The 72,089-nt window shown below is 44.4% G+C and overlaps 1 protein-coding gene across 1 annotated transcript; it reads right to left on the reverse strand.

The window, feature by feature from the left end:
- Positions 1-25,555: 25,555 nt before the first annotated feature.
- On the reverse strand, positions 25,556-28,590 carry egr1 (early growth response 1). Its single transcript, XM_015943998.3, has 2 exons — positions 28,174-28,590; positions 25,556-27,510 (listed from the first exon to the last, which is right to left on the reverse strand). Exons 1-2 carry the CDS (start codon positions 28,382-28,384, stop codon positions 26,186-26,188), a joined length of 1,536 nt encoding a protein of 511 aa, XP_015799484.1. The 5' UTR covers positions 28,385-28,590; the 3' UTR covers positions 25,556-26,185.
- Between the last annotated feature and the right edge of the window lie 43,499 nt (positions 28,591-72,089).

Consider the following 72,089-nt stretch of genomic DNA (forward strand, 5'->3'; position numbering starts at 1 on the left):
AGGGAGGTCCGCGCTGGGCTCCAGAGACCCGTGGCAGGGTTTAAAAAATTAAATGCAGATTTCTGGAACTCAGATCACCATCAGAACCAGGTCAGAACCGATCACCAGAAGAGACGCAAGGCTCAGGTGGCCAGCTGGTTTCCGGGTCGGAACCGGATCAGAACCACCACCTGAACCACCAGGTGAGGATACACGGCTTTCAAAAATACCAACTCAACTGGCTCGCTGGTGTCTGGGTCAGATCCAGCTCACAGAAGCCCGCATGAGCTCCAGAACCGAACAACAGGCATCTCTCTCCCTCTCCCTAAGCGCTAAACTACTTTACGTGAACGAATATTAACGAGTATGAGACAGCTGACAGACGCTCATTAGTGTTAATATTATATTAACTGACGATACAATTTTAATTGTCTGGAACATGATAGTGATCTGTACAATATTGTAATGTCAGCACACGAGTTTAAGCTAGCATTGTTACTAACTCACCTGCTGCTACCCCGCTGCTTCTTCTCACATTGCAGCACAATCTCTCTGCTTTGGCCGATGGTTTCTCCCTCTGGTTTGTCTCTGCTCTCTGGGGCTTCAGGGGCGTGTCCAGGGAGTGGCCTGGGGTAGCACATGCCACCCTTGGAATCTGATTGGCCACCCTGTGTGTCATCACACTGAATTCCCTTTAAAACGGCTTTTCATTGTCCACAAAAGGCTTGGAGTAAAACAAAAAAGCATAAACATTGGTGCCACCCATACACAAAGTAGTGCCTCACCTGGGCCACCCCATTTTAAAAGATCTGGACACGCCACTGTGGGGCGTGCAGCAAACTCTTAACTTTATGGTCTTGGTCCATCAGAAGTAGAATTATAAACATTTAAAGTTTCCTCTGTGTCAGAGCCGTCATTAAAATCCATATTTTTCTCTGGATGAAGCTAACAGGACTCCCTCAGCTGACATCACTTGGTTTGGCCAAAAAAATAAATAAATACTTCCTCGCAAAAATGACTCTAAAAGCCTAAATAATTTATGTACAGTATGTGTAAAAAATATTTTCTAACGAGTTTCTATTATGTTTCTCTAAACGCTGTTTCATGGGAGTCTCTAACCTGCAATTTGCTCTTTAAATAAGCTGTAAACACGTGGTCCAATCTCTTCAGCTGCTTTTTAATCCAAATGTATTTATTTTCAAAATAAATGTATGTCATAAACCCCTTCAGAACTCTATGGTGGACAGCAACAAAACAATTATCTTGTCACAGGCAGTTTAACGGCTCACTCTGAGCTGTGGTCTCAAGATTTGTTTACTCGGTTACAAAAATGACTCCATCAACACAGGAGGCCCTCCTGTGTGATTTTATAAACACACACAGAGAAATACAACTTTATGCTTCACATACAGTACACTGAAGATAGGTTAAATATGCTGGTTGTGTTACAACACACTGGATTATGTTGCAAATTGACAGACCAGCATGAAATATAAACAGGCACGCCCACGTGCAAACACACCTCGGTAAAGGGGGGGGGAGGCTTGAATTGAGGCGGCTTGCTGAAGGGCAGCCTGCCAAAAGGGTGGGAGAGTGAGACAGAAAAACACACAGACAGGGAGAGAGCAGGAAAGTCCTTACATAGCCCACAGGAAGAGCTGTGTCAGGGCAGGAAGCTCCTTGTTTGGGCAGGGAGGTTTCCTGGCTGGATAGAAGGCTGACATTTCCTCTACTGGTTGGCTTCTGGAGACAGGATCACATGAAGGCTTGAGGGAGGCTACAGGGGTGATGGTGGTGGGCCGCCAGCTGGGAAGGGCCAGACTCGCTCTCTGATTTCAGCTCCAGCGCTCCCCTCCTTCTCTTTCCTCTGCACAGCCTGAAGCTATAGCTGCTTATTGCTGTAGCAGACACGTCAGGTCAGCTTTCATTTGACAGAATCTTACTACGCAGTCAGAATGTGTTGCGGTTCAGTTACTGAATAACTCTTTAAAGTGATGAACAGCTGGTTAACCCATGGATAACATCTGCACTGAATTACATATATGACCGTCACAGCCGGTAATTTTACCAGTAAATGAAGACGTGTTAGTTAAGAGAAGCCACTTTGATTCAATGACCAAGTGATGAAGTTGGTTTCCGGTAAATGTAATAAAGATCGTACCAAGCAAAGGCTTTTAATCTGCTCTGAAAAGACAGTCATTTGCTGCATCATAAAGCTGATTTCAGATCAGCTGATGGCCTTCCTTATATGTAGCAGAAAGGAGCACCAGGTGGACTTTATACAGAAAACGGAACAGCAGCTTAGACAGCTCCTGCTGTGTGATGATTGTGTTAACCCCCGCTCCATCATGCTGCTTTACTGCATGACCTTTAACCAAAAGTAGCTTAATGATGTGCGTGCGTGTGTGTGTGTGTGTGTGTGTGTGTGTGTGTGTGTGTGTGTGTGTGTGTGTGTGTGTGTGTGTGTGTGTGTGTGTGTGTGTCTGTACATGTGCGTGCATGCATGACTGTGTACGAGTATGTGTGTATGTATGAGCGTGTGTGTGTGTGTGTGTCTGTACATGTGTGCGTGCATGCATGACTGTGTACGAGTGTGTGTGTGTGTGTGTGCATGTGTGTGTGGGGGGGGCGCTTGCATGTGTGTGTGTATGTGTGAGTGAGTGTGTGTGTGTGTGTGTGTGTGTGTGTGTGTGTGTGTGTGTGTGTGTGTGTGTGTGTGTGTGTGTGTGTGTGTGTGTGTGTGTGTGTGAGTGAGTGTGTGTCTGTACATGTGTGCGTGCATGCATGACTGTGCACGAGTGTGTGTGTGTGTGTGCATGTGTGTGTGTGTCGGGGGGGGGGGGGCGGCGCTTGCATGTGTGTGTGTATGTGTGAGTGAGTTTGTGTGTGTGTGTGTGTGTGTGTGTGTGTGTGTGTGTGTGTGTGTGTGTGTGTGTGTATGTGTGTGTGTGTGTGTGTGTGTGTGTGTGTGTGTGTGTGTGTGTGTGTGTGTGTGTGTGTGTGTGTGTGTGTGTGTGTGTGTCTAACTGCTGGATTGTTTTAATGAAAATCTCAGAAAGGACACCTGAATAACTTTTGGAGTCAACTTGACTGAAGATATCCGCCACAGCTAACTGATACTGGCGATTTGTAAATTCACTGAGCTTATATTTGACACTTGAGCAGAGGGGAGTTATCTGCAGCATTTCCTCTAAGCAATGACTAATAACACAAGTACTTTGAAGCTTTGCTATGGAGTCACCCATCCACCCCTGGAGCCAGCCCTGTCTAAATACCTCATAAACCACTGGATGGATTTTCATTAAACTTTCAGGAAGTAATCATTACACGCACATCTACAACTGATTAACTTTCAGACTCAAAACAATTGAACTAATTTCCTGCTATAAATACAAACATGGCTATAACTCTGTCAGATTTACAGATATTGAGCTAAAGCTTAGTGTGCTGATAGCTGAGTGCCATTCCCAACACACACTCTCTAAGTGCTAACTGTTTGTGTGAAGTTGAGCAGCTTAAACTCCATCATCTCTCTACACAAGATGGTCTCCTTTTATAATTCAGACATGAAAGTCAATGAATTCTAGTAATGTTGGGTTATTAATTGTTAAACTTGTTTTTATTAGTGCACCCTTTGAATTAGAAACACTAACTTCAAAATGTCTGGAGTCATTTTGCAACCATGACTTTTGATAAATGATTAAACATTTCCATTTTGTCCGATCATCCTTTCAATTGACGTCCATGTTCACATTTGGATTATTGCAGTAAAATAACGCCCTCTGCACATGTGTACAACTCAACTCAACACGTTGATCGGGTTGTCCAGTAATTCGAAGGTCACGGGTTCGATCCCGACTCTGGACAGAGAATACTGCTGTTGTCCTTGGGCAAGACACTTAGGCCCTGTCCACACGTAGGCGGGGATCTGCCAAAACGTAGATATTTTTCTACGTTTTGGCCTGTCATCCACACGAAAACGGAGTTTTTTCACACGAAAACGGATCTTTTTAAAAACTCCGGCCAAAGTGAAGATCTGCGTTTTCTCCGTTTTGGGTGTCTGCGTGTGGACAGACAAAACGGGAGTTTTAAGGTCCGCAACGTCACTTTCCGCGACAAAAAATGCTGACATCACGTGTGGGACCTGTGTTTACACTAGCCGGCATCAAGGAAGCCTTCAGAGCTGCTCTGTCACTACCCGATCCATCAATTGTCCAAGCGCTTTTTGCTTGTTTGTTTTTGCAAGTGGAATTACTGCTCCTTGCGGAAGACCACAGACGAAGGACGAGGTTAAGAACGGGGGAAGTACTGCCGCCTACAGGTCTGGCATGTCCTTAACAACGTATTTATCCGGGTACGTGTGGACAGAGTTTGTTTTTAAAACGCGGTGGTGTGGATGCAAGTTTTTGGAGGGGCGGATATTCGTTTTTAAAAAACCCCGGCTACGTGTGGACTAGGACTTAGCCCACCTTGCCTGCTGGTGGTGGCTGGAGGGACGCCTGTGGCGCCTGTACTTGGCAGCCTCGCCTCTGTCAGTGCATCCCAGGTCAGCTGTGGCTACACTGTAGCGTATTACCATCAGTGTGTGAATGTGTGCGTGAATGGGTGAATGATACACTGTAGTGTAAAGTGCTTTGGAGTCCTCCGACTCTGAAAGGTTTGAGTCATTTATCAAATTCATTTACAACTTCAGCATGACGTTTTTCCATCTTTGCAGACGCTCAGGACAAGTCAAACACACTATTAAAAAAAGCTGTGTTACAGCAGTGGTTACCAGTGTTTTCCTGTAGCTTTTACACCTGCACAGTACATACCTTCACTGAAAAACTATGTAAATTAATTTACAGTGATTGAAATGTTGCTGAAGTGGCTGAAATAACGTTAAATATCTTTTAAATCTACAAAAAGTATTTGTTAATTTTGCGTAGCAATGTGGTTCATAAATAAACTCTTTCTTGTATCAAATCTTGTTCAACCTGGTGATATTGCAGCTTGTAGTTTGTACATCATAGTATGATGTAGGAAGTAGTACCAAGAGTCTTACCAAAAGACTTATGCTAACAGTTGGTATTTGTCCCAGCTTGGATTTGTACGTACGTACTGCTGAGCCTGTAGCTTAGTGGAGGCAATCAGTAAAAACAAAAGCGTACAGGTAAAAATGTGAAGAAGATCCATCATAGAGGAAAAAACATAAGTCAACGGACAAAGTTAGAGATAAGAAAATAAAATGTGAAGGAAAGACATACGGACAAGATGACATTTGTTTACAATTTTCTTTCTAGGAAAGACAGCTCTTATTTAATCTGATTGCATTCAATTCAATTCAAAAATACTTTATTAATCCCAGAGGGAAATTGATTTCTGTATTAGCTCAGAATAATAATAATACTCAAGTCATCAAAGAGTTATTGTATATTACAATGGCTGTTGGCATGAAGGATCTCCAGTAGCGGTCAGTGTTGCAGCCAAACTGAAGAAGCCTCTGACTGAAGACACTCTTCCGTTGTTGGACAGTCTTGTGAAGAGAATGCTCAGGGTTGTCCATCATTTTCTTGATTCTCTGGAGAATCTTTCTTTGCATTATCTCCTCCAGTGGTTCCACAGTCGTCCCCAGAACAGAACCAGTCTTTTTTATTAGGCTGTTGAGCCTTTTCAGGTCCCTGCTTCTGATGCTGCTACCCCAACAGACGATGGCTGAAGAGATTACACTCTCAACAACAGACTTGTAGAAGATCTGCAGCATCTTGCTACAGACATTGAAGGACCTAAGCGTCCTCAAGAAGTGCAGTCTGCTGGTCCCTTCTTGTAAACGGCTTCACTGTTCTTTCTCCAGTCCAGTCTGTTGTCCAGGTGAACTCCAAGGTATTTGTATTCCTCAACCACCTCCACTTCTTCTCCCATGATGGAAACAGTGTTTGACTCCACCCTGTTTCTTCTGAAGTCTAAAATAATCTCCTTTGTTTTGTTCACGTTCAAGGTCAGATGATTGTTTCCACACCATGCCACAAAGCGCTCCACCAGCTCTCTGTACTCAGCTTCCTGTCCATCTCTGATACACCCGACAACTGCAGAGTCATCTGAGTATTTCTGTAGATGACAGGTCTCTGATTTGTACTGGAAGTCTGAGGTGTACAGGGTGAAAAGGAATGGTGAGAGTACAGTCCCCTGTGGTGCACCAATGTTACTGATCGCCTGGTTTGATGTGCAGTTCTTCAGCCTCACAAACTGTGGTCTGTTTGTCAGGTAGTCTTTAATCCAGGCGATAGTTGAGGCCCCCACCTGTGTATTCTGGAGTTTCTGGCAAAGTACATCAGGCTGGATTGTGTTAAATGCACTGGAGAAATCAAAGAACATGACCCTCACAGTGCTGCCTGCTTTGTCCAGATGACAGTGGGTTGGTTGAAGCAGCTGGATGATGGCATCTTCAACTCCAACTACATGGCGATAAGCAAACTGCAGCGGGCCCTGATATGTTCTAGTTTGCTTATTCAGGTGGACCAACAGGAGTCTCTCCAGGACCTTCATGATGTGGGATGTCAGGGCAACTGGTCGGTAGTCGTCATTGACTGATGGGCGAGTTTTCTTTGGAACTGGAACAAGGCAGGATGTCTTCCACAGGACTGGAACCTTCTCCTGGGCCAGGCTGAGGTTGAAGAGGTGCTGCAGAATCCCACAGAGCTGCTCTGCACAGGCCTTCAGTACTCTGGGGCTGACACCAGCTGGACCTGCAGCCTTGTTCCTGTTCAGTCTCTCCAACTGCCCCTTCACCTGACTTCTAGAGACAGATAGGTGGGAGGGGGAGGTAAATGGGGCAGCTGCATCTCCTGACTTGGTTGAAGACAGATTTATAGAACCAGAAGAGTCCATGACTGCGTTAGAGGACAAAAGAGCTGGCATGAGACAGGAAAATGTTGGATCAGAGGAGGATGGGATGTCTGATTGGCTGGGGACAGGCGAGGAGGATGCTGGGTTTGTTCCTGAACTGAACCTATTGAAGAACTTGTTCAGTTCATTGGCTGTGTCCAGGCTGCCATCTGTACAATCCTTCCTCTGCTTGAAACCTGTGATCTTCTTCATCCCTGACCAGATATCTCTGATATTGTTCCTCTGTAGGTTGTTCTCCAGCGTCTTCCTGTATGCCTCCTTGCTGTCTCTGATCTTGATCTTCAGTTGCTTCTGTATACTCCTGTGTAATTCCCTTTCTCCCTCCTTGAAGGCTCTTTTTTCTCATTTAGAAGATTCTTCAGTTCATTGGTGATCCAGGGTTTGTTATTAGCAAAGCATCTCACTGTTCTGGTGGGTATGATATTGTCCACACAGAAGTTTATATAGTCACTGACACATCAGGTCATGGCATTGATGTCCTCTTCATATCCTTGGCAGAAAGTCATCCAATCTGTGGTCTCAAAACAACTCTGCAGGGCTTCTTCAGCGCCCTGAGACCATTTTCTAACAGTTCTTCTTGTCACAGGTTGCCTCTGAACAAGTGGTTTGTATTCCGAGCAGAGAAAAACAAGATTGTGATCTGATAGTCCCAGAGGAGGTCTTGTTTTGGACATGTATGCATTCTTTACATTTGCATAACACAAATCCAATGTCTTGTTTTCTCTGGTGGAGCAGCTGACAAACTGTTGAAATGTTGGAAGTGAACCAGAGAGCGAGGCATGATTAAAATCAACAGATATGGCCACAAATGCATTGGGGTGCTGGGTTAGTAGCTTAGCGACAACGGAACTGATGGCATCACATGCATTTTCACCAATGGCTGAAGGTGGAATATAAACGGTTGCCAAGACAACACTGGTGAACTCTCTTGGCAAATAATATGGGCGACAACTTACTGCCAAGAGTTCAACATCTGGGCTGCAGAGACGACATTTCACTGAAACATGACCTGGATGGCACCATCTGTTGTTGACAAGCACTGCCACTCCACCTCCTTTTCTTTTCCCGCTCCTCTTTAGATCTCTGTCTGCTCGTACTGTCAGGAATCCTGGCAGAGAGACGCTGGAATCGGGGATATGGTCCTGCAGCCACGTCTCACTGAAACACATAACACTGCACTGCCGATACTCTGGCTGAGTCCTTGAAAGGGCTTGGAGTTCATCCATCTTGTTGGCCAGTGATCTCACGTTGCCCATTATGATCGATGGAAGATAATATGCTTGGTGTATCCTCATTTTAGTTAGTGTCCATATAAACAGATTTGAGATTTACGATCAACCAAGATTTGAATCGGATTGGGGAAATTTGGCCCATGCAAACATAGCTACTGTAACATGTTATGGTACCACGACCAATGTTGTGCCCAAACGCGTTCATCAAACGATCGTTCATGAATTCATACATTTTTTTCTTGAACGTGAACTGAACTCATTCGTATTTTGCTTGACAAACGGAAAAGTGAGTGCGTTCGTCCTGGCGTGCGTGGATGGGTTTATGAACACATTCTTTCACCATTCTAGCTCCAGAACTCCACGGAGCTTTTCTGGAGCTCAAGCCTAGCTGAAACATCCTGTTAACCATAGAGTTTATAAAAAGTAGAACCCACAAATGCAGCCAGACATAGGCAGTAGCGGTTGGTGCGGCATCTACTCTTCTGCGTCTATGCTGTGTGCAGGAGTCAAAGTTCATTCAGAAAAATTGAAAAGGGACTTAACTGAAAGATTATACATTTTTTAGTGTTTTACACTTTTCATATTGCACTTTGAGTTTGCTACCTCAGCCTGCTTCCTAAGATAATTTAATAATTCCCCATTAAAAAAACTGTTAAAATAATGTTTTCCTCATGTTATTGAGAATATACTGTAGGGTAAAAATGGCAGCTCGGTATGAGGGCGGACTGAACGGGTGCCAACTATTGAAAAATAATTTCATAAGTTTATATATATATATATATATATATATATATATATATATATATATATATATATATATATATATATATATATATGTGTGTGTGTGTGTGTTTGTGTGTGTGTGTGTGTGTGTGTGTGTGTGTGTGTGTGTATGTATATATGATAAAAAAAGAACTATGAACTAGTTTGTTTTTGTAACAGTGAACTTAGTTCAATTTTTATTAATTATGAACTAAGAAACTAGTTTGTTTTAAAATGTATGAACTGAACTTTGAACTAGTTCATTTTTAAATGAACTTTCCCAACACTGACCATGAGATATGACTCTTCAGTTGTCAGAAGTATCAGATGGACAAGAGGCCAAACACAGAGACCTGAGGGACACCACGGGGTGGTAACAACCATTTCATCAACACAGGAGCTGATTATGGATTTCTGGAAACTTAGAACTGCTGAAAACCTGTTCCATCATGAAAGAAGAAGTGAAGGTAGTGAAGGAATACAAAGTTCTTGTTGTTGACGTGGACAGCATACAGGAAGAGGGAGCAGACTGGACTCCATGAGGAAACTGAGGTCTTTCATTTTTAGAGTTTGTTGAGGAGAGTGCAGTCTCATCTCTAATAAGCATCACTAATTTATTTTGTTTTGTCTAATTAAAGCTTTATTAACACCTAATTATTGCATGTAAATGCTTTTAAAGAGTGTTGCATGCATTATCAGGCTATTCCCGACGTTTTAAACAATATATTTCCAATATTTTAAGCCTTAATGACAACAAATTGCTGTTCAGCAGCATTAAAACTAAAGAGTATTTTAAGCAGCACTTCCTGACGCATTTCATAGAAAGTGTGCTCTATTTTCTCACAATATGTTATGCCAAGAAAGTAAAGTAAGTCTTTTAATTTTGTTATTTGTAAGTTGTTACAATGTTTAGTACAGTGACTTCAGAAGATATCGATGGGACATGGTTAGGCTTCATCTTCTTTGAGTCTGTGATGGCAGTGACATATTTCTGTGGCCTTTCTGAAGTTTGGAAAAATGAGTGCCAAAACTTCACCTTTGACATTTTACCATGCAAAACAAAAATAAAAAATAAACTTTCTATTACTGCTTCACTAGTCCTCACAATCAACGCTTCACACTTAAAGACTAAAACACAAATGTTTCCTCCTGATAAACGGCGAGAGCTCGAGTCAGACATACATTTAAAAAAGTGACAGGATAAATCCTGCACCTGCTCTCCCTCTCTCTCTCTCTCTCTCTCTCTCTCTCTCACACACACACACACACACACACACACACACATGTGCGCGCACACACACACACAGGAACAGCAGACACACAGAGGAAATAGGATGGACAGTAGACTGCCCTGGTGTAAAATAAAGTCTGAGACCCAAACACTCACAAATATGCTTAGGTACACACACACCAACACACAAAATTCATATACACACTCATATTTCTCCTGCTGCCATGTCTTTCGGGGTGATTATCTCATGATGTGCAGCAGCTCTGCAGCTTCGTAGCAACAGCGGACGATGCGGTGATGCCGCTGGCTGCCAGGGAAGAATGTGTGAGTGTTCAAGCAATTCAAACAAAGCTGGAGAGGAAGAGCTGTGAAATGAGGGGGCGCAAAGACAAAAGTGTTTTAAATGGGAATGTTTTTTTTAAATGAAGCAATGAATGATGTGTGTTAAAATGTGGAATCCAAAAGAAGATGAATGTGTTTGGGAAGAACTCGGAAGGTAAACAAATCCTTCATTTAAGTGTAATTTCTGTGCACTTTGCTGCTTCACAGAGACAGAGGGAGCTTCATTCTCACCCTCACAGCAGCATTTAGCCCGCTGGTCTGGGTAGAACAACAGAAAAGCTCTGGGGTCATTACTCACATTGAAGGACTCTATTAAGCAGCAGAGTACAGAGCTAAACTCACACGTGCACTTATACCCCGAGGTGTGTGTGTGTGTGTGTGTGTGTGTGTGTGTGTGTGTGTGTGTGTGTGTGTGTGTGTGTGTGTGTGTGTGTGTGTGTGTGTGTGTGTGTGTGTGTGTGTGTGTGTGTGTGTGTGTGTGTGTGTGTGTGTGTGTGCACAAGCAGGTCAACTGTGTGGCCTTTTTTGTGAGAATTACACTTAACTGCAGGGATATTTCTCAGCTTTACAAAAACCATACAAGCTATGTGCACTCTTTGTAATCTAGCACCATTACCGCCGGCTTCACGTACATTAGAGGATAAAAATGATGGAGGGGGTTTACTGAAAGGGCATCTGATGTATTTATAGGCGTAACTATTGAAGCATTGAAATCGCGCTGATTTCATGATCTGATCACTAATGCATCCTAAAAGAAACCAAACCATACCGCGGTGTGCTGCCTGAACCAGCTGGCTGGGGCTCTGAGTGTACCATGCAGGAACAACTTTGCTTCTCTATCACCTTGTCAAAGCATTTGAGCGCTGAGCCAAAAATCTCCCAAGCTGAATTTGGGTTATAGCGTTGGTCAAGGCTCATGACTTCACTTTGGCAGTAATAACCTGTCAACTGTTTCACATTAGGAAATGTAAAAGTCTACATCCATACTTGACAAAGCTGACAGATGCTGACAAGCCACTGCATGCAGTCACAGGCCCTAAATGAGGACCTAATGGTGTGGATGTGACAGAGATGTGGCTGTGTTCACACTGCTTACTGTTAACTAGCTGTTGCCGAGGCAGACGGGACACACACACACACACACACACAGGCATAGAGGAAAAATATTCAAATTTGTATTTATAAAAATTGGACAACATGCATTGTCAAACAGAGTTGAGATGTTTATTAAATTGAAAAGTTAATTCTCATAGAGCTGGCTGTGTTGTAGTGTCTTTTTTTCCTGCTTAATTTGTTGTTTTTCTTCTGAGTTGCATCAGGTCGTAAAAAATAAAAAATCTGGAACAGAAAAAAAAACTTGGTGTAGTTTTGATTGCAAAACATTAACTCATTCTTGCTTATTAAAACATCTGATTGACAACATTGTAGAAAACACACATGCAGGTCAGTCTAACACCTGGATTATTTCAACTCAGCCACACTGCTGGGATGGGAGCAAAACGGGGTTCGTCTTGCTGACATAAAAAAGGTCCTAGACTCAAAACTCAGCTGTGCCTTTCTGAGTTAAGTTCTTATTTTCCCTCCATCTTAAGTGGGTTTCCCACTTTCCTCTCACAGTCTAAAACCACACATTAGGATCATTGAGGATAAATTGACTCTAGCGTGAGTGTGTTCTGCAATGGTCTGGTGACCTTTCCAATATGTCCCCCTGTCTCCTGCCCAATGACCCCTGAAGGTTGGCACCAACTGGTTTTCTCCTGATTTGCTCCATCAAACCCAGCCCTTCATTGTCTTAAATCACCCACCTGTTCTTTCTCTCCCAGTACATCTAGTCCTCTGTTCCTCAGTCTAGTTCTTGGATCAACTGTTCTGTCTCCTGTTCCTGATTCTGTAGTTCAGCTCCTGTTGCTTGTAGCATGTTCAGACGTGGGCAAAATTGGTTTAACCCTTCAGTCAATGAAAGAAAAACCCTAAATGATCACAAAAATAAATAATACATAAAGATTCTAAGAAATGTAACCAGTGAAATCAGAGACTGCATTTCAACCATGCTTCAACTGAATTATTAAAATGTAGTCATGGAATATTCCTGGACAAAAATGATGGTACCCCTAGAAAAGTGTCACGATGGTCGACTGGGTACGGGAGTTGAACTCGGTAAGGATGTTTGACGTCTGGATTATTCGGTAGAGAACTCTGATCAGGGGTTTCAATGAAACGATGACTGAGTGAAGAGCCGGTGCGGCGTCTTCCATATATAGGCTTGGGTGTGACTGGGAGAATGCCGGGAGTTCCCGCGAGGAGCTTGCTGGGAAATGTGGTCCAAGATGGAGGCCGGTTAGCTGGGAGAGGCCGGTTTGGGGGCTTGGGTTCTGACAGGACCCCCCGGTCCAGGGATGGCTCCAGAAGTCCCAGGGCGACCTCGGCGGTCCCAGAAGTCAGAGACAAGGGCAGGGTCCAAGATGGAGCGGGCCGGCTCCCAGGAGCGTTCCTCAGGGCCGTAGTCCGCCCAATCGACCAGATACTGCCAGCCCCGTCCCCTGCGGCGAGCGTCCAGGATGCGCCGGACGGTGTAGATGGGCTCACCGTCGAGGAAGCGGGCAGGCGGAGGCGCCGGAGGCGGAAGGAGGGAGGATTCCACGTAGGGCTTGAGCCGGGAGATATGGAAGGTGGGATGGATGCAGAGACTCGCAGGCAGCCGCAGCCGGTACGTGACCGGGTTGATGACCCTTTGCACGGGGTAAGGCCCAAGGAACCGGGGAGCGAGCTTCCTGGACCCGGCACGGACACGGAGGTCTGCCGTGGACACCCAGACCTTATCCCCTGGAGCATATGAGGGACCAGGATGGTGTCGGCGGAGGTGTTGGTGAGAGTAACGGGCGTTAGCTCGGGTTATGGAGGCCCGCGCCTTTATCCAGGCGTTCCTGCAGCGCCTCACCAGGGATTGAGCGGCCGGCACCGCAATTTCGGGTTCCTGGTGGGCAAAGACCGGGGGCTGGTAGCCATAGCAGACTTCGAACGGGGACATCAGAGTGGCTGAGGAGGTGTGGAGATTGTGGGATAACTCAGCCCAGAGGAGGTACTTAGGCCACTGCGAGGGTTGGGCCGAGACAAAGCAGCGGAGGTACCGACCCAGTTGTTGGTTTGCCCGCTCCGTTTGGCCGTTGGTCTGCGGGTGATAGCCCGAAGATAGGCTGACTGATGCTCCCAACAGATGACAAAAAGCCCTCCAGAACCGGGCCGTGAACTGGGGACCACGATCCGAGACCACGTCGACAGGAAATCCATGGAGACGCACCACATTCTCCAGGTACAACTCAGCTGTGCATCGGGCCGAGGGGAGGCCCGGAAGGGCGATGAAGTGAACAGCCTTAGAAAACCGGTCAGTGACCGTCATGATGGTATTAAGGTCGTTGACTGGTGGGAGCCCTGTGACGAAGTCCAACCCCACATGGGACCAGGGGCGGCTGGGTACCGGAAGAGGTCTGAGGGTACCAACCGAGGCCTGGTTGGATGTCTTGGAGCGGGCGCAGACGTCACAGGCACTCGTATAGTCCTTTACATCTCTCTCCATACGTGGCCACCAGAGAGCTCGTTTGAGGAACCTAAGAGTCCGTGAGAAGCCCACGTGGCCAGACAGGTGTGATGAGTGGGCCCAGGACAATGCCTCGCTGCGACAGGCCCTGGGGACGTAGAGCCGACCCGCGGGGGTCTCTGGAGGTGCTGGATCGTCTCGGAAGGCGTTTTGGATAGCCTCCTCCAGTGGCCACCTCAGGTGGGCCAAGAAACGGTGCTCGGGGAGGATAGGTGCCGGCTCGGACGTGGGCGTTGGATGTGTGAACTGGCGGGAAAGGGCGTCCGCCTTCTGGTTCTTTGTCCCTGGGCGGTATGCGAGATGGAATTCATAGGGCTCAAAGAAGAGGGCCCAGCGGGCCCTGCGAGGATTGAGCTGCTTGGCTGATCTGATGTGGGTCAGGTTCTGGTGGTCCGTCCAGATGGTGAACGGCTGAGTGGTGCCCAGTAGCCACTGCCTCCATTCCTCCAATGCCCACTTTATGGCCAGCAGCTCGCGATCCCCTACGCCGTACTTCTGCTGGGTGGTGGAAAACTTCCTGGAGAAGTAGGCGCAGGGATGAAGCCTGTCGTCGGGCCCGGCTTGGGACAAGATGGCACCGGCGCCAACATCCGAGGCGTCGACCTCGACCACAAAGGGGACTGCATGATCCGGATGGCGGAGGATAGGAGCCGACGTGAAACGGGCGACTAGGTGTTGGAAGGCCCGAACGGCGTCAGGAGTCAGCCGGAACGGTTGGCTCGGAGGGCTTGGTCGGGTGAGAGAAGTGAGAGGTGCCACAATGGTGCTAAAGTCCTTAATAAAACGGCGGTAAAAGTTGCAGAAACCCAGAAAACTCTGCAGTTGTTTCAGGCTCGTCGGGAGGGGCCAGTCTCTCACCGCCTGGACTTTCTGAGGGTCCATGGTTAGTCCTTTATCTGAAATCATGTAGCCCAGGAATGATACGGACCGCTGGTGGAAGGAGCACTTCTCGGGCTTACAGAACAGGTTATTGTCCAGGAGCCGGGTTAGAACAGCGCGAACATGGTGGAGGTGTTCGGCCTCGGACTTGGAGTAGATCAGGATGTCATCCAGGTAGGCAAACACCCACCGTCCCAACATGTCGCGGAGGACATCGTTTATGAGGCGTTGAAAAACGGCGGGGCTATTGCACAGCCCGAAGGGCATGACCTGGTACTCCCAGTGACCGGTGGGTGTGATGAAAGCGGTCTTCCACTCATCTCCAGCTTTAATACGGACCAGATTGTAGGCGCTCCGGAGGTCCAGCTTGGTGAAGATCCGCGCCTGGGAGATGGCGTCCAGGGCAGATGTGAGGAGCGGCAGAGGATGACGGTCTTTGACTGTGATTTTGTTCAGACCTCGGTAATCGATACAGGGGCGGAGATCACCCTCCTTTTTCCTGACAAAGAAGAAGCCTGCGGCACCCGGGGAGGAGGAAGGTCGAATGAAACCCTGCTGGAGGGCCTGGTCAATATATTCCTCCATGGCTCTGGACTCGGCGGGAGAGAGAGAAAAAAGGCGCCCCCGGGGTGGACTGGTTCCTGGTTGCAGCTTGATTTCCATGTCGTACGGGCGGTGAGGCGGCAGTGTGGTGGCGCGCCGCTTGTCGAACACCGCAGCCAGGTCCCGGTAGGGCAGTGGCAGATTGGGCGGTGTTTGGCCAGTGTCACCGTCCGGGCGGTCTGGCATGGATGTAGGAGGAGAGAGGTGGGCCTGGCACTGGGTCCCCCATTCCAAAATGCGGCCCTGGGACCAGGAAATCCGGGGGTCGTGGAGACGGTGCCAGGGAAATCCCAGGATTAGAGGAGAGGAGGGAGCACATATGATCAGGAACTGGAGGGTCTCTCGGTGGCCTTGGACAATCATCTGGAGTGGCTGGGTTCGGTTTTGGATCGGATAGGGTTGGAGGGGCCTACCGTCCACCGAGGTCACAGGCACAACTCTCTCCAAGGGGGTCATGGGGATCCGTAGGCGCTTAGCCAGATCCATGTCCATAAAATTGTCAGCGGCCCCCGAGTCCAACAGCGCGTGCATCTGAAGTGAGGTCTCACCATGAAGGAGGGTAACATGAAGAAGGAGTCGATTTGAAGAGGCAGGGGCTGAAGGTGACCCAGGCTGAGCGACCCCGATACTCAGTGGGTTCCTTCGTTTCCCAAACGTAATGGACAGTTCAGGCGTCTGTGGTGGGAGGAGCCACAATAGGCACAGAGACCCTCGCGCCACCGTCGCTGTCTCTCCTCTGGAGGAAGGTGGCCTGATTGCGTGGGCTCATCAGTAGAAGCGGGTCCGGGAGCAGGCGTGGGGGAACGAGGAAGAGGGCCAGGTGCCCTGGATGGGCGAGTGAAGGGCTTGGGCCGAACCAGAACCCGCTGATCCATGCGCAGCGCCAAATCGACCACTTCATCCAGGGTCTGGGGCAGTTCCTTTCCCGCCATCTCATCACGGATGTAGGTCGCCAGTCCCTCCAAGAAGACGGCTCGGAGGACAGAGTCATCCCACCGCAGCTTGGCGGAGATGGTGCGGAACTCCGACGCATAAGCGCACACCGTGCGCTCCCGCTGGCGGAGCTTTATGAGTTGTGTTTCTGCTCCCACTTCGCTGCTGGGTGGAACAAAAGTCTTTCTGAGGGCGGACACAAAAGCAGCATAGTCATTGCAAGCCGGTGATTTGGAATTATAAAGCGCAGCGGCCCACTCAGCCGCGCGTCCGGAGAGCAGGGAGGTGAGATGCGCCACCCGAGAGCGCGCAGTGGGGAAGCGCCCTGGCTGGCACTCAAACTGCATGTCGAGGGTGGCGAGTAGACCGTCTGGGCTCCCCGTCTCTCCGTTCCACCTCTCTGGGAGACTAAAGTGCAGCCCCTCTGTTGGTGGAGCGAGGGCTTGCTGCTGGAGAGCATGGAGGGCTGTGGATAATTGTAGGATGAGATCGGTCTGGGAGTTTTGTTTGGTGTGGAGCCGATCGATCAGGGCGTGGAGCTGAGTGAGTTCATTTTCCATTTGCTCCGTCTTTCTTTTCATGCGCTCGAACTCCGCTGGATCTACGGTCTCAGTCATCCTGTCACGATGGTCGACTGGGTACGGGAGTTGAGCTCGGTAAGGATGTTTGACGTCTGGATTATTTGGTAGAGAACTCTGATCAGGGGTTTCAATGAAACGATGACTGAGTGAAGAGCCGGTGCGGCGTCTTCCATATATAGGCTTGGGTGTGACTGGGAGAATGCCGGGAGTTCCCGCGAGGAGCTTGCTGGGAAATGTGGTCCAAGATGGAGGCCGGTTAGCTGGGAGAGGCCGGTTTGGGGGCTTGGGTTCTGACAAAAAGACAGAAAATAATGTGACTAAAGGGACATGTTTATTCAATGTGTGTCCACTAATTAGCATCACAGATGTCTACAATCTTGTAATCAGTCAGTGGGCCTATTTATATAGGACTCCAGGTAGTCACTGTGTTGTTTGGTGACATGGTGTGTTTCTCAATGCCGAGGATCCTTGCCTTGATGTCTTGGCCCCGCCCCAGTTGCCTAGGAGATACGCAATCAGGAACCACCAAGGCGTGTTCCAATGGTCATGTTCTACCTAGGCATGTGTTGTCCATTTGTTAGCCGTTTAGCTAGCTGAGCAAGGATTCACGGGAGGTGTCTTGTAGCCTAGCCTTGGTCAAAAATTTCCCAGAATACGCTGTGGTATTTTCAAAAGGATGGATGATCAGAAGCCAGCAGCTATTTCAGGGCTAATTTCAAGTTTAAATAAGTCAACTAATTTAAAATGTTTTTAGGTCCAAAGCAGTTATCTGTGGTTGGTTTGTTGCCTATTAGTTGCAGCTTCGGTGGCTAGCGGGTAGTAAGTCACTTACATATATAATTTAACAAATATATACACAGTTTTAAAAGTAAAAGGCTCATACTCATACACATTACAATAAGATTCGTATTAAGGTTAATATTCACCTCACATAAGAGTTGTAAACATTCTCTTTACAAAGTGTTAAAACTCTTTGTATCTGAAGAAAGCGTGGCTTTCTGAGGGATGTTTGGTAAAGCCTCAAAACGTGTCAAATTCTGATTAGCCAAACTTACCAAAACTCATAAACATTGTGGTTTATTAAAACAGGATTTACTTCCCGATTATTTTGGTTTCTAGCTGACTCTCGAACCGGCCAATTCGGGAACAAGCATTTTTGGAACCATCTCCTTTGACCTCCAGTCAAAGCCTCTCTGCAACGCCGTGGCTGATAGACAAACGGCTCTTCTACACCGTCCACGGGTTCCTGATATCAGAGGTTCACTCCACCGGAAGTGTCCATCTGGACCCCCTGGATCGAACGAGAACCTCCACACAAAGGGTGCGTAGACTTGGCACAGATTGCGTTGGATGGTTTTTAAATAAACAACTCTCTAGTTGTAAACAACAACAACCCAGACTTCACCATTTCTCTCAGATACAAAGATGGTTTTGCTAAACATCTAGCTTCCATTACAACATTTCACACATCACATTAAGTCACTTCATAGCCATTACACCACTTCTCATTATTCATATCTTGTCATGTATAATCATTAGTTAAGGAAAAAGAATTAAATTAATTTTAAAACTATATACTGACTGTCTGAATTAATGCGAAGTATGTTCATGTCCCTGAAGAAGCAAAGAGCCCTATAATCTTCTGATTAAACATTGAAAGATCAATCAGGTTGATATTTCATATTTATATGAATCATCACATCTTATTGGTCATAATTAATAGGTAGTGTCAAGTTCAATCACGCTATATATAATTACATTGAAACTTATACGTATAACGTTATGTCCCGTGTCACGTGAGGTTATGTGACATAATGCAAGTCTGTTCCATTTAACCGCTTTCTCTTTGACCAAGGAAGGACAGTGTCCTTGCAAGCAAGGCTCCTGGCCTCGCAAGACATCACCTTGCGAGGCCAGGAGCCTTGACATTGAGAAACACCCTGAGTGTGTACCACACTCAACATGGAGGAAAGAGTTATCTCAGGAGATTAGAAACAAATTTGTTGACAAGCGTGTTAAAGGTAAAGGCTACCATCTCCAAGCAGCTAGATGTTCCTGTGACTACAGTTGCACATATTATCCAGAAATTTCAGATCCATGAGACTGAAGCCAACCTCCCTGGACGTGGCTGCAGGAGCAACGTTGATGACAAACCAAAGACACGGGTAAACTGAACGGTAACAAAATTGTCCAGAAAATCTTCGAGGTCCAAGGTGAACTTCAAGGTTGTTAGGAAGAGACCACAGTAAGAACTGACCAGTGTTAGGAGATTTCTGGGTTCCTTATATGGTCAGATAACTAGAATACAGCCTCCGATTTAGCAGACATTAACAGAGACCTGCTGTTGCCATGGTGTTTGTGTGGGAAGTGGCCTTTTTTTAACAATGTCTTCACTTCAAATTATTTTATTTACTCAAAAACTCTACGCTATGCACATTTGTCTCACTAGTTTCAATTTAAAATAGATCTGTGTTCATTGGTATTCATTAGTATTTACCAACCTTAGTTTTCAGAGGTTTTGCATCTGAAAGAAACAAAATACAGGATTATTTTTCTGTGAATGACTGTTTTGTATAAAAATTTATTGTTCTTATATTCTGCTGTGATTAGTTTTCTGGTGCTTAATGAAACACTGTTATTGTGTGTGGGACTGGAACATCCTAACCGCATCTCCAAAACACAACATGGTGTCTCCTGAAGATGTTCTGGCTAAAGAAGATGGAGATGCTTCGTCAGTCTTTATTCATATCAGTGCTGTGAACCAAAGGAGTTCATGACTCAATTTCAACCCTTTCCTCATGTCCAGCATGAAAACCAGAGCTTGTGTTCATGCTGGTGAGCAGCAGAAGCTCCCAGCAGGGATCCCACTCCTCCTGCTTCTCGCAGCAGACTGATGACATCAGCTGGGGTGGAAAGTAGCCATTAGTTCCACCTCATCACTGAGGGACAAATATAGCATTGCAAGGCTTTCATCAGACAGAGGAGACAGCTGTAGAGAGGGGGCGGAACAGAAAACCTGGACAGATGATGATACACTTTCGACTCCTCATCCTCAGTGTTCACTTCCTTCCATCCATTGAGTTCAAAATGTCACATCAGAGACTGATAACACCCTAAGACTTGTCTGAAAAGGAAACAGGTTCACGCGTGTTCTCAAGTGCTTTCATGCTTATATATGGCTCACATTTAAAGACACTTCTGATTATCTTTTTTTTGTGTGTGATCAAGTTTCGGTAGATGAGGCTTGGCTGCATCCAGATAACAAGTGCTGCACCTTTCATCGCTGGTGCAGCGTTGTGAAAGCACAGCAGTCACAACACACAGCACCGCTGTCAAAACTCCGGTGCAAATCATGTCTGTTTCAACTACCATTAGTCCTGATTCCTGAGAACGTGGCTCTGAAGTAACAGTTTTGTATTTTTAAATGTGTGATTTCAGTTCTGTGGCAGACTGCAGTATTTTTCATGGACTCGTTCAACAGATATTACCTAACAAATGGGTTAGGGATTATTTTCAGATGAAGCAAATACGCAGGATTTTAGAGGGTTGTCGTCTGGTGTGTGTGTGTGTGTGTGTGTGTGTGTGTGTGTGTGTGTGTGTGTGTGTGTGTGTGTGTGTGTGTGTGTGTGTGTGTGTCTCAGTCTCAGAACAGGTGGCTGCGATGTTGGAGGAGACACCTGGCCTCCGCCTTTTGAATGACAGGTGGTGAAGTCACTCAGGGCGAAGGGAGGAAGGGAGGGAGACGTTTGCTGTTGCATCCCTTTATCTCAGCTTTTGATGGATCAAACTGGGACACACTGGATGCTCTGATATGACCACAGAAGAGTGCCGCAACACATGAATAAAAGCCAAACTATGATCTGTAAACTTGATCTGAGTAACATTCATCCAAACCACTAAAAGCACACAGTCAGCTGCACAGCTCTCTCCTTTATTCTGCGTGATTGTGGCAGGGTTGACCTGCTGTTCAGTTAAATATAGTGACCCCGAGTAAAGGAAATAAAGGAATTATTTGGCAGGAAAAAGGCAACAGAAGCCATCATGGATTTCTCTTTGAAACACGTTGTTGGTTTTGTTTGAACTGTTGCTGTAAATTGAAGTTTTATGCAAAAGTCTCAGACTTGCAGTTGTTTTAAACAAATCTCCTGCTCAGCACATCCTCCTAATAAAAGCAAAAAACACGTGAAAAGAGTCGCTATAGTTTTTCATCTGGCTTCACAAACTCAGGGATTGCTTATTAGTATCTTAAGACTCAAAAAGGAAAGAACAAGTGGAGCCTACTTACTAGCCTTGACACATAAAGACTTTTAAGGGTCTGTTTGCATTTCAGAGCCACCCAGGTGCCTTTTGTAAAGCTGTAGTGTACTTGATGCGGAGTTGAAGGGGTGTCATATTTGGAGCTACTTAAGCATGTGCTGTTTTGTTGTCTCTTCAAAGCTGAGTACTTCAAATAAGCTAGGCTTATTAAGTGGAGCTAAAGTTGCCAGGACACCTGTAGATTATCGTGGAAGCAACACGTCAAAAATCTGTTTCGAGAAGAGCAGAAAATAAATAAATAAATAAATAACGCATTCAAAGAAGCGCGTGGAGGCTGCACTTCTCTTACATCCTGTGAGTTTTGTTTATTTATTTCTTTTGACAGGTGTTCTGCAAACACAATCACACACCTGAAACAGAGACGCAGAGGAAATTTGTGACACTGTGTCTTCAGAGGCAAATAAAGCATCTGTTGATGATCACACATGGATGTAGTTTCCAAGGTCAGTTTTTGTCCCCTGCACTTTTTACTGTCCAAAAACAGCAATACACTATATTAAATGGACACTGGTAGCACTAGGACCAAGCGGAAACCAATCGTTTGTGTGGAAGCCTGTTTGCCACTGGAACTTATTGTAAAAGACCCCCCACCCCCCACCCTGGGCCTCATGCCGGTAGTGTCCCCTCACTTCTAAAGTCTAAACTACGTCCATAGATTCACAAGCTGTCACACAGGGGCATCTCCAGAAATGTAACCAGGGGGTAGGGCCCACTGGTGACCTTGGGGTTGAGCGTCAAAACTGCCAGTCATACCTGATGGGGTTTTTGGGGGGTTTTGTTGTCATGACTAAGAAGTTTAAAAAAATACTGAAACACGAGTGTTTGTTTTCTTGTTGTGCAAAAATTCCTCACCAAAGATATAAAAATGAACTGAATGATATTGTTTAATCAGTAGCAGCCGTCTGTTTGTATAATACTGAGATTTAACCCATTTCTATTGGTTTATGCATATAATTTCTTTATGCATACAAAGCATAAAGAAACACAGCAAATCCTTGAATCTTGACCCATTTCAAATTCTCGTCCATAAAATATACAAGTGTCTGACACCGACTATGAGCAACATGTCTGTTAGTATCCAGTGGAGCGGCTGTAAACCAGCTAGTTTAGGTTCGACCTGTATACTGTAAAAAATGAGCAACAGGTAGTGAAGGAAGAAAGCACCTGCCGACCGTTGCAGCAGATCCGTTTGTGAAGATGAGACAGCCATCCCAGCGAGGCAGAGGGAGCCTCTGAACACGAGATCAATGGAGCATATTTAAAAGACATTAGAGAGCAGTCCCACTGTCACATTTGTGTGATAAAGTACAGGAATCTCTAGCCTTCCAGGGCTCAGAGTCACTTTTCTATGAAGGCAATCCTCCTGTGTCGTTTCTCCTTTGCTTAATCTCCATGTCTCAGATGAAAGACGGGTGAAGTTCAGCAGTGTTTAGGGCAGGCTTTAGTTTAGGTCATCCTACCCAACACCAGGTTCTCCCCAGTGGATGTGAGGAGGATGTCAAAGGGTGAGGCTAGTGCAGAATGGATGTGTGCCGGCCTCATAGTCCCTCGTTCACTCTCTAACTTGCTCACATTAAAGCGAGCTCTAATCACTGCAGGGACTTGGCCAATGATGAGCTTATCAAACGGCATATTTCAAAAAGGCATCTTAAAAGGCCCGAGGGCGAAGAGGCAATAAGAGCACATTTGTATGTGGATGAAAGGGAAAAGTGTAGACAGACCTTGCATCAGAATACAGCAGGGGAAGATCATTAGCATCACCAGCAAAATATGCATCACCACGGAGAGGGAGCGAGGTACAATCAGAGAGGGGGGTGGAGGCAGAGAGGTGGCAGTGGGACGGGTGATGGAGGGTTTGCTTCCACGTTCACTCTTTTCTGTCGTTTTACAAAGTTCCCAAAAAGAATATGAGAACAAATAGATTTTTGAACAAAGGCAGGGCCCTTGAAGTCGAAGCCCGCTGGGTGTGTGTGAGGTGGATCCACTGTGGGTTACAGCAGAGTGAAGCCACGACACCCAATCCTCTCACACTCTTCTGACACCTTCCCGAACTGAACACACCCAGCACGTGATCTCTGATAAGCGACGAAAAGCCTGGAATCAAAGGATTCGATAGGCCACGCTGCATTATCCCAGAGATCCTGGCTGGAAACTGCTCTAGCGGACTCTACGTCAGACCATGTCTGCAAGACTAACGCTGTCTCCTAAATATGAAATAGGGCTGAGAGAGCCCAGTCTGTGGCTTTCACATTAAGACTTTCCAGAAGTGTAGCAATACGAGAAAGTTTCTGAAGCAAAAGCTGCTGAGTGGCTCTTTATTTGCTGCCAGACACCAAAATAATATAACAAACAATGACAGGATGTGATGTTTTTATTTTCATTTTTTTACTCTAAGCCACACAAGAAGTCTGAGATTTTTCCCAAAAGAGCCAGATAAGCTTCGGAGTGAGAAACATCATCATTTAAACATCAAGATGATTTATCTCCCCACAATGCTGATTTGTGTTTGTGTGAAGGGTTCTTCTTATGAGTGCATTTCAAATATTTATAAAAAGAACGACAGCGGTGAAGATGTGAACGAGACCTAATGTTTGATTTCATGTCTTTTTATCACTGTGCACACACACACACACACACACACACACACACACACACACACACACACACACACACGCACATGCACACACACCAATGACGGTTTGGAACTCCAGAACGAAGAGACCAATTATCTTCATTTCTTCTCCTCCCTCCATTACTCTTGTGTTACGCTGCTTTCTGTTTGGTGCTTGTGAGCGTTTTGGTTTCTGCTTTTCACAACATTAATTTTCTCCAAATCTCACGCAGACGGTTAGCCAAAACGTTATAGGAGCTATCTGATTTCCAAACCCGGAGCGAGGGTTCCTTGGCTCTTTGGTGAATTTTGACGGCTGAACGAAGAGGCTGTTATCGCTGATTTTCAAGCCAAGAATCCAAACCTTTCAGGGTCCATTTGTTCTGTTGGTCCAATGAACGGGTGAACCAGTTGTCACAGCTGGCTCACTGAGAGGTGACAGCATCTCGCCAAACGTTTGTGGAAACCGGGGCAATTATTCTGAGATGCATTTCACCTGCACTCTGTGAAGATGGCCCACAGCAGGTCTAAGGACAGGACAATGTCCCTGCCCAAGCATCACTTTTCTATCAGCTAACTGAGAAATTCAGATTCACGGAAGAGTCACAAATACGAGTTTATCTTGGAATCTCAAATAAAATTACAAATTTGATAAGCTGAATGTCTTCAAGAGAACGTTTAATCTGATAAGAGCTCGTTCGTCTTCAGAGTTTACAGCCATGCGTTGGTTTCATCGTTAAATGTTGGTTTTGAAGTGAGAAAATAGAGACGGAAGTCGAGTTTTCTATGTTCAAGCTGTGTGTTTCTCTTAAATCAAACCGGTGCCTTCAGCGATGAGGAGTTACGCTAAATTGTGCTTGTAAGATGATGGAAAATGTGATTTTCATGGTGGTGAAGATCTTTTTTTGTGTGTGAAAGAGCTCAATAAAGCCAAACAATCAAGTCTGAGAAAACCAGGCTTCATATATATTTATATTTTTATTTATATTTCATTTCTGGGAGGATTTCTTGTACACCAAATATCCCATTGGCAGTTAAGCGCATTCAATGTGTTTAGAAGCCAGAAACAGTCACTTGTTTTAACAAACACAAATACAAAATAAAGATAACCACAAAATAATGAACTGCATGTAAATAACATACAAAAGAATCCCATGCCTACTCAGTAGGTAACTTCAACATTCCAGCTCTTGAAGATGTGGATATTTACATGTAAGTTTTACAAAAATATACCTTTATACTTTTTATCTTATTTGTTGTTTTTTGCTTACATTCTGACAAAATGAAGCGGTGCCCTCACAGCTCACCCCCTTCCCCCTCCTCTCCTCGTACATTCTGTAACAAAAATATTCCCTCCACCCTTAAGGCGAGATGCAGTGCATCCTCTCTCGCGCTCGGCCGAGTCACAACATCTGCAAGGCTTCACTAAAGGCACCAAATAACAGGAGCGTTTCTCTTGTTTGGATTTTTTTTGTCCAATTTTGGAATTTTTCCATACAACCAAGCGATATGTCACATGTGAGAAAGAGATAGTACCGTGGGATGATATTTACAAACAGAAAGTAACATCACTCTTACTCATGCTCGAATACTTAAGTGCTTTTCTTTTTTTTAACAATGTCAAAACATATCACAGCATCATCACTACATAACAGAAGAAAGTATGTAGAAATTATGGCCCTGCTCACTTCAAATAATACAATGCAAATATGCAAATAATTGTTCACATCAGTGGTACCAAAGAATGATTAGAAAACGAAACATGGCACATGTACAATATACATACATGATAGCTTATGTATATTACTCAATGTCTTTTTGAATGAATGCCTCAAGGACGGACGTGCTTCGGCACGGCAACGCTGGCACTCCGAAGTTCCTGGCAGAGCCGCCAGAGCCGCTTTCTACTCCCCGTGTCTGGAGTCCCTCGTGCATTTGAAGGGCTGTATTTGTTTTACAAAGACAGGAAATAAAATATCCCTTTTCATCTTATATTGTCCTTGCCCAGTCCTTGACATGTCTTTTTTGTTTCTGTCTCTCAGGTAAATCTCAAGATTCACCCGACACTGCACAGAGAGCAGAAAAGTGCCTATTGGAGGAAGAAGACGAAGTCCTTTTGATGTTGATTTCTTTCCCTTCAAATAAAAAAAGACTCTTGCTGAAGTCGAGGTGCGTAGAGAGTATAAAAAGTTTATTTTCTGCTTGCTCTGGTTTTTTTGTGTGTGTGTGTGTGTTTTAGCAGATCTCGATTGTCCTTGGGGAGAGGGTGGTCTGCATGTCTGACAGCGGGGTGGGGACGGGGGAGCTGTAGATGTTAGACGCAACCGAGGACGGGAAGGACGAGGCCACCTGGGATTGAAAGGTAGTGGACATTGACACTGACGGGTAGGTGGTGGCGACTGAAGGAGATGGATAGGAAGTGTGGACAGGTGAGGAGTAGCAGGAAGTGACTGGAGAGGGGTAAGAAGACACTGGAGAGGGGTAGGATGTGATGGGAGAGGGGTAGCTGGAGGCGGGGGAGGCAACTGACACCGGTGCTGATGTTACTGCCACTGCTCCAGCCTTCTCTGCCTTCTTGTCCTTCTGCCGTAGGTGGATCTTTGTGTGCCGTTTCCTCTCGTCGCTGCGGGCAAACTTGCGGCCGCATATTTCGCAGGCGAAGGGCTTCTCGCCGGTGTGAGTGCGGATGTGTGTTGTCAAGTGGTCGCTGCGGCTGAAGTTTCGCATGCAGATGCGGCACTGGAATGGTTTCTGACCAGTGTGGATGCGGATGTGGCGTGTCAGCTCATCGGACCGCGAGAAACGGCGATCACACGTCTCCACGGGGCAAGCGTAGGGCCTTTCGTGTGGTGGCGTCTTGCTCGGCCGGGTGGGGTACTTGCGTAAGCGGCTGGGCTTAATCAGTTGGGACTGGTAGACACCTTTTATGTCCTGTGAACCCGTCTGAGTGGCAAAGGCCTTGATGGTGGACAGAGGCGTGAGAGAAGGCTGGCTCGACTGACTCTGGAAGGGCTTTTGGTCTGGGGGCACCAAGCTGATCTCCCCTTGCTGCTGTGGGAAGAGGTAGTCAGGAATCATGGGTACAGGGAAGCCCGTGCTGCAGGCTTTGCTGTTAGGGTAGGCAGGGGGTGGGTACTGCACTGCTCCAGATGAGCTAGGGAATGCCTGACCCTGGTCTGGAAAGATGTCAGAGTTTGGACTGGAGTAAGTTGGAGCTGCCGAGTAGATTGGGTTGGGCTCGCTGTGGTGAATCGAGGAGCTGAGACTGGAGCTCTGAGACGACGAAGAGGTTGAGGAAGATGTGGTGGAGGATGGAATGGCCGAGGACGAGGACAGGGTGGTTTGTGAGGAAACAGAGGAAGAGCTGGTGGTGGAACCAACATTGCTCATCAGATTGGTGAACAGGCCCAGGATGGGCTCCGCCCAGAGGCTGTTGCTGCATGAGGTGGCGGGTTCTAGAGTGAAGCGGCCGGTGTAAGTGATGGGGGGCAACCTCTGGGTGGGGTAGGTCTGCTCCACAACTGGCTTCTCGCAGCTGAAGGGGATATCAGGTAACGTATCTGCAGAGAGCACAGATAAACCAGAGACATTAATCAAACTGCCAATATCTAGGTGTTAAGGGGGGGACTCCTGCCAGGGAGGTGGACAGGTTGTTCCCCCCACCTCTGTTTTTATAGATCGTTCAGGTGGCCATGCAGATAAGCAACCCAACTCTTTTCCCCAAACTCTTCAACACTTTGCGCTACATCTCAGCATGCTGCTGTGCAAGCTTTCTGCTCACATTTTCATTACTGACACCTTCTCTATTTTCTTCACGTTTTCTGCCTTCCTGTGTTGCACAATCGCACATGTGCACACACACACACACACACACACACACACACGTGCGCGCGCACACACACACACACACACACAGATTCCTAAAGACCATCAGAGCCAGAGGCAATTGATTAGTGAAACTGCAGCTCAGCTGGTTTTAAGCATGCAATTTGAATAGAGCCGGAGCCTCTAAAATGTGTTTGACTGAGCAGCTCAAATTAACACTAAAGTACAAAGTTTCAATGGAAAATGCAAAAAGTGACATTTTTTACAAATAATTAGAGCTATTTGAATGAAAATGTTTTAAATATGACACATATTTGTTTAATCCAGCATCTTTTCTTAGTTTAGTGTCAGATTTGCAAGCGGTGTAGAGGATGAATCAAAATGATCCAATTTCTTACCTCCAGCAAGGTGGTCGTACTGTTCTCCTGGCTCACCGGAGCCAAAGCCAGCACCTTCGGGTGCAGAGGCGGTGAGGAAAGGAGTCCCTGCTGAGCTGAGCATCATCACCTCCTCCAGCTTGGGGTAGTTATCCATGGGGGAGTGAGGAAAGCTGAGAGACTCAGAGATCTGCAGGGTAGGCAGGATCATCTCGGTCTTGGCTGCAGCCATCCTCTGCTGGTGCTGAAGCTGCACGGCTGAGGCTGCGCTGGCGGCTGCTGTAGAGTGGAGGGAGGCTGTGTGCGAGTGTGTGCTGGCAGAGCACAGCCTCGCAGGTGGACTGGATCACTGAGGGAGCGCTGATCACTTCTGCTGATGCTGTGGAAGACAGTGGTTTCTGCCTTCCTCCGTGACTTGCCAGGTGTTCTGTTGTTTTCCTTCTCAAAGTTTAGAAAAAAATCCACTTTGATCACAAAAAAATCAAAATGTCCTTTGTGCTCATCCCCTAAAATTCATCAAAATTAATCAACGGATCAATTTTGATTCTTGTAATAAATGAAGCTGCTCATCCAATCAGGATTGTTTGGATGCTGTTGTGAGTGGACTTTGTACTTGTGGAGCAATGTGTCTCGGGTCTGTTTGTCTCTCTCTGCTCTAACAGTTGCTCTTCTGAGCTCTCTGTACTCTCTTTGAGCTGCGAGGTTTCCCCGCACATTTATACACTCTTGCCGTGACGTAGATGTCCATATATGGAGCAGAGGAAGCCCATATTTAGGCACTGCAGTGGAGGACACATGACGCCGGCCCAGAGGGAAAACAGAAGAGAGTCTTTATATTAAGCGCTTGCAGTAAATTGCGCGGACTCTCCCTCTGTCCCAAATCGATGTGTCTTCATAGCCAAGCGCCTCGCTCCGACAGCCGCATAATTCTTGCCCTGTCCCGCTCGCCCCGTAGATTTGATTTGGATTTCCCGTCTGTGCAGCAGGCAGGCAGCGCTGCTGCCGGAAAGCCTTGCGCCGTCGTGCCTTATAAGGTCGTGACTACATAAGGACCTATTCCGGTGGGTTTCCAGTTCCTTGTCCTTATTTGGGACTTCCTGAGGCAGATTGCTGTTTGGCAGAGAATGAGAGGCGAGAGAGTGCAAATCTCGTCCAGCGTTCACAATGTGAACAACGTGGTTTATGTCTGTCTGAAAGCCCCCACCCAAACAAGACTTTATTATTCGGAGCAAAGGTTGATTTAGCGCGTTTTAACCGCACGTGCCACATTATTTAGATACTTTATTCTTTACTTTTATATACTTTATAAAATGCTGAGTGCGTGAGTCGCGGTTTAAACTGTGATGGGCGGTGGTAAACGTCCTCCAAATTAACTTTCCGCCTCCCTCTGCTGCTTGTGTCATTGATTAATGAGAGCAGATAGCCGGATGCTGACGAGGTGCGGGCCGATCTGTCTAATTGAGGGGTGTCCCCCCTCCCACCCCTCCCTCTGCTCAATAATCCCGGGGTCTCTCTGCCACTCAGCGGCCTGACGGGCCGCAGCACAGGCGCAGAGCGCAGCTGCGTGGACGCCAGCAGGATGCCGATGTTCCCCCGGTGGCTCCAGCCTCGCCAAAGCTCCGCTCTCAGGATGCTGACGAGAAATCAATGTGTTTCCCTCGCTGCTGCTGACCGGATCTATATGAGGACAGCCTCATTGGGAAACATCGAGGTTTGGGAGACCCTGGTGCTCCCCATCCCAAGAGGAGGAAGAGCTGAAGACGCATCTGATTGCAAACCTGTTTGAGAACAGCTACAAGTGTGATTTCAAACTGAAGGAATTTGAAAATGAGATTTCTGAATATATTAACCTGATTAATTCTGAATGATGTAGCAACAAATAAAGAGTTTCGGTCTTCCCTCCCAGGCATTTTTGTTTCAGCCTCCGGCGAATCCCTCTGTTAACCCCCATTAGACTGGGAGTAAGTTCTGTCATATATTACAGATGATCTGCAGCAGCTCCTTCACAAATAACCCCGAAGTGCAGCTGGTGAAGGTGCAATTTGTTTGACTGATAAAGACGCAATAATGTAAGCGTGTGCACACTGTTTTGGAAATCCAGGGTTGTTCATTTTGGGTGAAGATTTAATTTTTCTAAATATTGGGCTATTTAATGTCAACATCAATAAGATAATATTTTTGTTATTGATTTACTACAATGCTTTTCAAAAATACATCTTTACAGAATTGTGAAATTCTGAAGAAGAAGAAGCTTGATGTTCTGCTGAGCTGTGGTGGCGTCATGGAGGGGGCCATTAGCTTGAATACTGCTGCTAACCACTTAATCATTCTCCCTCTCCTGATAACATTTTACTTCCTTTGACATTGAATGTGCTACTAGTTTACCCATTTAATTATAGATTCACTAGGATAAATACAATAAAGTTTATCTCTCACTAAATAGAATATCTACTAAGAAATCACAACTGGAGAGGAGGGTCCGATCGATAGTTGAATCTCAGATTGAGGAGGAGCAATGTGGTTTTCTTCCTGGCCGTGGAACTGTGGATCAGCTCTATACCCTTGCAAGGGTGATGGAGGGGGCATGAGAGTTTGCCCAACCAATCCACGTGTTTTGTGGATTTGGAGAAGGCTTATGACCGTGTCCCCAGGGGCACCCTGTGGGGGACGCTCCAGGAGTATGGGGTGGGTGGCTTTCTGTTAAGGGCCATTCAGTCCCTTCACCAGAGGAGCGTGAGTTTGGTCCGCATTGCAGGTAGTCAGTCGGACCTGTTCCCAGTGAGGGTTGGACTCCGCCAGGGCTGCCCTTTGTCACCGGTTCTGTTCATTACCTTTATGGACAGGATTTCTAGGCGCAGCCGTGGTGTGGCGTGTGTCGAGTTTAGTGGCAGGAGAATCTCGTCTCTGCTTTTCGTGGATGATGTGGTCCTCCTAGCTTCATCCAGCTCTGACCTTCAGCTCTTGCTGGGTAGGTTCGCGGCCAAGTGTGAAGCGGCTGGGATGAGGATCAGCACCTCCAAATCTGAGACCATGGTTCTCGACCGGAAAAGGGTGGCTTGCCACCTCCGGGTCGGGGGAGAGGTCCTACCTCAAGTGGAGGAGTTTAAGTATCTCGGGGTCTTGTTCACGAGTGAGGGTAGGAGGGATCGGGAGATCGACAGGCGGACTGGTTCAGCGTCTGCAGTGATGCGGACGCTGAGCCGATCTGTCGTGGGGAAGAGGGAGCTGAGCCAGAAAGCCAGGCTCTCGATTTACCGGTCGATCTACATCCCAATCCTCACCTATGGTCATGAGCTTTGGGTAATGACCGAAAGAACGAGATTGCGAATACAAGCGGCCGAAATGAGTTTCCTCCGTAGGGTGGCCGGGCTCAGCCTTAGAGATAGGGTGAGGAGCTCGGACATTCGGGAGGGACTCGGAGTAGAACCGCTGCTCCTCCGGATCGAAAAGAGCCAGTTGAGGTGGTTTGGGCATCTGGTCAGGATGCCTCCTGGACGCCTCCCTGGGGAGGTGTTTCGGGCATGTTCTGCCAGCAGAAGGCCCCCGGGTCCACCCAGGACACGTTGGAGAGGTTACATCTCCAATCTGGTCTGGGAACGCCTTGGGGTCCTGCCGGAGGAACTGGTGGAGAAGGCCGGGGAGAGGACGGTCTGAAGCTCCCCAGTTGGGATGCCGCCTCCGCGACCCGGATAAGCGGAGGAAGACGACGACGAAATCACAATGTAACCATAGAAACATTACTTTGTGTGTGTGTGTGTGTGTGTGTGTGTGTGTGTGTGTGTGTGTGTGTGTGTGTGTGTGTGTGTGTGTCTGCTCTGTCGTCTCGATCCCCAGTGAGTCGTGGTGGATGGCTGCTTATACAAAGCCAGGATCCTCTGGAGGCTTCGTCCTGTTAAAAGGGAGTTTTCCTCTCCACTGTCTCTAAATGTTTGCTTAACATGAGGATTGATGCAATTTGCTGGGTTCCTTATACAAAATAACTCTTTGATGACTTGATTATTATTATTATTCTGAGCTACTGCAGCAATCAATTTCCCTCTGGGATTAATAAAGTATTTTTGAATTAAATGGAATATAGGAAACTTTTTTTCTGATTGGCTTAATGAACTAACCTGTATTGGAATGTTTATTATGTGAAGTGGCTTGAGACGACTCTTGTCGTGATTTGGCGCTTTATAAATAAACTTGAATTGAATTGAGCCCTTGAATTGAAATACACCAATGGAGCTTAGTCCCTGAGCAGGTTATGTCAGCAGGATCTTAATGTTTAAAGAGCAATAAATCTATCAGTCTACTCTGTTGTCAGTTCTTCCTCATGTACAGCACATACAGAGGATCAAAATTGCTATGTTTCTCCAACCCTTTGTGCAATAAATTGGCATGAAAAACTGACATGACTTAAAATAACACTGACAAATAAATAAAACATATTTTATACAAATACTTAAATCAAAATCCGGTGTTACACGGAGGGGGGTAAAAGAAGAAAGGCCAGAGGCATGGACGGAAGTGAGTTCAGCTTACCTGATGAATGAAGCTGTCTTTCAGTTTGTTGGTCCATGCCTGAAGACTCTGCAGTCTCCTCACTGATGGCAGCAGACCAAAGAGGCAGTGTGACGGGTGAGCGGGATCGTCTGCAATGGCGAGGGCTTTACAGATGTTCTGAAGGGAGGGAAGAGTGACACGTGTGCGCTTCTCTCATGGCCCTGTTACTACTGCAACCCTCCAACAAGAAACAGAAAACAAACCACTTAAACAAATACAATTAACAAAAATGTGAAGAAAAAAGCTATCCCCAATGTTCTGGTGGTTAAAACTAACGTTCAAACCTTATAAGAGCCGACATCTATGAGTTTTATAGAAGAAAGAAGATGTGAAATGACCGTATTTGTGTGAGACGAGCAAAAACCCTAAACCTTGTTGTGAAGCCCTGTCTGCATCCACTTCTCCTGCCATGCATCAGTTGCCAAGCTCAGTAAATTTGTGGCTAGATGAGAAAGTAGAGAGCACAGAGGAGAGAACTCATCATCTGATAACAATGTAATAAAATCAGATTAGGGAAAACTCAGAAAAGTAATAAAGTAATAAAGATGATAAACACTTCACAGCGACTGTTTGGGCCCCTCGCCTCTCCAACGCTCGGAGGGGAGACGGATGCTGAAAGGGCACGGAGACGGAGAATTAATCTGTGTGTGGATGTAGATGTTCACAACATTTGTGTTCATGTTAGTGAGTGTGTTTCGGTCAACCGGTTTATTCTCATCAGTGTGTTCCCTACTGCTGCCCACACAAACCAGCCGGAGGAGTCCTTGCCTGATGAAACTCTAGCGCGGCAGCAGGCAGATAAAAAGGCTCTCCCATATCAGCCACCACGCCCCAGCTTACACACACACACACACACACACACACACACACACACACACACACACACACACTCACGCGCGCCATACAAGTTAATATTTAATCATGCCCCAATCTGAAGAGAAAAGATCAGGAAGTAGTTCCAAAGACCAAGAAGAGAAGAGGAGCTGAAACAAAAATATGGCTGTGAAGAAATAAAAAAGAGAAACCGAAAGCCAGCCGGGAAAATGGATGGCGATAGTGGGAGGAAAAGGTGAATGTCATGGAGAGTCTGAAAGGGAATCCTCACACCCACATGTTGTACGTGGGAGCAGAAACTGAGCTTTGTGTTGGCATTTGTCATCAGCTGAAATGCCAGGCAGTCCGTCAAGGAGACAGGACTTCTCTGTCACACCCCCACACTTGCCCACACCTCGCGCTGGTGCAATCCCTCTCCATTAGCATACAGGTGAGCTCCCTAGAGTGGGCGGAGCAAGATGAGGGAGATCGGGTGATGACAGCTATACAAAAACCTGACGTTACATAATGTGACAGAGGAGATGGGAGGGAGAGATAATGAAATGATGCAGAGCTAAAAGAGACAGAACCGGCTTATTTCGGAGCAGCCGTCATCGTTTTATTACGTCAGACAGTAGTTTTAGGATTAACCTGCTGGCCTGGCTGCGGTCAGTCCGCTATGTCTGTTACAAAAGTGTCAGTTGATGATCAGATGGGATGGGATCAGATGCTTGATCATAAATACCCAGAGTCACATTAACAGGGAGGGAGGCGCAGGGCATGATGGGAAGTTGTTTTGCAAAATGTCATTTTCTTCTACTTTTTAAAGGGACGCCTGTAGGAGTGTGCAACCTGACCTTTCTCATGCAGATGCATCCTAGAAACCTAAATGAAGATACTTGTTCTCACTCCTAGGCTTTCACACTTGGTCGGGCTGTCATTGCTGCACCAAACACATATTAATTGTCATGTTTCATCTTAATTAATGTTAGTTTTCAACATAGAATTCAAGCAGTTTTTGTGAGAAGGTCAACAAAGTGTTTTGCCTGCAACACAATTTATTCATATTAATTCCTCTCAAACTTGTGTCACATGTCTTGTTTTTTCTAACTCACAAAAACTAAATTGAGACTGGTTTGGGATGCATGTGTGACGCCCACACTGACTCTGATTGTGAGAGGAATGTGTCCCACAACTCCAGAGACACAAGAGCCCTGGAAAATGAGAGCTCTCATGTGTTTGCTGAAATCATAAATTTGGGAAACATCAGTAAAGTACACAAAATAAGCCATGTTATCAAAATATAAATCAAACTTTTTTTAACTAAAAATGATTAATTGTTTGATTTTACATGACACAAAGTTTTAACAATAAATTAAAAATACTTAACTCAGAAAACCAAGATTTCTTGATGAATTTTTAGTGTTTAATTCCACATTGTGAGCTCTAAACAGACAGCTGAATGCAGATAGGATCACTTCCTGTACATTAAAAATTATACTGAATACTTTCTACTTTTTTCCATTTTTGATTTGCATAGTGTGTGTGGTCCATGCACACACACTATGCAAATCCATCCTTTCGTTCCTACGGAAACGAACTTGATCATCTGGGTTTGCAAAATTCCTTTTTTTTTTTATGGAGTAAGACTGGAGCATGGGAAGTAAACTAGAAAGCTGGCGTGCTGTCAAACTGCAGAAGTCCTTTATCTTTCATGCAAAAATGACTTGTTTATATGTTTATGTACAAATTTTAAATCAAGGAAATGAACCAAAATTCCTTTAATAGAGATTTGCTTGCTTTGATGGTTTTAAGCTGAAGGACTAATGGAGGATAAAAACGAGGAATAAAAGAGGTTTAAGTGACTTTGAACATAGCGTGGTTGTTGGTGCAAGATGGGCTGGTATGAATATTGTCGAAAAGCTGACCTGCTGAGCTTTTCACCCAAAACCATCTTTAAGGTTCACGTTGAATGATCCAAAAGGAGAAAAATCCAGTCAGCAGCAGTTGTGTGGATGCCGCTAATTTCCTGCAAGCCCAAACGGACATCAGGAAGCCTTAGGTCGTTTAAAAGTGGTCAGACCGCTGCAGTAATGTGGTGCAATTGTGCCCTTTTTACAAAAGATTATGTGATGGCGGTATGAAGGGGGTATGGGGCAGCTTTTTATCCGATTGAAGCTGCGCTCATCAAGTTTTTTAACAAACTGCTCCTAAAGGTGTCGGTCCCCACTGTCCCTGTGTGGTCTCTGGTGATCTGAGCTCCAGCTCTAATGGAGAGAAGCTCCTGGAGGTCTGCATCGCTCCTGTTTATCATCTCAGCTGGTTCTGTTTACAAAAGCCACACTTACTGCCATGTTTACTTTCATTTACTATATAGTTACCAGCCAGAGCTCGACAGTACCTCTCCATGTGATCTTGACACCTCCCTCTGTTGCGCTAAGATGTATTATGCATTCATAAGTTCGGCATCGCTGCAATATTACTACCAAGCTTGGTGGAACAAATGCCACAAAATTCCTGCAATGCCAAGTCGCCACTGCGCATTCATAAGATACACCATGGTGACAGTAATTCGCTGATTTGCCGGCATGGTGTGTGTTCTAAAAAGTGCTTTGGAGAACCACTCAATTGGGGGGGGGGGGGGGGGGGGGGGGCAAGAAAGCGTGTTTGTCGTGTTCATGTCAAATTAAACTGATCACAAAACACAGATTTACTTTCTTTATTTCATTTTCCTCATCCAACCACCATCCCTGTGTGTCCCCCTGCAGCACTTCCGAAGGACAACAGGCAAAACAAGACAAAAAAGTCTGACGTGTTGTGTAAAAACTGCTACTTTTAGCATACTTTTAGGTCCGACGTGTTGCTACCAGACGTACAGTGTGAGCAGTCAGATCGCATCCGAGAACTGGGTCGTGCAGTGTGAGCACATGACTCGTGAGATCTGCCCTGCGAGGAAGTCGTACAGTTTGAGCTGAAGCTGAGTGCTACGAGTGAAAAAGTCGCACAGTGTCCATCCACCGTTAGATGTGCATGTAAACGCACAGTGACTCATCAAAAGCTGAAAGGTGGAAGGTCAGATATGTTATTCTCAGATAAAGCATATCTCTTTCAGTTTTTTGTCCCAACATCCAGCTTGACACACGTGAGATGAGCCAAATCGCAGTCACAACATGACACGTGTGTTCATACTCACACAGACGGGTAAAATAAAATCAAAAATGATGTTTTTCTGTATGAGCAGATTTCTCAGTGGACTCAGATCTTTACTGGGATCTGCTTCAGCTTCTGAAGAACAAAAACAGTTCATCAGAGCGGATTTGGATGTAGAAGATGGTGAACTCATGGTTTATGTTAGTGCACACATTAGTTCCCCCAACATGGTTCGCTCCCTTTGTGGCAACCTGTAAATGTTAGCCGTTGCTGTGATGGGAATTCAGCGCGGTGTGGGGGAGTCCCGTCTCCATGTGCAGTAAAGCACCAGTGACTCATCAGGAGCTGAAAGGTCAGGGGTCACATCTTTTGTCACAGGCATCAAACAAACAGGCTGGGGACTCAGTGAAATTATATCCTCAAGGATACGAGGGGGCTTCTTCGGAGGGGAGGCTTAGTGTTTAGTGATGGTCTCTGTGTCACCTTCCACCTTTAGGAGGCAATAACAGACACATGAGCAGACAGAGCAGCTATTCGATGCCACTGCTGTTATCTAACACCATGTGTGTGTGTGTGTGTGTGGGGGGGGGGGGGGGGTTATACTACGCGGAGCTGAAAGCAGACTGTATTTCAGACTTCACTGGAGCCTAAAGTGATCGTTTCCCAAGAAAACTAAACTTACAGTTGTACACCGCCACCGACACGTCTGCATTCCACAGCAACACACTTAAGACTATTCCTCGGAAAAAGCAAAAAAGTGTGCATTTGACTGCTTCAGAGCAAAAACAGGTGGTGTGATATAATCTCCTGCATTGTTCTGACATGTGTTTGACTTAACTGACTAGAAGATAATTACAATGCGGCGCACGGAAGCCAAGTTTTAAAACAGTTAACATATCGGCTTCTGGAATCTTAGAAGATCCGTCGGGTTTTTCATGCACTGTGATTCAGACGACAGAGATTTTTTTACGGCAGCAACAACTCAGATGATTTGTCACAGAAAGCCTAGATGGAGCATGATTCATGTTCATAATTCTGTCATGTTGTTTGTGGTTTGTGGGCAGAAAGGTCTCAGTACAGAGAACGTTCCAGAGAGATGAAATATGTAATGAACTATTTTAAACTGAATGACAAATATTGGTTTGCCGAGAGCGAACAACAGGAGAAAAATGACGAAAAATAACTGAAACTCAGAGATTTTACACTCAGCAGTTCCTTTATCAGGGACTACTTACTAATACACAGCCACTAGCTTAAAGCAACACAGCAAACAAATGCTGGTGGGAGTGAAGCAGACAAAGTTAAAACAGGATATTCTCAATGGCCAAAGAAATGGACAACAACCACGCAGCAGCCCAGCATATTCAAAACGTTCTGAACTTTGTGGCGATGATGTCATCAGATCGCTTCCACCATCTTGTCACTTCTGGAAGTTACTAGTATCAGCTGGACTGAGCAGTTTGCATGCAGATGAAGTCATGTTCCTGCTGCGTTATCTGGGTGCTGCAGCACATTTAGAACCGGTTCACCTTCAGCAAGACTAAAGCCTTTCCACGCATTTAAGAAACCCAACCCTTTTGAAGGCGACAGCTTGGTTTTCTGATGCTCATGTAAATGCACTGACTGCTTTCTCACACTCGTTGTTTTGTAGAGTAAAACCCCTCTGGCGTCATCCCAGGTCACACAGTCCAGCCGTGTAGAGAGAGCGATGTCCTGCAGTTGTAGTCAATGTACACAAATGGGAAAGGGCAGCCGAGTGTTCATTAGTGCAAAAACATGGGTGCTTCTCTACAGAGATGTGGCAGAAAGTGATAGAGTCAGATGACTCACCCTTCACTTAGTTCTAAACCAGCAGGGGAACACTGCTCCACCATGAGAACACGACAGAACCAGTGGCTCGCTTGCAGGGGAGGATTAAGGTGTGCAGGGGCCCATAGGCTACACTTGCTCGGGACCAAAAAGGTTCGGTCCAAACGAAATATTCGTATCCATCTTGTTAGGTCTTATCTGCAGATATTTATTTTAATTAGGCTGTCAAACAACTACAAATGTTAATCTAATAAATCATAGGGTATTTGTGAATTAACATGATTCAATCACGATTAATCGAAAATGACTGAAAAAGTACAAGTTCCGTATGACCTCTGAATGCTAAACCTCGCTCTGACAGGTGTCTCGCCACAACAATCACTCTCCGCAGCACCTCTCTCCAGTAAGCACGCTCGCTGTCAAACTGTTGTTTGAGTGCCTGATCGATACACCCAGCATCAGCAGCTCACCGTTTGAGATAAATCACCGTTGCATTCCTGTGGCTTTTTGACCCCTCATGTTCTGACAAACGTACACCAGCATTTTTCCAGTTGCTGTGTCCAGAGACTAATGCGTTTACTTGAACATGACTCCCAGTTCCAAATAACTTGCACGCAAAACAAAAGACGGTTACTTTGGAGGGAGAGTAGAGCAGCCATTCGCGTTTCACACTTTCTCCGTTGGCTAATTTTCTAAAAAAACATCGACTTAGAAAAGTACCATTTTTGATGTTTGTGTTGTCTCTCCGATGCAGCAACATCAGCGTCTTTATTGCGGCAAACGTCCGGCCCCATTTTATCCAAACCAATCCAATCCAATCCAATTTTATTTATAAAGCGCATTCAACAAGGCATTACAACCAAACAAGGTGCTGTACACTAAAAATGTTAGTTAATTAAACCGGCGTTATACAATCATGTCGAACACAGATAAAAGATAAAAAGGAAATACAATAAAATTCCCAAAACTAACAGCTAAAAATCAACAAAACACAGGGAGAATAAAAAATTAGAAAAACATTTTAAGAAAGAACCTCAATAATACGGAAGTTGATATTGTGAATTCCATTTTTAAACAATGTAGTTGTGAGGTTCATAATTATGTGGTATAAGCTAGGTTGAAGTAGTGAGTTTTCATGCGTGATTTAAAAATGCTAGCTGTTGGTGCTTGCCTCACTAGCCGTGGTAATGCGTTCCACAGCTTCGGTGCACAGACAGAGAAAGCCCTTTCTCCACGGCTTTTTAAACGTGCATTCGGAACAGCTAGGAGGAGCTTATCTTCGGACCTGAGAGCACGCGGCGGGTTGTAGTAATGGACAAGTTCACACAGATATGGAGGAGCTTGATGGTTCAATGTTCAAGGTGATTTTAATCCAATATTTTCTGGTATTTTCATCCATTTCCACCCTAGCAGCCAGGATCCGGGTTTGAGTTAGCACCCACCATCAGCGTCACCTGGCTAGGACCTTCTGCCGGGCTCCCATCAGAAACTACTTGAAGCAGGTCTGCCTCTGCCCCCGAGTGGACAATATCAGCTTCTCTGTGACTGCTCGTTCCCTCCTTTGAGCTAGCATCATGAACCGCTGCTGCTCCAGCTAGCATAGCTCCGTTGCCGTCATTGTGGACGTCTTGCTTTTCTAACCTGCTGTTGGGTCCAGCAGCAGGTTGAAAATATCCTGTCAATTTTGGGATTTTCCGCAGAAGATTTTAGTGCTTTTGTTCTTCAGTTCTCTCCGTTTTTCTTTTCTGAGCGCCGCTCTCATATTTTCTTTCTGACATTTTTTTAATGTTCCCTCGTTAAGTGCAGCAGCCTATGATACATGAATATGACGTGTCACGTGACACGTTACTTAACTCAAGACCGCCACAATGTTTACCCAATCAGTGTCGCTTATGGCTTTGTCGGTCAGTACAGTTGAAGAATATTCTTGCATGTAAATTTAAATAAAATCACATATTTTTAACTGACCAATGGGGCCCCAGAACACACGAGGGCCCCTAGGCCTAAGCCATATCAAGCCTCTGCATTAATTTGGGCCTGCTCACCAGTGCTTTAATGGAATAACCTGGTAGGTTTTGAGTCAAACTACATCCTTGGAGGTCTTAGCAACCAAATCCTGATTTAGTCCATATGATCACTTTTACTTTACGATGAAACATTTTAAATCTGATGGGAGCAGATTATAGAGAAAGTCCTTCCTTCCACCTAAAATGGCTTCACAGCTTTAAATACTGTTTGACTCTTACTGTTACATTAATAGACAAACTGCTTTTAAATGTGCTCTAACAGCTTTATCAGCATTACTTCCGTCATTCTGGGTGACAGAATTGGGCCCAGACCACAGAAGGTGCAGGTGACTTCCTTAGCACCCGAGTGCCTTTCATTGTTGCACCAAAAAGCAACCTATTTTGTCTGACTGGCTTACGGTGGCTGACTGGATCTGCTGCTCGAGCTGCTGACGTCTTCATACGAGCAGGGAGACAGACAGGAAGAGGCTAGGAGTGAGGCAATCAGAAAGATGTGGCCTCAGAAAGCCAAATAGCTGGTTGGGTGTGACTCATGAGAGGTTGAGACAGAAAGAAAACATTCAGGCAAAATATTTTTTGCTTTGTTGTTTTTCACTTTTGCCAGGAATTGCTGTAGCTTGCAGTCATACACAGAGAGCTGCCTTTTGTGTGTTTTTAAAAGTAGATTTCTTTCTGCTTCAAAAGCAACAAAAACAAATATCTATTTTAACGTAAACTGACTTCACCCTTCATTTTAAAGAAGGGCCTGTCCAAAAAAACTTTTATTTTACTTTTATTAAAACATGTTTGCTACTGTCTTTAGTATTAAATTAAGGTCTTGTGAGTTGTTTTCTGTGGGAAAAAAAACTCTGGCGCTCCTGTTTCAAGAAATAGAAGTTAGCTGGAGGACTGTGTGTGTGTGTGTGTGTGTGGGGGGGGGGGGGGGCAGAAAACAGCTGGATTTGGAGTCTTATTATTATTTCCTCATATTCAGACATCTCTCATCTGATTGGCCTACAGCAATACAACCACACCATTGACTCTGCTTTCAGTGTTGACCTCCACAAAAAAACTCAAGCCTGGAGGAGTTCTGCCATGTGGTGGAAATGCTAATGCTAATAGTTAGCTTCTACTAGCCAAGACATTCTCTGCTGTCTCCTGGACACAATGTAAACAACAGCTTTCCCTATTGCAGGCCAAAATGGGAGAGTGAATGCTAATTTACAGTGTGACATAGATCGGTGTGGCTTTTTCTGACCCGAGCGTTTCCTCGTCTGTTTTCTATTGACAGCTAATGCAGGAAATAGGGGTAGGAGATCAATTTCAGATGCAGCCTGCGTGTGAAACTCAGAGTGACCATCTGCATTTTGAAAAGAACTAAAAACAGTTCCTCTGTAAACTTAGTCTTAAAATTTTGAATCAGCCAAGGCGAACGCTCACCTCATGGCCAAAGCTGTTTTTAATACATTGCTGTGAAATAAAAATGGCAGTCAATGAGACAGACACATCGGCTCAGGGTAGCCTTATTTGTTTTGTTGTGTTGCAGCAGAAGTAGAGCGAAGCAGTTGAGAGGGTTCGAAGCAAAGAGATAAATGGGTAAGAAGATATTCTGATGCAGAAAAAGTGTTGGAAAAGAAGAGCCAGAAAGCGACAGGGAGTGAAAGAGAAACTGCTAGTGGCTTGTTGACAGGTGGGCCCGAGGGCAGGTACGACAGGCTGATTCACAAGTAAGCCCTTCTCTCTCCCCTTTCCCCTCACCCTCGAACTCCAAAGCCTCCTCTGTACCCCCAGCTGGAGACCGCCGATGTGAGACAGCCTACAGGGCTGGGGAGACAGGTCTCCAACAGAAACCCCCTCAACCTTTTACTATCATGCAATAATCATTTAACTTGGAGTGCCACATGTCAACAGGCACGACAGCTGATGAGGCAGATAGGCGAGCCGACAAACAACACAAACGGCAGCTCTGGTTTTATGCTTCCAAGGAAAAAATAAACAAGAAGAAGAAGGAGGGGAGAATGAATGAATAAATATCTGTCAGAAGCATTCGGCTTATGGAACAATGGGCTTTTCATGAGCTGAGACACCGGGGCCAAATGTCTGTTTGGGTCATTTGGATTGAAGATTCACAAACAGGTTTCATAAACTCAAGCTGCAGTCAGACAGTAACGCATCCCCAGTGACGTGCAATTGTAAGTAATCTCATTTGCATTAACACTTTCAATTTAGATTATCTGCTACAAATTAGCAGACGCTTCCTGCTTCTCTCGTCACATCGGGCCTTGGAAATGACTGGGTCAGCGGTGCAACTGGATTAAAGAGATGAGATTCATACATGAAGCAGGCGTTTGCCTTAATGGAAGAAACGTGACTGGTGAGCTGTGTTTACATTAACGGAGGGCGAGAGTTCAGCTGAGCAGAGGGAATATTTTTCTGCCTACGCTGGCGGCAGACAGTGTAATGAATTTTTATAAAGTGCACTGCAAATAAAAATAAAGACACACAAAGGAAATTGCGTGTTGATGGTTGTCGGGTAGTGCTGACAAGAACAAAACGGGCAAGGACGCTGTTGTAACTTGCGGTACGGCGCGGTTTGAAAAAGGAGATCCAGCAGACTTCATCTGAAGTCGAAACAAAAAGAAAAACTCAGACGGCTAAAGTCAAGATAATCTAATTAAACAAGTGTTTTACAAGTGTGATCAAACAGGATGTGAAAAGTTTTTGTTTCCTCCATCGCCGGCTTTTCAGCAGGAGCATTAGCTCACGTTGCGACACACACTCATACACACAAACACATTCATTATTTGTGTTTGTCTTGCTATCCAAACACACAATGCACATGATAAATCAAACACAAACACGCAATCACACACACTCTGTCATGTTCAACAGGACTGACACAAGTACATGTATCTGCACGAGCAGTCGCGGCACACACACCCAGCGTGTAGCCTGACAACCCACCTCACAATTAAAATAAACCTAGTGGAAGGCAACATGGTACCACTTTCCTCTTTCAGCCAAACGGGCAACAACTCCATGGCAACTCCAGAGAGCGGTGGGTCTATGATCACGTTTGGATTTGCGCTGTCTGCAACATAAACAGGCTCGGAATCATAAGTTAGTTGGGGCTTCTCTTTGTGTTGACTCAAAGAGTCAACTAAAAAAAATACGGATAAGTTGAAAAGTCATGAACTTCCGTTTTTCTCTGGGTGAGATTGTGACATTGTGTGCTCTCATTACGAACACACCATCATCCCTGTGTGGGTCTCTCTGAGTTTCTATCTCTTCTTCCCATCTATCTCTGCATTCCCAGACAGCTTTAGCAGTTCAAACCCTCGCACTGCGGCATTGTCACACACCACACTGGTTGCCATGGAGAAATAGTCCTCCTGGTCTCCAAGGTACCCGAGTCTATTGTCTTTGGCTTCTTTATTTAGATGAAAACATGATTTGTTGGAAGGGATCTACTTATTTTTTCACTGCTTCTTTTTCTTCTGTCTTCTCCGCACTCACGAGCATCAATGCGAAGTCGCGTGATGTGTATTGTTTCATCCTTCTCCTTTCCAGGAGTTTGACTATGTTCATGTGTGCGTCAAGCCCGTCTGATGTTTTGTAGCAATTAATTTCCGTGTGTCTGCATGTCAACGCCCCAGGAGGGGGGCTGTACAAAAGTTTTCCCCACTGTCACAGCTCTCGCCAGGGCTTATAATTGCCTTCTATTACCAGGGCTGGGTGTCACAGCGCCTGCCTGTCTGTCACCAGGAGACTCTCAACTAACAACAGATGATGAGGCAAAGGAGTTGGAGCTTTCGTGCCGCTGCTCTTTTTGGCTGAAGACATATAACAAGAAATATATATATAAATGTAATGCTAAGGTGCCCAAACATCTGGTGGAGCGCCATGGCCTGAGCAGTGACCACCCCCATAGGGGGCTAACATCAGTTTCTGCTGCATTTATCGTAGAGCAGTCAGGAGCGACTGCCTCCACTCAGACAACATGAACCTGTGAACCAGGAAAGAGCAACACACAATCTTCTTCTCCATGATAAACAGTCAGCAACTATATGAGATGGATGAATACCGTCTGATGGTGTTGTTAACTGAGCAGGTGGAACCAGAAGGAACAGCAGATTTTTAGGAAAGCTAAAAAGAAAAAGATCTCATGAACAAATAGGACACCTAAAGAGCCGGTAACGATTTCAGACACCACCAAAGTTCTCCAAAGAGCGAGGCAGTCCTAAAAAGCCACATGACTGGTGAAAAACACACACATGCCTTGCTATTCTCCAGATGCCCCACTGACATAACAGCCTGCCCAAAGGAAGAGATAGAAGATCGATCCTCACAATGCACGGAGGACTTCAAAACCCAAGTTCAGCAGCATGAGACAGTGGCCCAGGGACCAGTGAGATCCTGGAGTACGTCAATAAGAATGCCTCTACTGAACTGCTATGCTGTGTTTGTCTTAGATAAGAGGGTGAAGATCGAGGAACTGGGTGATGTCCAAACTCCTTCCAGTGGCTAGACTATGTTGGTCTGAAGGACAGCACAGATGCACCGATCATGGCAACACAAGAACATCCCTCATTAAAGGCCAGGTTCTTTCACACCGAGACCCAAGCTGCAGCCCCTAAGACAGTCCAGCCCTTAACAGCCAGATGTAAGAACGAAGCAGGCAAAATACACGAGAGACGCCATAACCATGTGGCTGGAATGGGGTACAGGAACATCTGTGCCAACTACGACCGGAGCTTTTACAGTCATGGTGGGAGACTCCATCAAACAGCCAGAGCTATGACTGAGTGGCTGCTCCAGATCCAGACTGACAGACAGGTTGGCTAACCCACCAGACATGGTTAACTATTACAGGAGAAGATAGAGATGGAGCAATCCCAAGTGACAGCAGCAGCAACAAAAAGGACCAGATGCAGATTTAAATACACCAGAGGATGGAAGAAAAAACGGAGAAGTTGTAAAAAGTGAAGACCTTTGTGGTGCTAGTGGTTGTCGAAGCACTAGAGGCTGTGAACTGGGAAAGTGGCTCTAAAAGATCCCAGGAACAAGAGATCTCTGACCAGAAGAGCACAGAACTAGGAACAGTAGAGATACTTTACAGAGCCCTGAAGCTCCGGGCCTCTGGTGAAGAACCTGAACATGAAGTGTGACCACTGAGAAGGAGTGTGGAGCCATCGGTATCTCAACAATAATAAAGGAGACCAGAGCTATGTGGCCATGCTTACTAACATAAAAACACAGTTTTTATTCATTGTTTTTGCAACAATTGATTTAGAAGCTTGTGTGAGGGACAAATGCTCACTCACACAACCTAGGGCACCTCGAACCAAGCAGCAGGAAGACTTGTCGTGGTTTAAAAACATCTGTGAGAGCAGAAACCTTCACAATCAGTTAGTTCAAACCTCTGACCCTGCTGATTTGCATGTTTCCAGCTCCACTCACAGCTGTCATCAAGCTGCTGCTTTGGTCTCAGGCAGCGCAGCTGAAAGCCAAACAGGAAGTGACATCACTGCTCTGAGTTGGAGCGAAACAACACTGAAAAGAAGAAAACAGACAGAGGCGGAGAGCAGCGTGCTGATGCATGGAAAGAGGAAGTTGTGTGTGTTGTGTTCTTGTTCAGAGGCTGTGGCTCAGACATCCCACTCTGTGGTCTAGTTTGAGGCCCACCAGACAAATAAAAATACCCACTTTAAGTCACTTATCTTCTGTCACACGCTGTCTTCATTTCCTGTTTTTTTCTAAAACACAACATATTTATACATATATAAAAAGCAAACATACACAGTTAGAAAATCGTAGTCATTTGTTCCTGAATATTCTTTAATGTCAGCTGTTGCTAGATGAGAGTTTGACGCTTGTGTTTGCTTCTGTTTCTCTAAGTACAGTGTAAAAATAACTACGTGCATACAAACTATGTGCCATTTGTGGCCTTTTATTTTATTTTATTTATTTATTTTGCTTTTTTATTGAAAAGTGGTTTGAGACAAGGAATGTGTGAAACTTCTGGGAATAAAAGTGCGTACTCCCTGCTCCCGACACGTCACCTGTGCTGATATCGGTCCCCTTTCCACATATCATCCTTTAGTCTCGTGGTTTATTGTCGTCAGGATTATGAAAGGTAAAGAAGACAGTATATTAATTTTACTATATTCTTTTATGAAGCCAAAGGAAGTGTTGACTCTTTTGAATTATTATTTGCATTCGAAATGAAAAATCTGTTTTCAAGCAACGTGGTGTGAGAACACATTTCTGATGCAGGCACTTCTTTCTTTTTTCCTCTCGGCGTGCAACGTGAAGCAAAAGTGGAAGGAGAGGTTTCGGAAACTGTGACGCTGTGCTTTGTCAGCGCAGGGTGCAAGAAAGGGTTAGAGACTGTTGGGTGCCTTCACAGCAGAAGCGTGCAGCGGCTTGTTGCTGTGGCACAAGAGTGTGCAGTGAATGGAGTGGGTGCAGGTAAACATGCTAAGACAAGTCACCTCAGAAACCGAGTAGCATTGTTGACATTGGTACGCCTACTTTTCCTCATTATCTTTCATCATTCCCTGCCTTGGCTCTTCTGTTTTTGGAATGAGATGGTGTGAGAATTTGTGCAGTGAGTAATGAAAAGTCACCAAAACAAAAAATAAACTAGGATTTAAGTGTTATTGTGAATGTTAAATACACAAGGATGACCTTAAAATAAGAAAATAAAGTCTCTTCCTTCACAGCCTCTGACGGGATTGTTGAACGCGTCCGCCCGCTTTAAGAATCCCCCTCAGGAGCTGCTGCTGTTTCATCATCCATTGCTCAATATTTGTTTGTATCATGATGATGACCCGCTTGATGATGCTATCGTGACTGGACTAGGCCAGAGCCACAAATAGACTTCAACTACATGGAAAAGCTGAAAAGGGAATCACAGAAAAATGGTTCCTCCAGCTCTCTGAACTCAACAGGAAGGCTGAAGTCATCCATACTGACCCAAACCGCCAGCAGCTCTAAGTGACGCCTTAACAGGATGTGTAGGCCTTGCAGGGTTTAATGGAAAAATTCTCCAAAAGCTGAGGAAGGGTGTGGTAGAGAACATGAAAACGTCAGAAAGGGGATGACCTGCTGCTGCGAGGAGGACAAATAAACCAGTAGTTGCTCTCTGAATGGGCTGTTGGGAATAGCCAATCATGAAAACACACACACACACACACGCGCGCACACACACATCTCTCTGAAGTGAAAGAAGCAACAGGGAGAAGTGGAAGTGGGTGAGTGAGAGGGGAGGGGGACTGTGGGATAGAGGAAGGGAAGGGTGAGGAGGCCTGGACCGACTCCAGGGGAACTCCAGTCTGCCGTTACCCAACATGCTCTCTGTCGACGAGGGCCATGAGACCAACCACTGCTGCTGCTGGATTGCTGCAGGAAGACAGGCAGGGGGTGACACACACATAGGTTCACATCCTCTAATACACACACACAAACACACACCCCGTGGCTGTGTCGCCATAGTAACACACTGACCCTAGCCTTGAAGTTGCTCCGCTGAGCCTGATCTCCTGCTGAGCTTTGAGTAGTGGGGTGGAGTAAATCTGCCTATTTATAGTTTTGCCGTTAGCTCGTTTTTACTGGTGACAATAAGAGCTAATCTACCTCCATCAGCGCCTCACAACGTATACTTTTTATCAGCATATCCAGTCCGACATTACAGACGGAGGCCAACAAGTGGGAAATGTCTGACTTTCAGTTGGTGTAAAAGTGTGAGAAGAAACTTTGACCAGCAGCTCCGGGGTAATTGTACCAGTGTTGGCTTCTGCTCCCAGGCAGATGGAGCCTGAGGGGTGCAGAGTGTAACTTTGTCTGGAGTAAATTCACTCTCACTCTGGCTGTGATCCAAGTCCACCTCCCTGTTTCTCAACCCTCTGGTGCCACTGATCGTGCAGCACCAGAGGTGGGTTCAGTGGAGACCTCACAAAAGACACACTCCTTTCTCGATAAATCCCAAAACGTTTCTCTCTGCTTCAACGATATCTTCTCAACATGTACGGGTTTGTCACGTGCATTTATTTATTCTTGCTCTTTTCCTTTCCATTTTGCATTTTCCAACCAGTCTTCATTTCTCTACTATTTATAGTGAAACTCTTGAGTTCCCCTTTCCTGTTTAGCATGAAATCACAAACCATCACGAAAGTAATAAAAACGGACCATGTTCTATTTTAACTCCAACACATGACTCCAAATATAAGAACAGGTTTTGTGGCAGGAGTTTCGGTCCTTTTAGCGTAGCTACTTGTAAATGCAAACACATGCTGAACTTTCCTCTGTGAACTGGGACAACGCAGATCCACCCGAGTCAGCTCGTTTCTCGGTTAGGAGCCTTTAAACCTTTTTCCTAACCAGCTTTCATTCCTCCAGACATCAGCTAAGTGTCCTGGCTAGGTCTTCTTTAACTCAAAGCTAGCTAATTGGCTTAGTTTCCGTTGCGGCTGACTACGTCACTCAGTCAGCTTAACCTCGGACATAAGCGTATTAGCATGGCGATGTATAAATAGCTCAAAGTAGTTAAAAAAAGTATCTACATGTAGAAGTGTGTATTTTGGGCGACCGTGATCTTGTTATTGGTGTTAAATTTAGCTCTAAGGCCCTCCTCTGAGGAGTGGAAACAGTGTCAGGGACCTGTTTTGCCACAACACGCTTCCTGTGCACTGAGAGTAGTGAGAAAGCCACAACGCGGTGACGCAACGCTCGGAAACAAAGAGGACGCATCAGAGAGGTGAGGAAAATCAGCTATGAGGAAGTTGCGGCTTCACTTGAAAAAGGAAAATTGTTGACTGAGCTAACAGTGGATACTGTAAGTGAGCTGTGAGTGGACTTTCCCCTTGTAGATAAGAAAATAGACTGTGCAGATAAGGGGAGGCGGGATGGAATAAGAGCCGCTTTGGTTGGTTTGATGATTCCTAAACAAAAAATCAGATTACACTCAGACACATGTTGCTGTTCTTCAGTTTGATTTTGAAAAGCATTTGTGAGTGGAGCTGCTATTTCACTTAGCTTATTGTTTGCAGTGACCTAGCCTGTGTCACACACACACACACACACACACACACACACACACACACACACACACACACACACACACACACACACACACACACACACACACACACACACACACACACACACACACACACACACATTGTTGTGGAGACTTTTCATTCAAACAAACCAGGACTTTGGACCTGCGTCCCAAATGCGCTCCAGCTTTTACAAAAAGCTTCAAAAGCAAAACATTTCTGAAAATAATTTATTCTTTTTAAAACAGCTTCTTCTAATTAGTTTATTTATAGCAAACCAGTGATAAAATCTTTCCCCTGCTAAATACAATGTGTGGGATTATTATACGTATGTCCTACACAGGCTGTCTGTCAGACCATATGAAATGAGTGAATGTGGAAAATATTTTTGGTTCATTTCTGTCAGTTACCCTAAAGAGCACAAATGAAGATGCACTCATTTTTATCTGTTTGTGTGGGATTTGGAACACTGTAAGCGCCAGAACTGGTGTGTGTGTGTGTGTGTGTGTGTGTGTGTGTGTGTGTGTGTGTGTGTGTGTGTGTGTGTGTGTGTGTGTGTGTGTGTGCGCGCGCGCGCGTGTGTGCGTGCATGTGTGTGCGTGTGTGTGTGTGTGTGTGTGTGTGTGTGTGTGTGTTTCTGACTGTGAAACCGAGTGTTGGAAAGAGGCAAATTTATAGTGTGAATTTTCTCTCTCTGCAGCAACGATGAAACTCATGAATCATCTCTGCTGCACAGACACATAACCACAGGAAGTACCCATGGAACACACACACAGTCATCAGCATACACACTCCATATACAAAGCGTAACCAAATGCCCTGGGAGTCATCAACTGGAACAAACAACAGGCCAAAAATAACACTTCTTTAAACGCAACTCTTGTACTTTGAATTTCTCAAGAGGATAAATTTATCAAGTTTGTTTCCAGGTTTTTTTTTCTTCTTATCGATCACAAGTCTAAACAAGGCAGATTTTTCTCTGCAACAGGCATCAAATCATGTAGATCAATACACTTTGGTCAAGACCCCATCAAACCATCCTAGCCATTTGCTGCTGAAGACAAGGTTGCCATGGTGACCTCTATACTCCAGGGACATATGTAAGAAATTAGAAAGTGTGTGTTTAGAGTATGTGTGTGGGAGAAGCGTTCTGCCCTGACCCCTCGGAGTCCATCTTTCTTCTGAACCTTGTTTGGTTCATGGAGATGGAACAGAGTGGATGCTCATTATTTCTGCTGTATGAAGCCTGGTCCAGGAGGTGACAACTGTGCTCAAAGAGTCTTCTCACCAAGATGGAAGGAGCACACACTAACAAACACAGAAAGGAAGTGGACAGCTGATGAGAGAAATGGCTTAGGGTTAAGAGAAAATCAGGTAGGGCTGCTGAAATCACACTCGGTGCTTTGACCTTTAGTTACAAGAAATGATCAAACAAAGAATTGGTTTTCACAGAAAACACACCAAAACAGAATTCATGATGCTTTTTAACATGTTTGTGTGTTCGTTACCATTTTGTGCAAGTAACCGAATATCGCCAGGCCTCTGTGGCACAATGCAGACCATTTTACATTTTGGATTTGTTTTCTTTTAATTGTTTCCTTTAACATTTTCTTCCATTAACAGTAGATGTATTAACTGATGTGACTAAACATACGTTCAGATAAAAATGTTTGAAGATTTGAAAGATTTACTGATAAAATAACAGAATTTAGGTTTCTGCAGATTTTTCCTGAGTGCCTTTTGTACAGTAACCAAAACATGAACCTCCTGCTGGTCATGAGAGAGAATGCAGCTTATTTTCACAGAAATTAGAGATAATTTCTCTTTTCGTCACTGAACAAACAAAAGTAAAAAAAAACTTTTTTAAAAGTACTTGTCTTTGTCTTTCACTCACTCTTGTATTCATTCAAATACATGCAATGTCCAGTAATGGTCAGTTTTCACCTACAGATTGACCTACATGCCACCGGTCATCTACAGACATGAATTCCATTCTCTAAGGTGGATTTTACATTCTATCTTCCAACAAGCCCAGAAGGTTCTGCAGCTCTGAACACATGATAACATGTTGTCAACAAACTGTTCCCGTTTCAAGGCCTAAGCTTCCCCTATCGCTTCTACGGGATTCCTCATGCCTCTGAAGAAAGTGACTATTTTCAGCTCATAAGTTAAATAATCATTAAAAAATAATATGGTTGAATGAACAAATGTTATATGAATACTAATGAAATGTTTTGACTAATCTGTGCTTAAATTATTGTGGTTGAAATGAATATTATGATGTCATGACAAGTAATGTTTGATTTAACAAGTGAATCATTATCTACACTTAGACACAATGTTCATAAGATATAAATAAAGTTAACGTCACTGCACATAGATATTTTCTTACCCACAAATCAGAGCATCCTGTATCTGAAAGAAGGCGTGATGTTCTGAGGTCTGTTTGTTAACACCTCTTAGCATGGTATGTCCCGACTGGCCAAGTAAATCATAACATGAGAATATTAAAACAGAATCACTTACTGAGTGATTCTTCATTCCGTCATTCCAGCATTCTGTGAGATTCAGCATCCTGTTGGTTGAGCTAACTCTGACTGGCCATCGTAGGAAAACTCTCTAGCCACCGCATCTCTTGACAAGCTTTCGACAAGTTAAAAGCTGCCTACAGCTGACACAGCAAAACGTTTCCTTCAGCTAATCAGAAACAGCTGCTCTAGACGCAAACTGGTTCCTACCTGTGTGCCTGGCGACATCTCTGGACTGGAGCGTCGGTGCTGTGGTTAATCTACCGAACCTCGGTGCCCAGAGGTCATCCGACCTCCCTGACCTGCGGATCCGCGAAGAGGGTCTCCAAAGAAAGGGTGAGGTAGACACACAGGATTGCGTCTGATGCCGTTTTGATAAGAACCAACTTCATAGTTTAATGCAAACCAAATTCTTTTTCACACCCAGAACTCAGTTCTTCTAGATACAAGGTTCTGATAAACACACACCGTTCAATCACCATACATCACATCCCATCCACTTAGATTTATCCATCACAGTCATCTTAGTTAACTTGTCTTGTTTTTAATTTGTTTAGAAAATAAATTTCTTACCTTTTATAAACCTGACTCTGTATGAATTGAGACAAAGTGTGTTTGATCCCTGAAAAAGCAAAGAATCCTAGAATCTTCTGATTAAACATCCAAAGACCAAGCAGGTTGATATTCTATATTTATATAGAGTATCACAGCTTATTGGTCATAAAAGCAACAATATTTACCCCTCTACATACACAACACAAAGTTATTAGAAGCTGCAAGAAATATACAAAATAACAAATACAAATATCATGCAATCCCATTCAAAAGTTATTATGCTTGCATTTTAGGTCATAAAATCTTGACTTACTGTGAAGTTGTATGGTTTAAAGGGCCTACAGTATATCAGGCTATTTCACACTTTCCAGGGCAACTATGGCCACGTTATATGATAAAATATTACCGTTGGCATTATTGAGATGCTATTTTTGATGTAATATTTAGCTATTTTTGTGAGCCATTCCTTCAACTTGGAAGTAAAACACTTGGATATGATGGAAGCCCTCAAACCCTGTGTGAATTACACAATAGTACACAGCTGCAGACCCGGAGACTGCAGATTCACGCTGACACGATCCAACCATTCCTACCAGTTCTTCATGAAGACTGGACAGGGATCCTGTTCCTCTTGAAGACAAAAACCTATTTTGGGTTCTAGGCATTATTTAAATGGCAGGCTAGATAAGAAATCACTTGTGTGCATCAGATTAAACTCCCTGCTAGACAGATGACACAGACAGACGGAGAGTGTTTACAGTCCAGGGGAGGAGGAGTCTGGATTTGAGACAATTAGCTTGATTTTACCACCCAACACGACCCAAACCAGGTCGGCTCGCTTATTTTTCTGTCTTGATTGTGAAACCGGTCCATCAACCAACCTGGACCACACCAGTCATGGGACATTTTTGGCCTCCTTCTGTTTCTTTAAATTTCTGGAGCAGTATCTTTGGGATGGAGCAACAACACAGTCCACTCATTGGGGACAGAAATGCATCACTGGGTACAATAAGCAAAACAAACCTCAGAGTTCCGTTGTTTGTATTTTCATTTGTTTTACATGGATGTGTGAAAATGCCAGAAAGTAGCAGCAGGTTTTGGTCAGCTTCAGAGCTCCATACATTCCTCACCATCATCGTGAGCGTCCACATTCTGGAGGAGCTAGACAGATTGGTAAAAAGTGTAAGTTTTTAAAGAAGCTTCTCAGTGGATGGCAACCAAAGGACTTGAGCGGACATTGGAACGGTGTTGGGCCAAGTCGAAGAAATTAAAGCCCAATATAAAAAAGTTAGGGAAACAACGAGAGTGGAAATGGGAGAAAAACACGTAGATGCTAAGACGCGCTGGATGCTATTTATAGCCATAGACTGGCAAATCGAGGCAGCGAGGCAAGCTTGGGTCCTCATTTATCAAAAGTTCGTAGAAACCATCCTATATTCCCACCTACAACTGGCATTTAGAATGTTTGTACGAACAGTCAGAAGACTGATTTATGAATTATGGGGTGGCCTCTTGTACTCATGTTTCTCCGCAATCATTTGACGATAAATCCCACCTGCGTACGCAGGTGCTCGTGTCCGTTGTCCGTCAGCTCGTGTCCGTCATTTACATACGGAGAGGCCCTCAATGAACCATATTTGGTCACGCTGCGTCCTCAGCATGTGAGGGGATTCTCTGTTTAGTTTCTCCCCAAAAATATAACTTTTTTGACAGCGAGATTGAAACACCGGCTGTCGAAGCGGAAAAGAAAGTTTCAGCGGTTATAAACGCAGTCGGGACAAAGGAGAGGTTCCCGTCACAAATAAATAAAAAAAATGGATTTGATCAATCTTACAGTAATCTCTCCACTGACATAATTAAATACTGGGTGAATATAATTTGTGGATGAAGAACACACGTGCATGACTGAGACTTTCAGTACTGCTGTTCCCCCATTCGACCACTAGATGCTGTTCCGACGCATGGTCAGAGCTGTTCTTATATTTAAGAACATTTTCATGCACAAGTACAAATTGGTAAATACCACACAATGCGTTAAATCGTCCCCATGCACAAAATACTCACAGATCTGTTCGTGAGTATGGTTGATAAATGAGGGCCCTGGACTCAGCCACCGCACTATGGAGGCACATGTGGAGCCTGTGGTAAGCGTTTCTTTTTTGTCTTTAACTCTACAGACCATTTATTGCACCACAAAAATACTGAATAGTTCCACAACATTTTTATGAAGTTGAACATGACGGTACGTTTAACCCTGCCTGCTAACATGAGAGCCTAAACTGTGATAGCAACGCTCTTTGGCAGGGCTGTGCAATTCCAGCCCTCGAGGGCCGGTACGTTTTATGATAAATGATGAATGGCCTGCATTTGTTTAGTGCCTTTCAGAGTCAGAGGACTCCAAAGCTCTTTACACTGCAATGTATCGTTCATCCATTCACACACTGATGAGCTACAATGTAGCCACAGCTGCCCTGAAGCGCACTGACAGAGGCGAGGCTGCCAAACACAGGCACCACCGGTCCCTCCAACCACCACCAGCAAGCAAGGTGGGTTCAGTGGCCAAGGAACCAACAGCAAAACTCTCTTTCCTGAGCCGGGATCGAACCTGCAACCTTCCAATTACTGGACAACCCACTCAACTTGTTGAGCTACTGCTGTTCCAGGTTTTAGTGGTTTTTCTAGTCCAACACACTAGATTCAGTGGTTGAACCTGTGCAGCAGCTCACCAGGCACTGCAGAAACCTACGAATCACCTGCTGATTGAAATCAGGTGTGTTGAAGCAGAGTTACAACCAAAATGTGCTGGATACCGGCCCTCGAGGCCTGGAACTGACTAGCCCTGCTCTATGGAACTGCAGACCCATGCCTGTACACGGCGGTCCACAATGACCCACCCAGCCCCGTCTTAAACTCTGTAGTGAAGCCGAGGCTTATCTGGATGGGAAAGAGCGGGTCGTGATGATGCAGCAACAGTCCCAACAACCTCAACCCCAGGCATATTCAGCAGCTCATGAGGAAATAACAACATAACTGGTCACAAGCTCCATAAAATGGATTTTGCATTATATAGAACATTTAAATACAGAAAAGCCTAATTTTGTCACTCACATATTTTACTGGAATCCCAACTAGTCTGAATAAAATAAAGCATGGCTTAGTTACAAATGTACAACACAGTTTCTTCCTCTGTCATAAAAGATGCCCTTGTGTAAAACAGTAAATGAAGCTGTAAGCACCATTTGCTTCAGCATTTAAACACTTATGGTTGATTCTTCAAAACTTTCCAGGTCATTTTAGTCACGATGTAAATACGTTCAGACAAAAAAGTGATGTCATGTTTATCTGTAGACTTACATTTTTAACCACTTGGAGCAACATTTTTATTTCAGCAGCTGAACTTTGAGACATGACGTAGCTACAGAAATGACATAAAATAATAACCAACACCCTTTAAGCACATTTCTAACCACTAAGTTAAACATTTTATATTTTCTTTTTTTACATTATGATCTAAGGAGGAAGAAGATCCAGCAGGACTTGTATTAAATAAAAACACAATCTTTAACTGGTCAGAACAACCTTTTTGACCCACTGACTTCAGCTGGTGGTTAAGAATCAGCATCACTCAGCAGAGACACGTTCAAACTAACCTACATGATTTTACGTAGACTAATTATACTTCTCCGTCTGCTCCACGGGGGAGAGACAAGCATGCACTGACGGAGACGTGTTGCCTTGCGTACAGACCCATTGAGAAAAACATGAAAAATTACTGAAGCCACTACAAGAAAAAGGCAAAATAACAGAAAAAATGTACAAACACTGGATTCCTACAGCAAACATATCAAGAATCTACAGAACTCCAAAAAATACACAAACAAAACACCCCACTTAGACCAATAGTAGACAGCATAGGTACACCAACATACAACATGGCAAAAGAAATCAGCAAAATCATCAGCCCGTTATTAGGAAATACAGACCAACACTGCAAAAATAGCATAGAACTGGCAAAAGAACTAAAGGAGATTACAATAGAAAATAACGACATACTCATCTCACACGACGTCACATCCCTGTTCACAAAAACACCAACCCAAAAAACCATAGACATAGTAGTTAACAGAATCAGACAGGACAAGACTTTACACAAAAGAACAAACCTCACAGCAGATGACATAGCACAACTGATAGCACTGGTAGCTAACTCCACTTACTTCACATACGACAACACAATATACAAACAACTGGAAGGCTTCACCATGGGTAACCCGTTATCACCCACCCTGTGCGAGTTTTTCATGGAAGACCTAGAACAAAAAGCTATAGCCACTGCCACCCCCCCCCCCCCCCCAACTGCAAAATAAAACTATGGAAACGCTACGTAGACGACATACTGGAAATCATACCAAAAGGACAAACAGAAACACCAACACAACACTTGAATAACATTGACGACACAGGCAACATAAAGTTCACTTATGAGTCAGAAACAGATGGCAGTATAGCATTTATGGACATGAAAATAATCAGGCAGACCGACGGGACCCTAAACATAAACACATACAGGAAACCAACACACACAGACCAATATCTATTATGGATATCAGAACACCCCACCATACACAAAATGTCAGTAATCAGAACATTATATCACCGAGCAAACATGATAAAAGAAGAAAGAGACCGTAAACAAGAGGACAAACACATACAACACGCTTTAAAGACCTGTGGATACCTGACATGGGCAATAAACAAAGGAAAACAACAAACAACAACAGAAAGAAAAGAACAACCCAAAAAAAGAGCCAGAAACCCAGAAAGACAAGAACCAAAACCAGTGATAACCTCACCATACATCAAAGGCATAACAGAAAAAATAAGAGCAACAATGAAAAAACACAACATAAACACACCAACAAAACCATACACAACAGTTAGAAACAGACTAGTGCACCCAAAAGACAAGATACCAGCTGGACTTAAATGTGGAGTCGTTTATGAAATCCCATGCTAACTCTGCAATAAAACATACATAGGAGAAACCGGACGCCAACTCAACACACGAACAATAGAACATAGAAAGGAGTGCGAGAAAGAAACAAGTCGAAGACACACAAGAGCAGCAAAACAAGAAGCAGAAAGTACAATAAAGAAATGGGCCGTAACAGATCACTGCACAAGAGAAAACCATATAATGGACTGGGACAACACAAGGATCATAAACACCGAACAACAGAAATACAAAAGATGGATAAAAGAAGCAATCAAGATAAAGAGGGTTAGGATGTGGGACTATGAACAGAGACAATAGGGTTTACACATTGGATCGTGCATGGGACTGCATCATTGGAGAGGGGAGAGTGGGCAGCAGAGGGCGACAACGTCCTCTGCTGCCCGCAGATAAACAGAGTAGGAAGTGACGCCACCATCAGCGTCAGCTCTGAGGATGTTTGCAGCCGCAAACAAAACGTCAGCAAGGTAAAGAAAAACCTTATCTGTGTTTAAAAAAGAGCCAAAAATGGAATTAGAAAATAAGCACAGTAAGAACACACCAAAGATAACTTATTGATGAATAAATTGATGAATTATTAAACAAATGAATGAGTGAATGATTTTTTTTTACTTTGTCCTCATTTATGTCAACATTATAAAGAATATTCTGATAATTATGTGGGTAGTGTGTTGGTGTAAAGCAGCACGTTACAGCAGACAAAAAAATTCCTGTCTTCATACTTGCTGCCAGCTGATGTCCTTCTCTCAGTTGTGTCCACAGGGCTGGTTGCTGTCCAGGTGATGGACACCGTGGAGACAGGAGGGCCTGACCGGGTTTTGGCCCACTCTGTTCCACCAAATGTGCCAACTTACCGTCAGCTGGATGCAAAGTGGAAGCGACACAGAAACCTGAGAACAGATAAAGGAGAGAGGCTGCACAGCCATTTGAAATCAAGAAATGTGAAACCAGATTTGCCCCCCTCAGATCTAAGCCACATCAGTTGAAAATATCTGACCCGGCATCAGCGGTGCAGCGAGGAGGGAGGTAGGAAGGAAGGAGAGGTGGGGGGCTATTGGTGGTGGGCTATAAGCAACACGGAGAAGAGATTTGCAGAGACAGCCCATAACAGCTCCCCTGGAACCAATGACTCAGATATGCAGATGTGTTTACTTGCCTTCTGTTTCCCACCTCAACCAGCACACAAGAGCAGGGGGGATGAAAGAGCCTCATAATGTCTTTAAGTGTTTCATTTATATATTTATATGCCATTATAAAGAACTCATTTTTTACCAAAACTTAGACAAGCACTTCAAATGATCTCTTTGCCTCTTCCCCTCTATTCCCTCATTCCCTTCAGAGGGTGTTCATCTTTTAGTCTAATGTGTAGCACTGCTCTCTGTTAGTTTCTTTCTGACACCATGCCAGCAGAGTCATCTGCAAAGGGACTCATGTAGGGATTAAAAACCATCAACAGCTCCCCTTTAACAGGGAGAAGTGGGGGGAAAATTGAAATACAGAGAAAAAAAAGAATAAAACTCCAAAGAGTTTTGAGAAAAGTTGCAGAAAGAGAATGCAGATTGTCACCTGACCCTGAGGCAAGGCAGCTCTAAATATAATAAAGAGAAGACAAGAGAAGCAGGCGAGGCGACACAGCACTGGTAATGTGTTTTCTCTGCTGGTGTCGTCTGGCAGATCTGGGATGATTGAGTGCTGATGCCTGCCTGGGCCGCTTCAGAGAAGATCGTCTACCCCACACACACACACACACACACACACACACACACACACACACACACACACACACACACACACACACACACACACACTCACAGATTCTCATGTTGTCAAAGAGGGATAAAACATCAAGGTGTGTTAACTGTCATCACCTCTTCATCTGCCCATTAGGTCGAAGAAATATTTTACGAATATATTTTTGTTGTGTGTGTGTGTGTGTGTGTGTGTGTGTGTGTGTGTGTGTGTGTGTGTGTGTGTGTGTGTGTGTGTGTGTGTGTGTGTGTGTGTGTGTGTGTGTGTGTGTGGAGGGGGGGTGGGTATCCACGGTGGATGTGTGTTTTAATTAGAACAGGGTTTAGTGAATTAGGCCACGATGTGTAATAGACTCAAATTTGCATAATCTCCTTTGAATAAACCTCAGCGACAAACAAGCAGAAAATCAGAACTACTTGCTTTCCTTCCCATTCTTCAATGAAAATGTTTTTTTTAACCATGTTGGTGACAGAAATCTTTACAAAATGTGTGTATTATTCTACGTGAGTTGTGAAGCTGCCAGTGACAGATACAGACTAACAGGTGCCGGCTGCAGAGCAAGTTGATTGGCCTGATTCCATGATCCATTTTCCCAAGACTTCCACACCCCTGCAGCTGTCCTCCGGAAAATGAGAAACGTGTGTGTGTACATGCGCGTGCATGCACGTGCATGCGTGTGAGTGTGTGCATATTTGCAGTGCATGCTTGCAGTTATGACAAATTTGCTCCTCACTGCATGCCAATAACCAACACTACGATCTTCGCGGACAAAGCAGGGAAACAATCCCTCAACTTCATTTTGCTTCTGGAGATTCAATTTGTACACATTTAGACCACATTTAGCCACTTGGAATTCCTCTTCTGAAACAGTTTGAAATCTGTTTGTGAACGAGGATCTTGGATGTTCAAAGGGAAGTGGTAAAACAGGTTTTCGGGGCTTTAGGGCTGTTTTGCATGCTTGAATGTTTTGAACTGAGCAGTGACAGCCCCGGCGCAACTGAAGAGTCTACTTCAGCTCGCCTCATTTCTATCGGAAAACATTTCCTCCTTCTCCCCTTCGCTCTTCCTCTCTCTCACCGTTCTCTCTCTGAAGTTGCAGATCACTTGAAAAAGAAAAGGAAGGAACATGAATAAAAACTGAAGGCACTTCTCTTAGATATGTCTCTAGATGCTCTTCAGATCTTTAAGGCTTCTTTACAAGAAAATGCAGGGTTACTCCAAGAAAATGAAGGACCGTGACTTCCCTAATCTGGTGTTCAGGAGCTAATTTTGAGACTTTTTTGTGCTCTTTTTGAGGAACAGGTGAGAGAAGCAGCATCTCTCTTTGGTATAGCTCAATCAGAAGAAAGTCGTTCCTCTTTCTTTGATTATTTCTTATTCTCCTAGAAAGAAAGAAAAGGTCACAGGGAATATCCTTTTAAGGGAATCTTCTATTAATTTTTATTTTACTTTCAACCATTTTATTTTGTGTGATTCTTCACAGTAAATTAGACATTAGTAATTAAATAAATCTATAATTGAACCTTAAATAAAACTTTAAGCTGTTTGAAGAAATGTTGACATGTCTCATTTTTGTCTCGCAGCCAAGGTGTTGAGGGGTTCCCTTTGGTGGCCTAAGGTTCAGGTCTGTGGTCCCGTTGGCTACATGATATCCACATAATATTCAGCTTTCGCTGGAGCGGTCTACAGTACTGCGGGCGTTGTACCGATCTGTTGTGATGAAGAGAGAGCTGAGCTGGAAGGTGAAATTGTCGATTTACTGGTCGATCTACGTTCCTACCCTCACCTATGGTCACAAGCTCAGGGTAGTGGCCAAAAGAATGAGATTGCGGAGATGAGCGGCTGAAATGAATTTTCTCCGCAGGGTCGCTGAGCTCTCCCTTAGAGATAGGGTGAGAAGCTTGGTCATCCGGGAGGGGCTTAGAGTAAACCTGCTGCTCCTCCACATTAAGAGGAGCCAGTTGAGGTGGCTCAGGCATCTGGTCAGGATGCCTCCTGGACGCCTCCCTGGCGAGGTTTTCCAGGCAAGTCCAGCTGGGTGGAGACCTAAGGGAAGAACCGGGACATACCGGAGGGACTATGGGTGTGTCCGAATCCACAGGAAGGATGCTTATGAGTACGGGTCCTCGCCGGTCTAGCTGAAGACCGCTAAAACCGGAAGTCAGCGGCTCTGAATACGGACAGTCTAGCCTTCACCTCTACGGTGGCACGTAGGTCCCGTCACAGCCGTGGCGGCAGCTACACGCAAAGGAAAAATGCTAAAGCTAGCGAAAATGGAGCAGGAATATTAAGGAGCTATAGCAGCTTCACGTCCATCAGCAGCATTTGTTCACAATCGTTTTCAGGTAAAGTAACTTTGTTTATTGTAGAAGCTTTCAGGACTTACATGTTAACTTTAGATGGTTTCATGTATGTTTTAAGCTACAGAAATAACTTATTAAACATACACAACACATTACTACAGAGTATTAACATGTAGGTAATTAATATAAACCAAATGCATTATAAATGTTGAATGCAGTAGGATGTTTTCTGATGTAAATTGGACCTTAGAACTTATTTTGCATCAAATGGGGGTAAAATGCTTTAAAAAACAGGCTTTTTAATAAAATAGCATTGAGCTGTTTTCAATGTGCCTTTGTTTATTCAACTTAAGCCTAATAATGATTAGATCTGTCTTAAAAATGTAAATTCTCTGTAGTTTTTATTTAACTTTTCCCTGCTGCTTTTCTTTAAACTGAACAGAATCAGTGCACTGCAGGTTATGTTTGTTTTACATTTTTCTATTAAAAAACAAACAAACTCTTATTTAATCTATTACAGGTCAGCATGCACTGTGCTGCACATCTGCATTGGTGCTGGTGATGTTGTGGGTCGGGAGGATGAGCGTGAGGAAGATGTGTGTGGAGGAGGTCAGTGGTGCTCTGTCCTGCAGGAGGTACCAGCAGACCACCACTATTGTTAACAGGCAAGTCATTCACAGAGATGTAACAGCTGTCGTCTGAGCCAGCCCAGCGGTCCCTGTAGATGGACGATGGAGTGGACAGTGAGAGGAAGCGTCCCAAAGCTCTCTCTGCAGACCGTCCTGTATGATGTTCCTCTGACCAGAAACGTCCAGCCACGGGTCTGCTCCAGCCCTCCATCCACGTCTGGATCCTCCTGCAGCAGATCCAGCTGCACTGTTAAAGACTTCCTGCTCACTCAGTTTAAATAAATGATCCAGGAAGAGTCACTCAGGTTAATCCTGCTTTAACCGTACAAAACTGGTCCAGACTGGTTTTGATCTGTAAATAAGTTTAACCTATTATAAATAATCTTGTCTCCTTACCATCTTTTCATTTTCTGTTCATGTAACATGTTCAAAAACATCTGTAATAATAAAATTGGTGATAAAATCAATGACCAGAAAGAGTTATCAGTTAGTATTTGTTTTAATAAACGTGTTAAAATATCAAACAGCTAAATAACATTAGCATGATAACAGTAGAAGGCCTCTCTCCCAGGATGACCAACAGGTAAAGCCTCTCCTGACCCTGGACACCTGCAGTCCTACAGAGAAAATCAGACCACAGGTGACAAAAAGGCAATAAACACATTTTTACATTTATCCACATGAGAAGATAAAAATTATATTCTTCACACAAACTATTTTTACTTCATTAAAACGTGTCAGCTGTGTAAATCCCCGAATGTAAAACTACTTTTCACAGAAGAACTTCTGTGGTTGTGTGTAAACAGCTTCACTCTTCACCTCTAAGCTTAATAAAAACGCTTCTTTGCTCCGTTGTCCTTAAAACAAATGACAAGTTTAATTCGACACACACACACATACACACACACACACACACACACGCGGGAATAACTGGGACCCGCAATACAAACTCGTTCTGGCTGATTTCTGCCTAAAATGTAATTTAAAAAACAAATATACAAACAAAAAAAGTCTATAAACTTAACCACTTTAAGCTTTTTAGGTTTCTATGGCTAGCTTTTAACAAACTTACGTTTAAAACTTCGTAGCTCTCCCCATTTTCTCTGCCTGTTGAAAATCCACAGCCGGCGCACAAAGCATGCTGGGATAGCCTTGTTCTGTGAGGATACAACAGACCCGTCCTCGAAATGTGGGCGGAGTGAGGACGCGTTTGAGGACGTGAGAATGAGTGTTCTTGGAATTCGGACAGTACTCGTCGCTGCGCTGTGACGTCATTGCACTCTTACAAGCATCCTTCCCGTGGATTCAGACACACCCTATGTCTCTTGACTGGCCAGGAAACGCCTCGGGATTCCCCCAGTGGAGCTGGCACAAATAGCTTGGGAGAGGGAAGTCTGGGCCTTAAAAATAAGTCTATGCCTCTTCAAAGCGCACATTGGCTATAAACTACATTTCCCACAATGCATGGCGATTGTGTTCCCAGTGCAGTGACTCGCCACTAGGTCGCAGTGTATCCACCTCCATGTTTAATGAATGCAGCAAGTGAAAATAACTGTCCACACATCATCCCAACGTGTCCAGGAAGAGAAAGATTGATGCAGATGGAGGGGTGTTTCAACAAAGATGGAACATGTTGATGCTTCAAGGAGAAAAACCGTAAAATGTCTTTACAGTCCTTAGCGTCCATGCTACTAGCACCAGCGTCTGCAGAGTTACCTCCTCTGCCTCGGACACACTAAAAACACTCCTCTTACTCAGTGCCGAGTTTACTCAGCAATTAGCCGACTTTGAAGCCCAGAAATGGATTTTAACAGCTCAGTAATTTGTTTGCTGCTGACATAGAAACTTCCAGACCAAGATGACTCAACTCCAGTTTAGCGACACGCTCAAGTCAGTATGACCCTGTGGCTGCGGCTTTTATCCCCCTCCCCGACACAACTGCGTGGTCCAGATGCTCTCCATGTCCAGCAAAACAAACCTGTGTGAGCAACTGTTTCTCACTGATGAAGTCCTTCCTCAGCTCAGAGCCCACCCCCACAGATGCAGGTCTGGCTGGAACAGGTGAGCATCACAGGAAATCAGAGTGGAGAAACCTGGGATTGAATTATTTTGGTTGTATTAATCTTTTCTGCTCCAAAGCATAAAAGTTAATAGGTGCGATTTTACATTTTCATTTTAGAGAATTACTATTTTTATTCATGATGTTGGCCTGTGAAAAAAGATTTCACCTACTTTAAAACAGGACAGATTACAGATAGAAGAACAGAATAGAAATAGAAAATCCCTTTATTGTCCCTCAGTGGGGAAAGCTTGGTGTCACAGCAGCAATAACATTCATTACAGGAGCAACAAAACAGAGTAAAAAACAAAGAATAGACAAGAAAACATAAAATAGAAACACTTAAAAGATTCAAAAGATAAAAAATAAGAAGAAGTGCTGAATATATGCAGATTTTAAGGAATAAAATATTTAAACAAAATTGAGACATAATAAGAAACGAATACCACTGATGTGTGCTTTATTTAAAATCAACTTGCTCATGTGTAATTTGGTTATTCCACATTCAGTGTTACTGCAAAAATAAGTTTGTTTCCAAATAAAAAGGTTCAACCGATCATATCTGTAGACAAAGGAAAATGTGCACATTTGCCATTACTTTAAAAAAAATGGAGTTTGGCCCGCGACTTCATCCCAGTTTTTCATTTTGGCCCAGTGAATTTGAATTTGACACCCATGGTCCAAAGGCTCAGGAACTCTTTGCAAGTTTTCGGGATTCATTAGCTGATTATAGTGTGACACTTTTTCACAATGTTCTAGTTGTCTTTTAATTTTGAATTTGGTATTTTCTTGAGCTGTAAGCCATAATCCTCAAAATTATAGCCAATAAAGGCTTGAAATATCCGGCTTACTGGCGATCTGTCAGGGATTTAACCCTCTTCTTATCCAATGACCTCTAAAAATGGCCATCGTCTCCCTTCAACCCAACTCAGGAAGAAGCAGGTGCAGGAAATGGAAAAATCACATTTATGAAACTAATCCAAGATGTGCTCGTTAGAAGCAAATCAAGCCTACATCCGCTCATTCCCGCACTTATTACTCCACCTTAATAATTTTCAGTTTAATGTGTGTGAAGAAGACGGGCATGAATGTGGACATGACTCTTGGAGCCTCTGTAGTAGTAGTAATGTGTACTCCAGAAATCAGCGTGGAGGATTCTGAATTTTCACCTCAGAGTCTCTGGTTCACCCTGAGAAGAAGGCTTGAAACAGCACCTCCTATTGGTAAGTGTTATCTCTGCTTGAAGGGGCATGCGTGTGATTCTATGGTTAATTCTTCTGTTCATGCTTAAATGATCAGAACATAGGCAGGTTTCTTTATTTATTTTTTTGCCTCCACTTTGAAAATAGGCTCAATGCTTCGTTGTTTTACAAACTTGACTCATATGTGTTTATTTTTGTTAAAAAGAATAGGATTAGACAACACCACCATGAACATGAATTAAAGATTCGTTTGGTTACTTCTGTTTCTCGTCATTGCTGCCACTCCTCCTGGAAATAACATCCAACAGGTTAATTTACCTCCGTCCAATTATTTCTGCTTTACATTAATGGATCTCTCTCAGTGTGTCGACCCAAGAGAGGACAAAAAAAATCTCCCCCGCCTCCAGGAGATGATGAAAGTTACCCTACACTCAGTCTGCTTCCTTCTCTTGGCTGTGGGGAATTATTCCTCCAGGTAATTTTTTAAGCCAAAGGGGTAATTAATAGAAAACCTAAATAGGCTTTTATGTCCCACAGTCCTAGGTAATGTCAGATCCTGTACGTTTTCATGTGGAAGAAGAAGGTGCTTTGTGTTTCATGTTCTCCCATTCAACATCTGTCAGACCGCTCTGGACAAGGGTCCTGGCTGGTTGCCCATGGAAACGAGCACACGACTATTCTGAGAGCCTCGGCGGTGATGGAGAGAGGAATGGAGAGCGGTAAAGGTAAGTCACTCAAGGCCCCTCTCCTCCACCCGATAAAGTGTGATGAAAATCAAAGGCCACAACTCAGAGATGCCTGCAATTCAGGAGAAACGTGCAGACACACAGAAGCTGTGTCTTTGCAGGAAGCTTTGAAAAGAGCGGAGCACAGTGGAGCAAACATTGTGCCGCTCTCAGAGCAGGTTTTATAAAGGCAGCGGATCAATGAAACAACCTGAGAATAGATTATTTTTTCATCCGACGTACAAACGCGTTCAGCGAAGTAGATTGCACTGGATGTCACCACTCTGACTGGGTCACGCCCGCTTCTAATCTTTTTTCTTTTTACATAAATATATTTTAACCTGCATCTGTTACAGCTCTGAATTAATTCTTGACTGCACTCTTTTCAGCACCCTTATGTATGAGGCCAGGTTGGCCGTTGTTCGTGTCATTTGAGGACAAGAACTTGTTGCACCAATTATCAAATGATTATTTTTGAAGATTAGGCCAGGATGCATTATAAGAGTCACTCACAAAGACTGATTCACACAGTTCAGACAAGCTGCCATGTGGTCGGTGTTTGTTTTCACTCTTTTGTCCCCCTCTTGGTTTATGATCCAGGGTGACAGGGCAGAGCTGGAGTGAATAGGCCAAGCGAGCATGAGTTGTAAGGGCAGAGATAGTGTAGGCCTGGGTGGGAGCTGTGAGCCTGTTGGTGACAGCGCAGCAGCAGCCTCACAGCGGCTCGTGGACACGCTCTACGGGGAATAATTCAATCATAACACAAGCACGATGAAGGTGGAGAGACAGAGTTAAAGGCAGAGGATAGAGGCATGAAAGAATCCGATTACCACGCTCCTAAAGGGAAGTGGAGGATGACACTCATCCGACCTGATTTAAACGACAGAAGCGTAAGGAATGGAGTCCTCAGCTCATCGGAGTCCATGACCCCTGCCGGCGAGTGATGAGAGAGGGAGCAGAAGAATCGGTCATGCTTGGAGAGAGACGGTGCCTAATGGTCCGGCCTGGACTGAGCGACTGTGACGGGATGCGTCTCTGCTGAGGGGGAGGCTGGGGTGATCTGAAAACTAAAAAGTCATTATCTGTTATTTTACGCAAACAGGCGTCGTCTGCGCTGAAGATGCTCGGGGCCATTCACGATGAGGCAGTGAGTGGTTCTAGTGTTCCACAGACATGGCAAAAAGTCGTTCCACCTCAGCTCCACTCCGTTCACACACATCTGTAGGACGTGTAGATATGGCTGTCTGCATGAATGAAGCTCATCTCAGTAGCTTGGCTGGCTGCTTTACCTTTCTGAATTGCATTTTTCTTCCCCCTTTCCACCTTCAACTCCAGTTACTCTGCTTCTGGGCTGTCAATTTTTCTCTTTCTTCAACAATCAGCTGGTGGAATGGTATCAGACATCTACAAAAAACAATTTCATCCCTACAGCCTGAGCCTTGTGGTTCTAGATGAAGGCTTTTCCGTTAACATGGAAGGTGGGTTTGTTCTTCTCCGGCATGCGTGTTTCTGCATGTTTGTCTTACACTATCGATCTGGGCGGCTCATGGCGGACATTAAATGAAAAGATCAGGGTCTGGAGAGGGGGAGAAGGAGTGATGGATGCTGATGAAAAAAAAAGAGTAAATATCTAAAATTTCAAAATGGTACAGTCCAATCCAAGAACTGTAAAATATTCCTATAAATTTTAGGATTTAATTATGAAAAGCAGCAGCAACCTCCCTGCCCAAACACCTTTCCAACACACACTTTTATAAATGTGCTCTTATGAATTAATTCTGCTCTCCTATACAGAGACATCCGGGTGGAAGGAAGTGGCTGGGAAATATCAAAACAACCTTGGGGAGTTTGCGCTCACGGTGTGCCTCTTCTATGTGGGCTCTTTATATCACTCCCATTCAATCAATCTGTTCCCCTGCTCTTTCAGCCATTAATATGGCCCCTCTCTCTCTCTCTCTCTCTCTCTCTCTCTCTCTCTCTCTCTCTCTCTCTCTCTCTCTCTCTCTCTCTCTCTCTCTCTCTCTCTCTCTCTCTCTCTCTCTCTCTCTCTCTCTCTCTCTCAGCACATTATTTGTAGCATTGTACTGTTTGTCCTGTTCAGTAGGTATCATAAAGAACAGGAGCTAGACACGAACATGTGAGGAAAAACTGAGCGGCGCTCTGAGAGGAAATGTCACAGTTCTGTAGAAAAAGGATGTCTTGTTAGCAAAGTCTGTCTAATAAAGACGAGTTCATAAGGTTGTTTTTCATGTTCACATAAATATTCACTTTTTTATGATTACATGTTGCACACCTGCTACACACACATTCATTCTGAACATCAAAATCCCTAAAGAACACACTGCATCACACAGCAGACAACTGTTGCACATTTGAGTGCAAAGGGAAGCAAACACACACACACACACACACACACACAGGAGGTCAACAGCACCATCTGTGCATGTTCAATTGTTAATTAGATTCACAGTTACTGAATAATAAATTTGTGTGACCAAAATAGACTGATACCTGAGGTCAGAGGAAGTGGATGCGTTTGACACAGTTTTTGTTGGCACTCGTCTCCGTTTTCCTGTGCACCCAATCAGTTGGTCTCATTAAACCAACAAGTTCTCAAGATGTTTTATTAACATGATCTTAATCTGAGCTTAAACAGAAGTTTGCAAAAGTTTGGAGTTACTCATAAGAGCCCTGAAACAAAATAATGGGTTGTAATTTATTAACTTGCTCCTATAGGATGCCCCAATGATGAGTAGTTAAGAGTGCAGATGTACAGGCCCTAAAGATGTGGTTCACTTGTTTAATCATGCAGTGGTCTCTACCTGAGAGTAAATCTGTAAGGCTTGCTACCAGCATTCAGACATCAATTCTGTTTGCTTCAAAGCCAGACAGGACACACAAAAAAATATATAAAAAAATAAATTAGCAGAATGTCCCATCAGAGGAGGGCTGAACACAGCGGGATCTGGTGGCTTATTTCTTGATATTTGGACAACTCGCCTCGGATTGGATAACAGCAACACAACTCTGCTACTGACTATTTGTTCTGCAACGTTGATGTTTTATCTCCACAAATACCACAAGCCTAAAGGAGTTCTGCGTGGTGGAGTTGCTAATGCTAATGGTTAGCTTCTACTAGTCGAGTTGTCTCAAAACAAGGACAATTTTCCTCGACTCAACTATTTGGAAAAACAGGTCAATAATTACTGTTGTGCATAGTAGAAATAGGTTCATGCATGTTGAAAATGACATCCTTTAGAATAATGAACACTCAACTCTGTTAACCTGAAAGTTTTCGTTTAACTTTCAGACACCATGGCTTTGCACCAGTTCACATAAGCAATGGTAGTCCCTCCATTTTTACTTCTAGAATCCTGATGTAACCCAGAAGCTAGAACCTTAATGAGGTATTAACTAATTGGCTTACTAATATGATCCATCCTCAATTTAGATAAAATATAAAATATAAATTAAGGAAATTAACAATACTAATTAATAGATATCTAATTAACTAATAGATAATTTCATAATGAATTATTGGAAGGGTGAATAACTAAAATAACGAGTTTAATATTAAACATCGGTTAAAACAAGAATCTTGAACATCACTAACAGAAACAGAAGAGGAAAGCTGTATACTATTGGTCCAGGTGGGAATCTGAAATTTCATTGGCTGAGAGAAATAAGTCCCGCCTCCGCGAAATAAAACCGTGCGACGCAGCTGAGCGAGAGGAGAGACAAACGGCTGTGCAGCACGCAGATACAGAAAGCAAAGACTGAGCGGTTAGAGAGAGAGAGAGAGAGAAAAAAAAACAACGGTCGAGGCCGTGAAGAACCCTGATTTGGGTGCCGCATAGATAGAGGGAGAGGCGGACTTGACTCCTTCTAATAAGAGCTAGGAACTTGGAACCAACGCGGTGAGTAAAGAAAAAAGAAGAGAAAAAGCTAACGATGCAACTTAAAAAAAAAAGGAAACTTAAATAGCTTATCAAATTAATTCCATTCTTATAGATTTGTGTGGAGACGACAGAGTGAACCAATCCTCTGTAGGAGGGAACCGTTGGAGCGCGTTGGTGAGTGAATGAGATTAAATTCAGTAAATTATTAAATTCAAAAAGCTAATTACAGCAACCGAGGTGACAGCAGTGGGCTGCTAGACGTTAGATCCCAGGAGTTAACATCTCAAACTACCAGTTAACGGTGGTAGGGCATATAGGAGTTAACGGCTCAAACCGCCAGTTAACGGCGGTAGGGCATATGGGATTCCCAGGAGTTAACGGCTCAAACCGCCAGTTAATGGTGGTACGGCCTAGATGTACAAGGTCCTCAGGGGCGTTATAGCTAACGCCATAGAATTAGCCATGCGTCCCTTAACCAAACATTTAATAATAAAAAAAATAGATAAATAAAAATAAATAAAAGCTAACTGATTAGGGAGGAATTATTTTACAAAGGTGGACCAAAGGACCAGAATTTATATTTTGTTGAATTTTGTTATAGAACATTTTATTTATTTATTTATTTATTTATTTATTTATTGTGTTACAGATATACAAGGTGTCACAATGCTGTATAGAAACACAACTAAATGTATCCTTGTTGTCATGAATGTATTTCTTGTTGAATAGTGTAGAGTAATAGAATCTAACTGAGCCTATTGAGCTGAACAATTGTTGTCATATGTAATTATATTTCCAGAGCTACTGAGAATTATTTTAATAGACAATCAAATTGATGTTATGTTAGTTGAACTGTGAACCCAAACATGATTGGCTATGCCAATAGAGTGAAGCATTTGTTTAAGTCTGTAAGACTTTATGCTGTGATGTGACGAGAAGGGTCGATGCCAACTCGCTAACAGTCCTGTTGTTTACAGGCTGGGTTTTTTTTTTCCTTGGGTTTGATCCCGACTCCTATGATCACTCACTTGGAACGAGAACTGGATTTCTTCCTGACGAGGGAGATGGCGAGCCTTAACCACTGAACGAACCAGGACATCTCAAGTAACTGAAGAGCAGACTGCTCTCTTCTGTGAACAATCTCAACGGTGCGGTAGGAAAAAATCGCACCACCGGACTCTGACTTTCACCCCAAGCGTGGGGATTTGACTTGACGCCGGCTGACTTGTGACTCATATGATCAAATCTCATACCGAGCATTTTACTATTGTCGATTGTTTTCATCTGTTTTTGTGTGTTATCTTTATGTGTTATATTTCCCATTATTATTAAAATTTAGTATATAAACCGTTTCATGCTATACCCGTGACTCCAGTCATTCTTAAACAACCTCCAATTCTCCCCGAACCTAATTATTGGCCCATTTGTTTATTTTTTCTTTTAATTATCTTATTGTATCCTGTAATCCGGTTACATAAAACTTGGCGAGCCAGCCAGGAGAATTGTAGAGTTGTTACCTTAGCTAACCATTGACTGACATCATAAGAGTGCCTGGAGGTCACAGTGGTTTGCCATTTTGGCATTATTGGTACTTTTGAGTGTTTTAAAATGGAAGTTGTGAAAACAGAAAAGGTCAAAGTTTCAAATGCTGTTTTAATCAGTGGGTTAACTGATACAGACCTTGATAACGAAGTCTTTGGGTTTATGGAAGGATTCGGACCAGTTAACAGGCGCATTAAGTTACCAAACTGTGATCAGATTATTGTGGAGTTTCAACATGAAGCCACTGTTAAGGAATTAAAGAAACAATGTTTACCCTATGACAAACCTTGTACTAGGAACCCAGATGTTTTCTTCCATATTCAAGACCTAGCCAGCGCGTACAGTCTAGA

The sequence above is a fragment of the Nothobranchius furzeri genome, chromosome 1 (assembly GCF_043380555.1).
Source record: "Nothobranchius furzeri strain GRZ-AD chromosome 1, NfurGRZ-RIMD1, whole genome shotgun sequence".
Lineage (NCBI taxonomy): Eukaryota > Metazoa > Chordata > Actinopteri > Cyprinodontiformes > Nothobranchiidae > Nothobranchius > Nothobranchius furzeri.

Coding starts and splice junctions, on each gene's coding strand:
- egr1 (XM_015943998.3), bottom strand. CDS start 28,384: ATGGCTGCAGCCAAGACCGAGATGATCCTGCCTACCCTGCAGATCTCT. Junction 27,511..28,173: donor GTACGACCACCTTGCTGGAG/GTAAGAAATTGG, acceptor TGCTCTCTGCAG/ATACGTTACCTGATATCCCC.